This window comes from Quercus lobata, chromosome 1 (genome assembly GCF_001633185.2).
Source record: "Quercus lobata isolate SW786 chromosome 1, ValleyOak3.0 Primary Assembly, whole genome shotgun sequence".
NCBI lineage: Eukaryota > Viridiplantae > Streptophyta > Magnoliopsida > Fagales > Fagaceae > Quercus > Quercus lobata.
In genome coordinates this window covers 34,458,764-34,530,852 of record NC_044904.1, presented here as the reverse complement: position 1 = coordinate 34,530,852, position 72,089 = coordinate 34,458,764, and the positions used below count along the sequence as shown (strand labels likewise).

Here is a 72,089-nt window from a genome sequence, read left to right as displayed (position 1 = left end):
CCTAAATCATATTTTCCCCTCCCTCTTCGTTCTCTTATTTTTCATCATTTCCCTTTTCATCCCAACCAAACATAAGCTAAAGCGATTGTAAGAATTATGGATAATTCAAAAATAGTTAAATTCGGATTAAAACAACTATGAGCTATATATATTTATATAGATCAGACAAAATTGACTCTAACCAGCTCAAACTCTAAGGAAAGGAAGAAAAAAAGTATGGATTAAGGAGTTTCTTACTCTTGCAAAAACTAACCCAAAACAAGGCTTGTAAAACGTGTTGAGTATGGATTCGACCTATTTACCCAATGGGTCAAAAGTTAAAACACGGTTTTGCTATAAATTTTATAAAGAGTTAATTAGCAAAAGTTTATTTTTCATGGATATTTTAGGACAAGAAATACTTTGTCCATAAAATGTTTACAACACTTTCACAAAAAAATCTTAAACGGCAGGTTGTTACTAGATGTTATAGATGAACAAAAAAGTAATTTAAGATGTGGATTTAAATTAAAACTAATAACAATTTACCACATGCGATTCGTTGTGAGAATGTTGTATATGTATCACTTCTCTTTTAGGACTATCTTTATATTTTAGTCATAATTATTGGAGTTAATTGAATGATAGTAAATTGTATTAATTTTATGATAAACAATTTTTGTTTGTTTTAATAATATGATAGTTGGATAATAAGATATTTGAATTTTGGATGTCTCTGTTCGAAACACCAAAATGTATCAATTGAGTATTAATTTTTTTTTTTTTTTTTTATTATCGTACAATCATAAGACATATACAAGAACTATACAAACCCTAAAATAATTTTGAAGTGCAACCAATTTTGAATGTAGACACATATTTTATAAGATTTTTGTTAATTTTTATCAGATAAGTGATGATAATATAAATTATTAATGGTGGGCCTAAATAAAAAACAATAAAAAGCTAACCACATCAATAGTTTGTAAAATGTTGTAAAATAATTTGTGATTGTAGCATTACTTCACATAAAAAATAAATTAATGATACAATTTATTTATCTTTATGTTTTTGTGATTATTTATTTAGGATATTGTTATCTTTTTAGTTGGATTTTTTTTTTTTTTTTGATAATGTACTTTGTTCAAGTTATTTGGCTTGAATGATTGTGAAATATAATAAAACTAGCATGTAACTCCATGCAAACGCATGGATGTATATAAAATTAAACAAAATTTTAATTATAAAAATATAAATAATTAGTCAAATTATTATTAAAAAAAAACATGTAACACATGCATTAATGCATACGTATAGATACATTTAAAATTAAACACAATTTTTATCATAAAATATAGATAATTAGTCAAATTATTTTTTAAAGTAAATATAATTAGTCCCATATTAAAATTCTTATCTAAATTTTAGTACTACTTATGATTATTTTTTTTCTAATTTTTTATAAGATAGAATGTCTAGTGATTTTTATTTTATTTATTTTTTTTAGAAACATTTGGTGATTTTTATTAAGTATATATAATTATTTTTTTTAGAAAAAATTATAGTTCATTAATATTAGATTTTTAGTATTTTGCACTCATTAACTCAATTGACACAAAGATTAAAAAACTTAAGTAGATACATGGCACATGCTTAAGTAGATAATTATGGTGTAGTCCTCATATAAATTTAGACATGTGCAAAATTGGATTATAATTTCATATTCTAATTCAACTTTCTCTAAATTTTACCTATTAATATATATATATATATATATATATAGATGACTTATAAATTTGAATTTTTTTTAGTTTTATGATTATGTTTTTTTATGGTTTATTATATTGGACTTTTCGTTTTCTACACTAAATTAACTAATTTAGCACAAAAATTTTAAAATTTAGATTAGATGAAACACATGATGCAAAATTAAATTTTAATTGAAATTCAATTTTTATACTAAATTAACTCACTTGGCACAAAATTCTAAAATTTATATTAGATGAGACACGTGGCGCAAAATTGGACTCCAATTGAATTTCAATTTGAAATTTAATTGGATTTTCTCTCTGCTTTACCTATTATTATATATATATATATAGATAGATTATGATAAACCACCTATTGATTAGGATATTTGATGTTTATTAATTTTTATGTAACAAATCAATCCATTAATCTATTTTTAATGTTTATTAAGGGAGAAAAACAAGAGAGGATTAGTGGGTTAATTGAATTCATGCCAACCCATCAATTCATGGGTATAAAAATAATGACCCGTCTAAATCAAGTAATTCGACTCCAACTCAATTACGATTCGTACTTGCGTTATAGTTGTGTTACTTGTGTAACAAGTCTATGAATTATGGTAAAATAAGAGTTCTCCTTCTTTCATCCAAATTGTGTATATTCTTCATGTATGGTCAAATCTTTCTTTTTCCTCGTTTAATGGCATTGTTGACAAAACATCATTGACTTTGTAATGCTTTCGAAAATCCCTATCGCACTAAGAAGGCACATTTTTTTCCATGCCATAAAATTAAAATCATTCTTCCCATCAAATTTTTCTATCTCAAATTTCATTACTAATAAAATGTTTGTTGTCATCACCGAAATAAACAGATATGAGATAACTACACATCCAAATAGACCATCATCTACTACTTGAACTAAGAACCCAAAACCAAAACTAAAATACCCAAAATCCAAACAAATAACACATTACTCTAATATGAGTTTGTTGAGGTAGCATAAACTTTGTTACCAGTTTGCTGTGGCCTGTGAGCGTATTCAATTATAATGTAGTTACATGATTCAAGTGAAGTCTACTAGAAAATTTCACTACTAAACCGAAAATTACAAAAATGGCATAGAACTCCAATAAAACCCAAATCTGGAATACACTAAAATAGCTCTGTCTTCCTCACAACTATCAAGATTCAAGTCACAACAACTCAATTAGTCTGGTGTGCAAATCCAATAGTAAAAGCCATCTAGAAGTTGGTCCTACTAGTATTTTAATTCCACACAAATTATTAGGATAGTTGGGTCCTAAATTCCTAATACTATTTGAAGTCAGTCAAAGAAATTAACCACTTCAATGGGGGCATCAAAGTCAAGCCATGCATCAACAGAAGAAAACAAAACGGTCATCGGATCATGCATTGAATTGTGGAAAACAGTTAAAATAATTTTCTCTCTTTTTTAACATTTTTTTTTGGGGCGGCGGGGTATTTCTGGGGGAGAAACTTTTAGATTTTGAATTTTCAAAACATATTTTTCCACTAAAATGATGGAAAAACAGAAAAAGTATCTTTTGACTTTTGTATTTTGTAAGGAAAATTAAAGAGGATTTTTTTTTTTCCCTAATTCAAGTTTTAATAAAACTTATGTGTCAACTATGTGCTCTATATTTAATTTTTGGAGAATTCCATACTAGGCTTTACTTATATGGTTTTACCCATCATATCCACAGGTACTAGCTGGGTTGCTGCAATTCTAAACACCATCACTCTCTTTTTTCTGTATAGGAATTTTTCTATCTCTAAGTTAGGGAGGATACGAATTTAATTTAAGTGATTGGTGCATAATGAGAATTGGGCTAGTGGCAGACTCATATAAAAATAATGTTTTAATCAAAACTTACCACCATAAAAAGTTGCGAAACAAATTGTGAAAAATATTTTGTTATTGGCATTGCTTTTTCTATTATAGCGGTTACTAACATAGCTTTTTCTCTCGAGTAAGTCTAGCGCTGCCAATTTTTTCACAACTTTGTCATAATTTTCCTATGTGGTGATTCGTGAGCAATGAAATTATGGATCTACATGAACTCACTATTTTATTTCCACTACTCATAAGTTGTCACGTAACAAACTTGTGGCAAAATTGTGAAAAATTTTGTTGTACTAAACTTACTATTTTCTCAATCCAAAAAAAAAAAAATTATAAAAACCAGCTTGTTTGGAGTCTACCTTTAATTGATTGCTTATCAAGGACAAATAAATAAAATTAAATTATAATGGAAAATTTACGCAAAATCTACCAAATTAAGAAAAACACTCAACAATGATGTGAAGATATCCTAAATAAAATAATAATAATGTGAGGAAAAAATTATCATTTCATAAGATGCTCAAGAAAACAGATGTTCAACATTCATGCTCTTTGATAGGTATAGAATATTGATATAGAATAGATGTTGATATTATGAATATTTTAAAATAAATTGCTAATATAAGAGAAGAAATCATTGAAACACTTTGTCCGGAATATTACTTTGGGATCCTACGTATTCATACAAACTTAGAACATTTCCACCTAAAAAATAAAAAAAAAATAAAAAATAAATAAAAAATAAATAACAAATGCATTTTGAATCTCCAAACGTTTTTTTTTTTGGGTTAAAAATCTCCAAAAAGTTATTTTATTTATATTACACACTCATTTTAACCATATATCATACATCTATTTAAATATTTCTTTTTTATTTTTATCTATTGAACAGTAATAGATTTTTAGGGGTGAAATTTGAGATTAAAATAATGGGGGTGAAATAATATAATGGTATTTGTTTGGGAAGTAAAGCTTATTGTTTGGGTTGTTGTGTTGTTCCACGGTGGCATGGTTCTGGTGTGGTGTTGGTAGGGTGGTGGTGCTATAGTGGTGTTGTTGTTGTTGTGGTTGTTGGTTACTTTAAGGAAGAGAGAGAAAGAGGAAGAGAGAGAGAGAGAGAGAGAAATAGTAAAAAAAGAATATTTAAATAAAATGGTAAAAATAAAAATAAAGTTTGAAATGTTGGATATGTTGTAAATTAATATGATATAATAAATAAAATAACTTTTGAGATGATAAAATGAAATAGGTTGAGTTTGGATTCACGTTGCGTTTGCTGCGTTCTCTTTTTTTTTTTTTTTTTTTCACGCCTTTTCCCCAACAAGCGGTACTGTTCATGTACAGTATATGAACAGTAGCCGTAACTTTTGACCGGTCTTCTGTGAATAGTATATCTGTGCACTGTTCACGGACCTACAAATTTTTTTTTTATCAATTTTTTCATTAAAAATGGGTCCCACAGTACTATTCACACATTTAAAATTTATTTTGCTACAGTGCTATCAGTTTTGAGTTTTCAGTTTCAGTAAAATAAGTTCTATCCAAACAGACCCATGATGTATAGAAATCGGATGTAAATACTCACTGTCCAACCATTCTGCAGCCAGAAGGAAGGTTCCAATGCCCATTTTTTATTAATCGATAATAAATAATATAAAAAAAGACCTGAAAGTAAAACCTTGGATGGAAATGCTCATAAATCTTAGCATTGCTTAAGTTACAAGAAATGTTTCCCAACTGATCGTACGTGATCTAACTTTTTGCTGTTACGTGTCAAATTATACATAGTTTTCTTTTGAGGTGGTGATCTTTTGGTCAATTTGTTTATACGGATGTACAATTCACACGCAATCACCATAAAGAAACTACGAATTAATTTTAAAAAATTTGTGTAATGTAGGGGTACTATGTAGCGTGTGAGTTTTATTATACTAAAAAAAATACAAAATATGATCGAATGATTAATTGATCAAAAATATATATTAAATTTTATTTTAGATTTTTGGATTTTTTTTTGTAATAAAATTTTAAACTTTTTATAATTTAGATAGTAGAGTTTTACCTAAATTAAACTATCCTAACAATTAGAAAGAGAAATAGAATTTTGATTGGAGTGGAATTTTTAATTTCTTGAAACATAGCTAATAGATTTTTTAACTAAATTAAACTATCATAACAATTACTAAAAATAAGTCAAGAGCCTTGTAGTTTAGTAGCATTGCTTGCTCTCCTTTATAGAGAGAATCAAGGTTCAAATCCCATCATCTATTGTATTATCAAATCATTAACAAAAATTATGCGAATTGTAACTAATTTGAATTCACTTTGTATCCTAATTGTGCTTGGACTTTAATATAATATATATGATGAGAATGTAACCATTTCTCACAAAGAGAAAATAATTAACCATTTTTAGCAACTATAGTTTCTACGATCCTATTTTTATTATATAGTATATGTAGACACTCAATTTCACACTTATAATTTAACATTGAGAGATGACCAAATAACCCCTCTAGGTACCCAAAATTCATTATTACATTTTAGGCATTAAGTCATTCATCATATATCATGAAAATGGTCTTGAGATTTTAACGATTACAATGATTTGTTTGGTTTCCAAATCGGAAGTCGGATCGAAAGATATTGCAAAATCAAATTTTAACAGTCTGCGTACGTTCATTTGGGTGGAATTGATCATACGAAATTAATTTTGATTGGTTGACAACTAAAATTAATTAATTGAATTTTTGTGATTGGTAGAATATTTTTATTAAACAGTGATCGGTTGCATAGGAATAAAAGAAATAAACTGATAATATTAAATTTGAACCAATAATTCATAATTGGGCTTTTAGGGTAATTATCTCCAAAATAATTATTTTAAAGGTTTAATTATCAACTTAGGATGAATTTTATCAGGAATATAAGTCTAAGACACGTCTAAATACAATTCCCAACTCAGAAAGCACTAAAAAGAGTCCAAAATGCATAAGAAAACGAAAATTGGTCGAGTCTATCAAGAGTGTTGATCGACACTTCAACAATGTCGATTGGCACAAAGTCCAGAACGTGTTCGAGTTCCTTTTTTTTTTCTTTTTTTTTCCTTCAGTTTTAAACTCATTAGATCCAATTTTTTTGGGATAAAACTAACCCAACTTGTGCCTGCTGACTTTCAAAGCAACCTTAGCCTATTTTTTAAGCAGATACTATCTCTATAAATAGAGGAGACCACCCAAAATTCAGCATCCCTCTCTTGTTAATGTAAAAGAAACTCTAGAAGTTTTACTTTAGGATTTTCTTTTTTGTTAAGTGACAATTCTTTAGATCTCAAAGAAATCCATTCTCTTTGATTTCTAAAGTAATTCCTCCTTATAAGACTCATTCATGTAGGTATATTTTTATATTGTTTTGCACAAACATTTATTTCTTTCTTCTATCTTTTATATAATCATGTCCATGATTTGTTCATTGCATACATAGATCTAGGGTTAAATTGTCATTTGAAATCTTAGATCTACAAGAAATTTCTTGCATAAATACACTCCTTAAATTTTCCATACAAATTTAGATCTGATTTTTTTGTATGTAAACATTTCTTTTATTTTATATAAAACCAGATCTGTATTTTTATTGAAAAATCATTCACTCCTATCTCTAAAAGACCAAATCTATATTTTCATTGAAAAAATCATTCTTTCCTATCTCTAACAAAAATATCTGTATTTTCATTGAAAAATTCATTCTTTCCTATCATATAAAAACCAAATCTATATTTTCATTGAAAAAATCATTCTTTTTTATCTCTAAAAAACCAGATCTATATTTTCATAAAAAAAAACTCCTTCTTTCATATCATAAAAAACCAAATCTATATTTTCTTTGAAAATTCATTCTTTCCTATCTCCAAAAACCAAATTTGTATTTTTATTAAAGAAAAAATTATTCGTCTTTATCATAAAAACCAAATTTGTATTTTTATTGAATAATTCATTCTTTCTCATCATGAAAAATCATATCTAAATTTTTAATCATGAACTTCATTAAACTTTTTGTTTTGCATTAAATAAGGATGCAAATCTAGGATTTTAGAATAATGTTTTAACTCTAGATCTAGACATTAACATGACATTTTTTGTATCTCATTAATATTTTGCATACAGGTACTTAGTTGATTATTTAGAGTTTAGAAGACCGAACTCTGTTCGGGCAAGATGAGGGCCTAACACTTTCCCATCATGTAACCTAGTCCTCGAGTCTAGATCCTAGGTTTGTAGATAGTGTTTTATCTTTCATTCCTTGATAGATTGTAACTAGGAAACAAAGCCTTGTAATATTTTTACTAGATTGTAAACTAGAAAACAAAGCTCTGTGTAGTTCTTTTTATCAAATTGTAATCATTCAAATTAATGAGAATTCGTATTATTTAGGTACTCTTTTATATATTTTTCTTATTTTTCATATAATATAAGTGGCAACTCCGCAAAACCCCTAAAAAAGAGGTGCCGATACCTCTTTCTTTTTGGGGTTTTGTGAAGTCACTATTAGAATTGTGTGGTTAAATGAATAAATTTACCATATCCCAATAGTTTAAGATTTTGGGACAATCAATAATTAAACATGGTATTAGGACATGAGATCCTGAGTTCGATCCTTGTCTCCTCCACTCTACCTTCCATTTAAATTCCCACGTGTTGGGTTTCAGCTATTAAAAGGTAGTTTCCGCCCACACGTGAGAGGGAGCGTTAGAAGTATTGATTAAATGATCAAATGATTAAATTTACCATATCCTAACAGCTTAAGTTTTTGGGACAATTGGTAATTTAGCATGGTATCCGAGCATGAGATTCTAAGTTTGATCCTTGTCTCCTCCACTCTACCTTCTATTTAAATTCTCACGTGTTGGGCCTCATCTATTAAAAGGTAGTTTTGGCCCACACGTGAGGGGAAGTGCTAGAAGTATGTGGTTAAATGATTCAATTTACCATATCCCAATAGTTTAAACTTTTGGGGTAATCGGTAATTAAATATGGTATTAGAGCATGAAATCCTAAGTTTGATTCATGTGTCCTTTACTCTACCTCCCATTTAAAATCCCATGTGTTGGGCCTCACCTATTAAAAAGTAATTTTGATCCACTCTTGAGGGGGAGTGTTAGAATTATGTGGTTAAATGATTAAATTTACTATATTTCAATAGTTTAGACTTTTGAGATAATCAGTAATTAAACAGTTGCCACTTATTTTATATTAAAAATAAGAAAACTATTTTTTTTTTTTTGAAAATGATAGATTCACTCATTCATTAATATGTAAACGATCATAATGCAAAGCATCTACAGCAGGCAAGGGCTTATCCTCCATCCAATACAAAGCATCCACAATGTTCCTAGCAAATCTAGCTAAGGAATAAGCCACCATGTTCCCTTCCCTTTTAACACAGCTAAGACCAACAAATTGCCAACCCAAAAAATAAGATCTAATGTCATCAACTGCATGCCCATACAAGGAATTATTTACTGCAGATGCGGAAAGTGCTTTCATGACATTTGAATTATCTTCCTCAATTACCAAGTTTGAGAATCCAGCTTCCATAGCAAACTCCAAGGCTTTGCGACATGCCAAAACTTCTGCTTCATCGCTATTATGCACATACTCCCCCTTTGTCGACATAGCAGTCATCACCTCACTTGCATGGTTTCGAACTATTGTGCCAACACCAGAGCAATTCATATCCGAGAAGATTGCTGCATCAAAATTTAATTTGTAGACATCCTGTGTAGGGGGCTGCCAGTAGCTGTGGCATCTTATGATTGCATTGGAGATAATCATCCTTGCTTGTGCTTTCTTGTACTCGTCTAACAGTTCAGCTGCCCTCTTATTCAACCACCGTGGGTCCTTCAAATGGCCTCCATGGAAAACCATGTTCCTTTGATTCTAGATGAGCCAAGACTGAATAAAGAAAAGCTTTAGTTCTGTTGCATCTAGCCTATCCGCCAACAATTCAACAAGTTGCAAAAAATCACAATGGTTAGTCCGAATTTTTTGCAACACGGTGAGTCTTCCTGCCCAAACATCTTGGGCTACTCCACACCCCCATATAGCATGAACAACATCCTCGGGTTCCCTCTGGCAGCAGTGACACAAGCTTTTTGGCACAACTTTTCGTTTTGCAAGACTCATCCATGTGGGAAGAATATCATGGCACGCCCTCCAGCCAAAAATTTTAATTTTCCCAGGTATTTTCAGCTTCCATAACGTGCTCCACAGCTGCTACCTTCCACTCCTATTTGAAGATTCAACCCAGTCAGCTTTACTCAACACCTGTCGTGCAAGATGGTACCTAAACCGAACTGAATACTCTCCCTTCTTAGTATGCAGCCATATCACTGAATCCTCCACAACCCTTCGGCTTAATGGGATTCTACAAATAGCTTCAACCTCTTCCCGATTAAAGTGTGCCATAATGATGTCCCTTTTCGACCCATGAATGTCCCAATCAATAAGATCCGATACTCTCTAGCCCTCCTCCATACCATGCACTAGATGTAGAATTTTATTTGAAGAGTAGTTTGGAATCCATTTATCCTTCGTAGGCTCAATGGACTCTCCATTCCCTACTCTCCAACAACACCCACTTTTCAAAATTGGTAAGGCAGCCACCATACTTTTCCAAACAAAGGAATTGTTTGGAGAATCTTTTGCATGAAGAAAATTACACCGAGGAAAATATCTGGCCTTGAAGCATTTAAACATTAGAGACTCATGATTTTTCAGCAACCTCCAACCTTGCTTGGCTAACATAGCAAGATTGAAATACCTCAAATCTCTAAAGCCCATACCCCCTTCCTTTTTTGGTTGAGTTAAAAAATCCCAACTCTTCCAATGAATTTTCTTCTCATTGCCTATTTGCCCCCACCAAACTTTAGCACATAAGGAGTTGAGTTCATCACACAATTTCACCGGTAATTGAAATACCCCCATGGTTGAGTTAAAAAATACATAATATATGAATAATACGAATTCTCATTAATTTAAATGATTACTGTGGGGGCTATGGCCCAAAGTGACGAGTTGGGCCTTGGGCCTATCCGAGGACACTAGCGAGTCCGAGGAGACAACGTGACTTAGATGATCTACGTTACAAGCCTTATCAAGGGAGACAAAGAAAGAAGATCCGAGGAGGGACCTCTCCTCGGACACTGAAAATCCAGAGCAAATGTATGTTCAAACCGCTGAAGCACACCCCCTAAACACGTGAAAAGGAAAAAAACTCAAAATATCTAAGTAAAAGCTGCCACCACCACCACATTAAATGCACTGCAGCTACTTTTCTGGCCGTATTAATGTGGAGAAGACCTCTGAACAGTGTTACATTGGCTGCCGCAACTCACAAAGGATTGAAAAGTGTGTCTTATGGGATGGGTGCTCAAGTGGAGGTTCAGATGATCAACAAGTGTAAAGCCCGGATGATCAGGAAAAGCCTATATAATGTAGAGAAGCCCCCATGAGGTGGGGACTAGAAAAAAGAGGGAGAGAATACTATAGCATGCAAAAGAACCCTAATGTAGTGATCTGTATTCATAAATAAAATTCTAAGTCTCCTCAGACAAGAGGTCATTTCATCATAATAGCTTTTGTTCTTGTCTGTGTGTTCCTTAATCCCATGCAAGCCCCCGCTCAACTCATCTAAACCTAGTTCTTTGACCCATACTCTACAAAATTCATTGTATTGGGCTTTTTGGACTAGGATTCCATACGGTGCGGGCCTGGGCTCCAAACTTTGTCCCTACAATTGGCGCTGTCTGTGGGAAGAACTCGAGTATTAGTGAGTACGATGGTTAAGCATGGCAGGATTAGGTCCACACTAAGAAAATCCACGCCAAGCCGATCCTCAGTAGACATATCCTATTGGGTCTCAGCGGCAAAATAATCCTCCTGACCCTGAGCCAAATCTGGGCAATGGAAGGAACTGAGAAGGAAGCGTACATACTACTCAAACGAGCCAAAGCCACTCCCAAGTAGGCAGTCGCATATCCCAAAGGTGAAACAACTATCAGGCCATGTAGCAAGTGATAGACGACCTGAAAAAGAGGTTGCGTCGTGCACAGTAAAGGTGGTCCCCTTCCAGCTCATACATATCCTCTAATAAGGAAGAGGATGTCAGTTATAGGCGGAGATTAAGAACTCCCCCAAGTGAAACCTTTTCTTATGAAAAGGAGCAGCGTCATGAACGGAGACATAAAAGCCCATCTAGTAAGGGTTTGGGTAATGATGCTATGAACAAAGCCCTGGATCAGATCTCTAGATTACCCTTCACGCACAGGATAGAAGGGGCTAAACTACCACGGCGTTTCCATCAACCTACGTTTACCATTTACAACGGCCGAACAGACCATGCGGAGCATGTGAGCCAGTTTAATCAAAGAATGGCTATCCATTCTTGAAATGAGGCTTTGATGTGCAAAGTTTTTCCGTCTAGCCTAGAACCCGTAGCGATGAGATGGTTCAACAGCTTGAAGACGAACTCCATAGATTCTTATAAGCAGCTCACTCAAGTTTTTTGTTCTCATTTTATTACGAACAGCAGGGTTCCTCGGCCCCTGCGTTCGTTATTATAATTATCCATGCACGAAGGGGAAACCTTAAAGGCGTATTCGGATAGGTATTGGGAGATGTACAATGAGATGGATGAAAACCACGACGACGTCGCCATCAGCACATTTAAAAGTGGTCTCCCCACTGAGCATGGTTTAAGGAAGTCTCTAACTGGTAAACCCATTACCAGCGTTCGTCAACTGATGGATAGGATTGACAAATACGAAAGGGTGAAAGAGGATCAGCTATAAGGGAAAGGAAAGGAGATGATCATCCCTCACAAGGGGAATGATTACAGGTCGGGATACAACAGTAACTAGTCGAGAAGAGATTTTGCGAGACAGGGTGGACGAACCAACATGCAAGCGGTTAATGTCGTATTCAGAGAGCCGGTGCAACAGGTTCTGGAGAAAGTCAAAAACAAGCCTTTCTTCAAATGGCCGAATAAAATGGTCGGAGACTCCTCAAAACGTAACCAGAGTCTGTATTGTCAATACCACCAAGACCACGGACATACCATCGAGGATTGTAGGAATCTATGGAACCACCTGGATCAGTTAGTCCGAGAAGGAAAATTGCGGCACCTCTTACACCCCTCTAGCGGTCATCTAGGTCAGGCAATCCAAGAACCCCGGACAGACGTATCTTTGAGACCTCCCATGGGTATGATACATGTCATCCTCGCCGCTCTGGGGAGGACCGGCTCTTTTCCCCCCAGGGTAATGTCTGTGGCTCGGCCCTCCATCGAGGACGGTGAGAGGGAGTCCAAAAGGTCTAAAAAGGGGAACTCACTTATGCTGGGATTCTCAGACGAGGATAAGATTGGAACCATCCAACCTCACGACGATGCTTTGGTAGTTACGCTCAAGATTGGAGGGTTCGACGTGAAGAGAGTACTGGTAGACCCGGACAGTGCTATGGAGGTGATGTACCCTGATCTGTACAAGGGGCTGAACCTAAAGCCCGATGACCTAATGGCTTATGATTCCCCTTTTGTAAGTTTCGAAGGGAAGACTGTCACACCAAAAGAGCAAATCAGACTGCCCATACAGACCGGATTAGAGGTAGTGAAGGTGGATTTTATCGTGGTCAACGCCTACTCACCATACACGGCCATAGTAGCCAGACCTTGGCTCCACGCCCTGGGAGCTGTTTCTTCTACACTTCACCAGAAGGTAAAATACCCGTCAGGGGGCCAAGTGGAGGAGATTGGGGGAGATCAAGCCATGGCTAGGCAATGCATGGTGGTTGCCATCTTATACCTGTCTAGTACAGTACCCTCGGCGTCTGTGAAAGAGGACTTATAGCAATCAGCCACCTCGGCAGTACTCGTCGGTAAACTAGCCGAGGAGATAAAATGTGAAAGTCTAGAAAGGGTTACTGTTTACAATGATCTAGAAAGATTCTTCCAAGTCGGATCGGAACTACCTCTCTAAGAAAGAGGGGAGTTAATTGGGTTTCTGAGAAGAAATGTTGACGTATTTGCATGGGATGCTTATGACGCCCTGGGGGTTGATCCAAATCTCATTTGTCACTACCTAAACGTTAACCTATCTCTGTTCCCAAAAAGCAGCCACGCTAGCGCCCGTCAAAAGAGCATGCCGACACTATTAGGGATGAAGTGATGAAGCTGAAAAAGGCAGGGGCTATCAAAAAAGTCTTTTACCTCGAGTGGTTGGCAAATACAGTGGTGGTAAAAAAGAAAACCGGGAAGTGGTGATAAAAAAGAAAACCAGGAAGTGGCGAGTCTGCGTAGACTTCACAGACTTGAACAAGGCGTGCCCGAAAGACCCGTTCCCGTTGCCTCGGATAGACCGGTTGGTAGATACAACTGTAGGCCACCCCCGAATGAGTTTCCTGGATGCCTTCCAGGGTTATCATCAAATACCACTGGCCCTAGAAGATCAAGAGAAAGCAACGTTCATAACACCTGTCGGAAACTATCACTATAAGGTGATGCCTTTCGGTTTAAAGAACGCAGGGTCTACCTACCAAAGGATGATGACCAGAATGTTTGAACCACAACTAGGTAAGATTATTGAAGTCTACATAGACGATATGGTAGTAAAAAGTAAAGTGGTATCCGAGCACGTGAGAGATCTTGAAGTCATTTTTGGCATCTTAAGAGAGCATAAGCTGCGCCTCAATGCTTCTAAGTGCTCATTTGGTATCGGGTCCGACAAATTTCTGGGCTATATGGTAACTCACAGGGGAAAAAAGGTGAGCCCGGACCAAATCAAAGCGATTCATAACCTACAAGCTCCTCGAACCCAAAAAAGTCCAGAAACTCATTGGAATGATCGTAGCATTAAATTGGTTTATTTCCCAATCTGCAGACTGATGTCGGCCTTTCTACCTCTTGATGAACAAGTGGAAAGGATTTGAATGGTCCGAGGACTGTGCCCTAGCCTTCCAGCAACTTAAAGAATACCTGTCGCGGCCACCCATCATGTCTAGCCCTGAGGCCGACGAAGTTCTGTTCACCTATATAGCGGTGGCCCCTCACGCTGTGAGCTTGGTATTAATACGGGTTGATAACGGCATACAACGGCCAGTGTACTATGTAAGTAAATCGTTACATGAGGCTGAGATACGTTACTTACCACTGGAGAAGGCAATTCTTGCAGTAGTGCATGCCACACAGAAACTCCCCCACTACTTCCAGACACATATGGTCATTGTCCTGACTCAACTTCCCCTCAGGTCGGTACTCCGTAGTGCCGATTACACAGGAAGAATTGCCATGTGAAGTACGCTCCTAGGGGCTTTCGATATTAAGTACATGCCTCAGACCTCTGTCAAAGGCCAAGTTCTCGTTGATCTAATTGCCGAATTTGCTGAACCCTCTATAGAAGTAGTAGTAGAGGAGGAAAACATGGATGGAAAATCGATTGGCACAATCTCTTCACAAGGAGCCTCGCGATGGAAAGTCTACGTTGATGGCACGGCAAACCAAAGGGGATCTGAGGTAGGGCTGGTTCTAATATCGCCCGAGAAGATTACCATTGAAAAATCATTAAGACTTGGGTTCTCAGCTACAAACAATGAAGTCGAGTATGAGGCTTTGCTGCAATGAATGGTCATGGTGCAAAAAATGGGCGGAAAGGCGATAGAAGCGTTCTCAGACTCTAGACTGGTCGTAGGCCAGGTGAGAGGCAAGTTGGAGGCTAGAGATGTGAGAATGTAGGAATACCTTGGTCAAGTCAAACGCTTGCAATCAGACTTTGAATTTTTCAACTTGACGCATGTCTCTAGAAGCGGGAACACACATGCGGATTCATTGGCCACTCTTGCCACGTCCTTGGCGCAGGATCTATCATGAATTATCCTTGTTGAGGATTTATGCAAGACAGATGCAATAAAAAAGGATATAGCTCGAATCCATCAGGTCAGAGTGAGTTCGAGCTGGATGGATCCCATAGTGAGTTTTCTCAAAGATGATGTATTTCCCGAAGAAAAATTGGAAGCCGAGAAGGTACGAAGGAAGGCTCCTCGGTTCTGGTTGTCAGAGGACCATAAACTATAAAAGCGCTCCTATTCTGGGCCATATTTATTATGCGTACACCCAAAAGCATTAGAGACATTGCTCGAAGAACTGCATGAAGGAATTTGTGGAAGCCACACGGGAGGAAGATCGTTAGCACACAGAGCCCTCACCTAAGGGTACTGGTGGCCGAGCATGCAGAAAGAGGCCCAAGAATATGCAAAGAAATGCGACCAATGCCAGAGATTCGCCCCAAATATCCACCAACCGGAAGGAGTCCTTAACCTCGTTTCCAGTCCTTGGCTGTTTGCTTAATGGGGTCTGGATATTGTCAGCCCTTTCCCAAAAGCAGCAGGGAACAAGCGATACTTGATGGTCGACACAGATTACTTCACCAAATGGGTTTAAGCTGAGCCTTTAGCCAACATCAAGGATGCGAATGCAAAGAAATTCATTTGGAAAAACATCATTACACGCTTCGGAACTCCTCGCACCCTCATCTCAAATAACGACCTTCAGTTTGATAGTAAAACCTTCAAGAAATACTGTTGTGACTTTGGAATCACGAACCGATATTCCACTCCAGCCTATCCTCAAGGAATTGGCAAGCTGAGGCTGTAAATAAGGTCATAATCAACATGCTAAAAAAGAGACTGGATGATGCAAAGGGAAGATGGGTGGAAGAACTACCACACGTCCTATGGACCTACCGAACCACGCCGCGACGGTCAACGGGAGAAACTCCTTTTTCGATGACTTACGGGGCCGAGGCTGTGCTCCCCCTGGAAATTAGCTTCCCAACGTTGAAATCCAGCACTTTTACCCCAAGTAACAATGACGAGTTGCTAGAGAGAAGTCTAGACCTAGCCGAGGAGAAAAGAGAAAATGCAATGATCCAATTGGCCTATTACCACCAAAAGCTAAGGCAGGGGTACGATACTAATGTAAAACTAAGGCCACAAGGGCCAAGCGACCTCGTGATGATAAAAATTTTGGGTAGCGCCAAGAACCTATCCTAGGGAAAGCTGGGACCCAACTGGGAAGGCCCATATCGCATCACTTCAGTGGCAGGAATAGGTGCATATTATCCGGAAGACCTAGACGAGAAAGCTGTACCTCGCCCATGGAATGTAAATAACCTAAGAAGGTATTATTATTAATGAAAGCAGCTTTGCCTATATTATATCTCATGACCACTGTGCGTCTTTCGGCTCATTTCTATCTCTCCAAGTTTTAAACAGAACCTAAAGTCTTGCATGGCTCCTCAGACCACAGGCTTAGGGGAAATTAACAACTTATGGCATCTATCCACGTTTCAAACAGAACCTAAGTCCTACATGGCTTCTCGGACCACAGGTTTGGGGGAAATTAACAACTTATGGCATCTATCCAAGTTTTAAACAGAACCTAAGTCCTGCATGGTTTCTCGGACTACAGGCTTGGGGAAATTAACAACTTATGGCATCTATCCACGTTTTAAACAGAACCTAAGTCCTAAATGGCTCCTCGGACCACAGGCTTGGGGGAAATTAACAACTTATGGCATCTATCCAAGTTTTAAACAGAACCTAAGTCCTGCATGGCTCCTCGGACTATAGACTTGGGGAAATTGACAACTTATGGCATCTCTCAAAGTTTTAAACAGAACCTAAAGTCCTGCATGGCTCTTTGGACCACAAACTTGAGGGAAATTAACAACTTATGGCATCTCTCCAAGTTTTAAACAGAACCTAAGTCCTGCATGGCTCCTCGGACCACAGGTTTAGGGGAAATTAACAACTTATGGCATCTATCCAAGTTTTAAACAGAACCTAAGTCCTACATGGCTCCTCGGACCACAAGCTTAGGGGAAATTAACAACTTATGGCATCTATCCAAGTTTTAAATAGAACCTAAGTCCTGCATGGCTCCTCGGACTACAGGCTTGGGGGAAATTAACAACTTATGACATCACTCCAAGTTTTAAACAGAACCTAAAGTCCTGCATGGCTCCTCGCACCACAGGCTTGGGGGAAATTAACAACTTATGGCATCTCTCCAAGTTTTAAACAGAACCTAAGTCCTGTATGGCTCCTCGGACCATAGGCTTAGGGGAAATTAACAATTTATGGCATCTATCCAAGTTTTAAATAGAACCTAAGTCCTGCATGACCAGAATCTTGCATGGTAGCCTTTACTACTTAAAGTTCATTGCACAGTCCTATTCTTCTCATTTAGTTGTATTGGCAAATTGTTATTGTCTAACTTCAATTAAAGAAACAGTCACATTAACTAGGAACAATACAATAAAATTCCATCAACATCAAGCAGAAAGATAAAAAATGAGAGAAAGAACATTTATATTAATAACTAGAAATAATACAATGCTTTTAAATGAGAAGTCTTTGAAAAAGAACAAAAATGTAATACAACTTCCGTCCAAAAAGAAAAAGGGAGATAAGAACCCTAGGAGCTAAGCTTCAGCAGGGGGATCTTCTTTTTGTTCTGGCTGAGGAGGTGGAATATCCTTAACTTTGGGACCAGCCCTGTGACCCTTGGCCTCGGTGACTGTTTCCTCAGAGAGATCCTTGGCCTTGGAGGAGGGTTTCTTCCCCTTACCCTTGCCTTTGCCCTTCTCTCCCTCCGCATCCTCAACCTGGATGGTGACCTGGCCAGAGCCCCCGGTAATTTCAGCTAAGGGGATGGCATCAGGAATAGCCGCAGGCTACTCGGAAGCTTCAGGAGCATCAGCAGGGACCTCTCGGATCTCTGGAGGGTAGAAGACATTCTCGGGCAATCTCATAGTAGAATCTACAGGGATCCCGGCAGCATTAAGAGACTGAGCCCATGAAATACTGCAGTAGTCCCTGCATACTTCTGGCAACTCTTCGGTAAGCCTTGCTTCCGTCTCCTCCGCTCCAAGCTGATAGGCAGCCCTCTTCTCGGCCTCGACTGCTTCCTTGGCTAGCTGGACTTCATCCTTGGCTTTCTACAATGCAGCTTTGAGATCCAAAACGGCTTGCTTTTCAGTAGCAAGGTTGATCTCAGTCACGTGCAATAACTGGCGTTGGTCTTCAGCTTGTTTCTTGGCGGTCTTCAAGCCAGCCTCAGCACTCCTATGGCCTGTCTCTGCCTTCTTAAGCTTCTTAGATAGCTCATGATGCTCTTACTTGAGAGCTCCGAGAGCCTTCTCTACCTCGGCGCGAGAGAAGGTTTCGACGTCAGCCAAATTGCGATTATCGCGGCACCACTCCTCGGCCACAAAGACCTGCTGAGTAATCTGCCCAAGAATGACAAGATGACGGAGTTAGAATATAATATGACCCAATGATCTTGCCGATAAGAAATGAGTTGCCTTACCATTGCAAGATCCCTCTTCAGGGATAGGAAGAGTTCACCCTGTGAAAATCGCTTGTAAGCTTCCATGTCCCTGGGAAGGAGAATAAGTTGCTCCAAGGCTGCAGCAATGTACCCTGCTCGGCCCCTGTTGTATTCTCGGACTGAAGCGTTATAAGGAATTGCCGCTCCGTACACTTCAAGCCGGGGGCTCCAAATGCATGGAGGCATGCGCACTTTAGCCCGATCCAGCTCTTCTCGGCTCTCCACAGATGGAGCCCTTTTATCCCGATGCTCTCGGGTCACCTTTTGTTGTTTAGCGCCCTGGCGAGGACCCATCTCGCCTTCCTCGAGGGACTCCATCGGCCTTTTCTTCTTCAGGTCGGGGTTAGCTTTCAAGCCGAGATCGGTAGGGATCTGTGGAGGAGGGGGAGGAAGGTTGGAAGGGGTCTGGGACTTGGTGGGCACCTTCGAGGTGTGCCCCTTACCTCAGGCAGCCATCAGCTCCCGCAAACTTTTTCCTTTGTTAGAGGCCATGTTGTCCACCTCTTCGTCGGAAGAATCGTCCGAGCAGGCAATAACAAGAGGAGGGGCGCCGATCATGGAGTTTCTATCTAGCTCACCCTCAGTATCCGAGAGTTCGATCAGAGGAGCTTTTGGAATATCCTCCTCAAAGTAGAACTCATCTATCTCCCCCTCTAGAGAAAGACGAGATAATTCAGTCTCCCCTTCAACAAACACTGCAACTCCGGGATTGTCCTGTGGAGGTGGTTGTGCAACTGGCTGAGGATTCTGAAAGACGGGCAAAACAACCGGTCGAAGATCCCTTTGAGTCAAAAATCTCGGCTTTGATACGTCGAACCTAGCCAACCTTGGGCTACCGGCTCTTATGGATTGGCCGACGTCCAAGAAAACGCGGGACAAGGGTTCGTAACCCAAGATCAAATGAGCAGCACGCAGTTGCCCGTCCTCATTAACGAAGATCTCTGACCTCAGGAGGTAATTCAAGGCCTGAACGTTTGTATGGCTCAGCCGAGGAGCGACGTGTGCCCTATCTGCAAAATAGCCGAGAAGGAAATTGTTGTTAGATTACAAAAAAAAATTTCTTTTTTGAATCTTCAAGCGAAGGAAATAAAACTAAGGGGTCAAATCCCCTTCCCAAGGGATTGATCCTAAAGGTACCGCACCTGGATCTCTTGCCCGAGTTGGACAATGAAGATCGTCGCTCCACTCCCCCGAGGCAATAAGGTAGTCATCCTTCATAGTCTTATTGGACTTAGGAAGACAGGAGATTAGCCTAACAATCTTGGATCGAGATTTAAGGTAGTACCCCGCTTTGGCAAGATGGCGGCACTCGTACATGTGAACTACGTCGTGCCATGTAATAAACCCATCTGCTCGTTCAGAACATCTGCGCTACCTAAAACCCTAAACAGGTTGGGGGCACACTGATGTGGTGTCAACTTATGATTAAGTAAATAATCCCGGGTAATCCTACGCATGGGAAGCGTCATTCCTCCCTCTATAAAAGCGATCATGGGAATGACGACTTGACCCATGTCCCTATCGGTTAGTACTCGTTCCGGAGGACAATGCTCTAAAACCACCCCTTGCGGGATGCTGTACTTTGCTCTAAAGGCCTCCATGGCGGTAGGAGTATCTACTAAATACTTGAATCTACCCATCTAGGCGAATTGACAGACCGAGAAGGAAGGCCGAGATGAAATAGGGTAGTGTAGAGGAATGAGAATTTACGGGTATCCTTATAACAATCTTTGAAGCCCTCAGAGATCTTCTAAGGAAAAGACTCCTCATGGAAATGGTACGGAAATTCAAAGGTCTGGAACGTTTATGAAGACTGGGCGCTGAAGTTCTCTGGAGTTCTTGTATGTTAGTAAAAAAGAAAAGAAAAGGGTGTTTCCTTGAAGCTTTATATAGCAAGAGAGGACATGGAAGGTTACTCCTGCTCAAAATCCTAGGAGGGATGTCAGCCGTTAGATCTACACTTCGCCGCTGGATGTGGGGAACACAAAGCCGCCTGGAACAATTAATAGTGCCTCATAACCTACAAACGCGTCAGAAGCAACTGCTCCCACACGTGTGAACCAAAAGTTATCTGATCTTATCCCTTAAAAAGTTAAAACCCCGCTTTTTCTCCTCGGATGGGGATAAAAATCAGAGTTTTGAGGGGCTATTGCCCAAAGTGACGAGTTGGGCCTTGGGCCTGTCCAAGGACACTAGCGAGTCCGAGGAGACAACATGACTTAGATGATCTACGTTACAAGCCTTATCATGGGAGACAAAGAAAGAAGGTCTGAGGAGGGACCTCTCCTCGAACACTAAAAATTCGGAGCAAATGTATGTTCAAACCGCTGAAGCACACCCCCTAAACAAGTGAAAAGGAAGAAAACTCAAAATATCTAAGCAAAAACTGCCACCACCACCACATTAAAAGAAAGAGAAGAAAAAGAATGAATCTTATGTAAAAAATTTCAAATATGTTTTTGTAGAGATGTAAAAAAAGATATAATAATGCATGAAATTTTAGATATGTTTTTGTAGATATGTAAAAATATGGATTTATGCATAAAATTTCATATATGTTTTTGGAGAGATGTAAAAATATGGATTTATTCATGAAATTTCAGATTTGTTGTTGAGAGATGTAAAAAGATGTATTTGTATGAAGAATTTCAGATATATTTTTGTAGAGACATGAAAAGATGTATTTATGCATGAAATTTCTCGTAGATCTACAGTTTCAAATAATGATTTAACCTTAGATCTATACATGTTAATTAACGACAAACAAAATCCTAGGCCTATCATGTGAATTAAGATTTGGAAAAGAAAGCATGCAATGAACAAGTCATAGATATGATTATGTAAAGAATGGAATAAAGAAACACATGTTATACAAAACTTTAAACAATACTAAACTATAAATGCATGAATTAATCTTACAGAGGGGAATTGCTTTATAAATCAGAGAGAATAGATCTCTCTGAGATCTAAAGAGTTGTTGCTTAACAAAAAAAAAAAAAAGTCCTGAAGAAAAACTTCAAGAGTTTCTTTAACGTTAAGGGGAAAAAGGGGTGCTGAATCTTGAGTGGTATCCTCTATTTATAGAGGTTTTAGTTGCTTAAAAAATAAGCAAAAAACGTATGAAGAAAATCCTTTAAAAAAAAGATTTGGATAAGAGTTAAGCTGATTTTTCAAATTTGAAAATGTTTAAGTATTTTGACCATATCTCTCTACTCAAAATTCGGATAAAGCTGAAATTGCGACAGTTGAAGGAAAATAATTCCCTACAACTTTGCTAGAAATAGCCTAGTCCGAATCTCTATGTTTACTATGCCAACAGTGCCCCTGAACATGAATCTAAAACTGCTAATTGATTAGCACATTTTTGAAGTGTTTTCCAAGTCTAAAACAGTATTCAGATGAATTTAAAAGTTATTTTCATGATAAAACTTTTCCCAAGTTGATAATTAAGCTTTTAAAATAATTATTTTAAATATAATTACCCTAAAAACCTAATTATCAATCCAAATATAATATTATTAGCTTATTACTTTTATTCATATGCAACAAATCACACTTTAACAAGAATATTCCACCAATCATAGAAATTCATTTAATTAATTTTAATTGTTAACCAATCAAAATTAACTTCAATTAATCACGTGTGATCAATTTCACCCAAATGAATGCATGTAGACCATTAAAACTTGATCTTGTGATATTTTTCGATCCGATCGTCCGATTTGGGAACCAAACGTATTGTTGTGATCGTTAGAATCTTAAGATCATTTTCATGATATGTGATGAATGACTTAATGACTAAAATGCAACTATGGTTTTTGAGGTACATAGAATGGTCATTTTTCATCTTTCAAGGTTAAATTATGGGTGCGAAATTCAGTGTCTATAGTATATGATATGATAAGTTACTTCTAGTATGATATGTTATCTAATCTATATTTATATATAATATAAAACCAAAATGTTTGACTTTTTGTTGACCGCTTCTTATTGCGCCATATGGCTATATAAATTAATACCATGTATACATTTAAAAATACCGAACAGTTGTGACTTTTCATTTTTCAATAGGCACATTTTCAGTAAATAGACACATTTTCATTCAATAGGCACATCTTTGGTCGACAAGCACATTTTCGGTCAATAGACATCTTTGTTATATCCAATATGAATGGTTATTACCTTTCAATAGACACCTTTTGCTGGGCACCTTTTCATTCAATAGACACATTTTTTGTCAATAGGCATAGTGTTAGCCAATAGGCATCTTTTGGTATATCCAATATGAAGGGTCATGACCTTCCAACATACACCTTTTGGTGTGCACTTTTTCGGCCAATGGGCACCTTTTTGGTCAATAGTCACATTTTTATTCAATAGGCATATTTTCAGCCAATAGGCACTTTTTGGCATACATATTACAACCTATCTTATATATACCTATATATACAACACAAACTAACTAATAAAACACTACTTTCTTCTACCTAACTAATAACACTTTGTGCGATTTCTTGCTATACCATTTTTTTTTTTTTTAATTTCATGCATTTTTGCTTACTACTTCAACTAAAAAATATTGACTTTTTTTTTTCTTGAAACTCATTCAGTAGCGATTCTCATGCATTGCAATAGACATATTTTGGCACAATCAGCCAATAGACACATTTTTTGTCAATAGGCACAGTGTTAGCCAATAGGCACCTTTTTGTATATCTAATATGAAGGGTCATGACCTTTTAATAGACACCTTTTGGTAAGCACTTTTTCGGCCAATAGACACCTTTTTGGTCAATAGGCACATTTTCATTTAATAGGCATATTTTCGACCAATAGGCACTTTTTGGCATATATATTATAACCTATCTTATATATACCTATATATATATATATATATATATAACACAAACTAACTAATAAAACATTACTTTCATCTACTTAACTATTAAAACTTTGTGCGATTTCTTGCTAGACCATTTTTTTTTTTTAATTTCATGCATTTTTGCTTACTACTCCAACTCAAAAATAAGGACTTTTGTTTTTCTTGAAACTCATTCAGTAGCTATTCTCATGCAGGTACGAGTTAGCGACTAGTATAACTATATAACGAAGTGCAAAAATCAACTAAGCATTTAATATATTTAGAGTGTATATATATGTGTGTGTATATATATATATATATATAATTTTAGTGTATTTTTCAACAAGATAATGTAACAAGTGTTTGAAGGTGAAAATGTTTAATAATTAATATTGTCCTTCATTTACTTAGGGGTAAAAAATATTTATTTTTTCCAAGAAATTTGTAAGCTTGTAACTCAACTAACACCTCATGGTATTTCTAAAAGAGACATTCAATGTTTAAATCATCCCACCCCCAACTATCAATGTATCAAAAAAATAGTTTTTATTCTCTCATTTTATTATAACTAGCTTATGACTCTTGTATATGCAAGGGTGCAATACATACATACATACATACATACATGTGTGTGTAAGAGCATTTGCATCCGGGGATGTAATAAAATTATCTATTTTATACTATTAAAATCTACTTTATCTATTTTACCATCCTATTTTACAATTCAACCAACATCTTAGTTTTTATTTTTACATATAACTCCTTAAAATAATATAAACTACACAATCAAATGATATAAGCAACTCACTTCTATGTACAAAGTTTCACTTGGTTAGGTTAGCTCTCCCTGGGGTTCTAGAGAAGCTTACTTTACACAGTAGAATAGTCGTTCCTTGAGTGAGGATTTCATTGTACCTTAGGTAACTGTTGTCACCTGTAGGTCTCTTGAGTCTTTTCTTCTCTTCTTCGTTGTAGTCTACTAGGGATACATGAGTGTTAGTGAGAAAATAGAGATGGACAACCTGGCTGAACATTGGCAGAACCTCTCATTGAATGAAAGAGAGGACGTAAACCTAGAACTATTTGAGGATAAGTCATCTGATGAATTTATTTTGGCTGCAGAATTCCTAACAAAAAGGGCATTAAGTGTTGAGGTAGTCATCAAAACATTCAATTCTCTATGGCGATCAAAGAAGGGTTTTGAGGTGAGAAGAGCAGGGGACCACATTCTACTGTTTATGTTTGATAACAGAGAGGAAGAGGACAAAATCCTTAGCAGCGCACCTTGGAGCTTCGACAAATATCTCGTGGTGCTGCAGTGGTATGATAGGGAAGTTCCCATTAGGGCTTTAAAGTTCAACACGATACCAGTGTGGATTCAAGTACACGATATCCCGATGAGATTTCTGAACCACAAGGTTGCTGAAAAGTTATGTGAGGTTGCAGGCTCGATGTGTAGGGAAGAAGACATTAACGAAATAGATGGTGGAAGTTTTATGAGAGTGAGAGTCATTATAGACATTAATAAACCTCTTTGCAGAGGGCGGCGTTTCTCTTCTTCTCAGGGGGAGCAAGGTTGGGTTTCTTTCAAGTATGAAAGATTACCCAACCTTTGTTATTGGTGTAGGAGCTTGAGCCCTGTGGATAAAGATTGTGAGTTATGGATAGATAGTGAAGGCCAGTTGAAGAAAGAGGAGCAAGCGTATGGGTCCTGGATCCGTGCTCCTCTGTTTGTTAAGGGAAGAAGTCCAGTGATCAAAGTGCCTGGTTTTTATGAGGCGAGGAAAATGGAAAAGCAACGGATGAGTAGAGAAAAGCCAATTGCGAGTACGGTGGTGGTTCTGGGATCACAACAAGTGCCGATGGTGGTGTAAACTCGGAACGAGGAAAGAGTGGTTGTTCAGGAAGAGCGGTGTGACAGTGACGTAGGGGCTGGTACCGAGGCTACGTTTACGTTGGAGATAGTGGGAAAAAGCCGAGATTTGGGGGATGGGTTTGAGAAGCGCATTGAGGAAATTGACAGGGGATTAAAGCTGTTTGATAGGAGTGAAAGCTTAAATTTGGGTAATGAAAAAGACCATATGTTGGGGGATGAGATCAGCTCTGAACACGCAACAAAACGTTTGGCTTTTGGTCAGAATGGACAGCCAGAGAAAGTGACTACTCAAGGGTTCAGCTTGGGCCAAAAGGTGAGCTTTTATCTGATATTCTCAATACATTGGAGTCTGATGTGACTACTATGGAGTTTGAACCAAAAGGTGAGCTTTTATCTAATAATTTTAATACAAGCAATGCATTTATCAATGAACCTCTTGTGTACACGATGGAACTAATTAATGGGTTGGCAGACTTGGGAGGTTATGCCCATGCTAGCATGCCCATGCAGAACGTAGAGTGTAGTGTTGATAATGCAGTAAACAACGTGGGGCTGCCTGGTCCTTTACCTTCCAATACAAAAACTCTACCATTATCAGATATAACTAATCAGGCTACTAAACAACCCCGAAATGGCCCAAAGAAAAAATGGTCAAAATTGGAGCGAGAGGTTGATGAAAATAATGTTAGTACTGATATGGAAGTGCAAGGTACTAGGAGACCGGAGTTGGAGCTCTTGGAGCAACCTGTTCAAAAGAAAAAGAGAGTAAGTGTAGTTGGAGGATTTTACAATGAAAATGCTCAGGTGGATGCTGGTCGCCAGCACCATTAGTTACAATGAGTTGCCTGAGCTGGAACTGTTATGGGCTTGGGAACCCATAGACAGAAGGCGAGCTTATTGATTTAGTCAACAAAAAAGATCCCAAATGATTTTCTTGATGGAGACAAAGGTTGATAAAGAGGTCATTGAAAGAATTTTCCGGAGATTGCAGTAATCTAATTCTTTTGTTGTTCCCTGAATCTTTAGGGGGGTGGTTTAGCCTTGTTGTGGAAACAAGGTATTCGAGTTACTGTGATGAATTTTTAAGAGAGATATATTGATATAGTAATTGATCATGGAATGAATGACGCTTGGCGTTTCACAGGTTTCTATGGAGACCCTGATACTGCCAATCGGGAAAATTCCTAGTCATTACTTAGGGACCTTAGCTCCAGGTTTTCCATCCCTTGGGTTTGTTTGGGGGATTTTGATGAAATCATTAGAGCAGAGGAGAAACAAGGATGGCTGGATCAGCCAGAGAGGCAGATACAGGGGTTTAGAGATGCAATAGATTTTTGTGGGTTAAAAGATCTCGGCTTTAATGGCTTTACATTCACTTGGTACAACAGGAGACCAGGTGACCAAAATGTGTGGGTTAGGCTAGACCGAGGATTAGCTACGGTGGAGTGGATGTTTCGATTCACCACATGTCGTATCCATCATTTGGATGCCTTCCATTCCGACCATAAACCTATTTTGCTTATCTTTGATTCCGAGCAAAAAAGGTTTTACCGTAAGGGAAGGCCTTTTCGTTTTGAGGCTATGAGGCTCAAGGATAATTCATGTGAAGAAGTGGTTAAAAATTCGTGGCAAGAGGTGAGTGATCCATCTCCGGTTTGCATGGTGACCAAAAAAATAATTAATCATCAAGATAATCTCAGAATTTGGAACCGAGATACCTTCGGTCATGTCCGGTTGTCCCTTGCAAAGAAATTAAAAAAATTAAAAGGGGCCGAAGAGAGGGGTTTGTATAGGTCAGATCCAACTCACGTTCATCAGCTTCGGGCAGATATTCAAGCTCTCATGTCCAAGGAAGAAACTATGTGGAAACAACGATCTCATGTTGAATGGTTAAAGGAGGGTGACCAAAATACTAGGTACTTCCATTGCTGAGCAAATTAGATGAATAAATGCAGTTACATTTTGGGTTTTGAGGATGAGGTTGGGGACTGGATTGAAAAGGAAGGAAGAATGGGGGAAATGGTTGTGGAGTATTTTGCCAATATCTTCACTACTTCAAACCCATCGGGTTTTGATGAGGTTCTTGAGGGTATGCTTCTCACAGTGATTAAGGATATGAATTTTGACTTAAACCAACCCTTTTTGGCAGAGGAAGTTCAAAGAGTGCTTCACCAAATGGCTCCCCTCACAGCACCTGGTATGGATGGTATGTCTCCCATTTTTTATAAATTCTTTTGGCATATTGTTGGTAATGATGTTGTTATGGCTGTTCTATCAGCTTTAAATACAGGTGTTGTCCTCGAATCCATTAACACCACCTTCATTGCACTTATCCCAAAAATTCTGGAACCAAAAAAGGTCTCTGATTTTAGGCTTATCAGCCTTTGCAATGTGATTTACAAACTTATTGCTAAAGTGCTGGTTAACCGGTTAAAGAAGATGTTACCTTTTGTGGTTTCTGACACACAAAGTGCCTTTTTGTCGGGTCGCCTTATTACTGACAACATATTGGTGGCCTTTGAAACATTGCATTACCTTAAACGGAAAACTCAAGGCAAATTGGGGTTTATGACTCTGAAGCTTGACATGAGCAAAGTTTATGATAGAGTAGAATGGTCTTTTTTGGAAAAAGCTATGTTATATTTGGGTTTCTCGGAGAGATTTGTGAAAATAATCATGGCTTGTGTTACATCAGTCTCATACTCTGTGCTTTTAAATGGGGAGCTGACAGGCAATATTAAACCTAGCAGGGGTTTACGTTAGGGAGACCGTCTCTCGCCATATCTGTTCCTTATATGTGCCATGGGGCTTCAAGTGTTATTGCACAAAGCTGAATCCGAAGGTCACTTCAGGGGAGTATCAATTTGCAAAAATGGGCCTTGGGTCTCCCACCTTTTCTTTGCTGATGACAGTGTACTGTTCTGTCAGGCTACAGAAGCAGAGTGCCAGATAATCCTAGATGTGCTATAAATCTACCAGAAAGGTTCTGGCCAAAAAATAATAGGGATAAGACTTGCATCTTCTTTAGCTCAAACACTGAACCTGAGCTTCAAACCCGTATCCAACAGGTCTTGGCTGTACCTGCAATTAGGCAATATGAGAAATATTTGGGCATGTCCGCTTTTGTAGGTAGGGAAAAAAAGTTTCATCTATATCAAGGAGCGAGTGTAGAAAAAATTACAGGGTTGGAAAGAGAAGCTTTTATCACAAGTTGGTAGGGAAGTCCTTATTAAATCAATGATTCAAGCTATTCCCACCTATTCCATGAGTTGCTTCAAACTTCCTAAAGGTTTGATCAAGAATATTGAAGCTATGATACGAAAGTTTTGGTGGGGTTATAGTGGGGATTCAAGAAAGGTCCATTGGGTGAAGTGGGAAAAGCTTTGTGAGGCAAAGGAAGTAGGGGGCATGGGTTTCAAGGAGATTGAAAATTTTAATGAGGCTCTCTTAGCCAAGCAAGTTTGGCACTTGCTAAACAGTCAAGATTCTCTCTGCTATAAGGTTTTCAAAGCTAGATTTTTTCCGGATTGTTCTATTCTTGAAGCCAAAGAAGCGAAGGGTGGTTCCTATGCATGGAAAAGTATTATGGGTGCAAGGGAGGTGGTGAAACAAGGGCTGATTTGGCGCATTGGCGATGGAGCTAATGTGAGTATCAAAGAAGACAAGTGGCTACCCGATCCTTGCTATAGAAAGGTTAGCTCCTCTCTGCCTTCTATTCCACCTGAAGCGAAGGTTAGCTCACTTATTGACCGTAACTCGGGAACATGGAAAAAGGAGGATATCAAACAATTGTTTTTGCCTCATGAGGCAGATGCAATTATAAGCATTCCATTGAGCTTGAGAATGCCCACTGACCGGCTGGTGTGGTCAAAAACTCCTTCGGGGAATTTCTCTTCCCAAAGTGCTTATAGGTTGTTGGCTTCCAATGCTTTAGCTACCAACCCAAGTAGCTCTAATCCAATCCCCCAGAGATCCTTTTGGAGAGGAAATTGGACGCTACGTGTCATTCACAAGGTGAAGCATTTCGCATGGCGGGCCTGTAACAACTCTCTGCCAACCATGGATAATTTGTTCTGACGACATATAGTTCCCTCTGACTTATGCAGCCAATGTAAAGCCCAACCTGAAGATATCTTGCATGTGGTGTGGGGTTGTGTGGAGGTTGAAGGTGTATGGAGGAACCTCGTTGGGTTCGGGACCTAGCTCATCCCCCTCCTGGGGAGTTCACTAACTTTATTTCAAGGTTCTTGCAGGGTGTTAATGAGCACAGGGCTGAGTACTTCATCATTATGGCGTGGATGCTATGGAATAGGCGTAATTTAGTTCGTCTCAATCGCCCTGCACAGAATCTGGAGTACATTACAAGAGCGGCTGGCAATTTTCTTCAGGATTTCCTTAAAGCGCAGGAGCTCGTGTAAGTGACAAGACAAGCTGCCACCGTCCACCATTGGTGTCCACCTCCCCATGCCAGATTCAAAGCCAACTTCGACGGTGCGGTCTTCCAAAGTAGCAACGAGGCGGGTATCGGAGTGGTGATCCGTGACCACAGAGGTGAAATCATTGGCTCCCTATCTTTGCGTATCCCCCTTCCTCCAACGGTAGCTGAAGTCGAAGGACTCGTATGTCGCCAAGCTGTTCTGTTTTCAAAGGAGCTGCGTCTTCATGAGGTGCTTTTTGAGGGTGATTCGCAAATTGTTATCAATGCCCTTGCAGATGGTAGAGCTGAACAATCCATTTATGGTCATATTATTGTTGACATCCTTCTTGAGGCAGCACAGTTAAGTTTTTCAGAGTTTGTGTATGTTAATCGCAATTGCAATAGAGTTGCTGATGCAATGGCGAAAAAGGCCAAAACAGTTTTAGAATTTCAGGTTTGGTTAGAGGACATCCCAGAGGAGTTTGTTCCTTTGGTTCTTGCTGAAATTTCTTAAGTTTTTATTTTCAATCTAGCCCAGGCTGGCGGTTTCCAGTCTGGTTTCTCTAAAAAAAAAAACTCACTTCTCTCTCTTCTCTCCTAACTCTATTCCTCTCTCTCTCCATCAAACCAACACAACCTGCAATCACCACCACCACCAGTAACCACCTACTACTGAAACTTAACCCAACTGCCAAAAGCCAGCCATCACCACCATCAATATTGAAACACCACAAAACTAGAAACAAAAAACCACCACCAAACCACCCAACTGAACCAACCACCGAACCACAATCAACCACCACCACCGAACCACAACAGCCCACAAACCACCAACCATCACCACCATAGCATTGTCGCACCAAAAACTCAGAAAAATCAACAACAAAATTTCCAGCCACCACTACCAAACACTCCAAGATCCATATCCACCGCCGCATCACACCTACCACCACCAATTAACCACCACCATCAATCACGCCTTATCGTCAATCACCCACCACGACCCAAACCCATTGGTCTCCTGCACGATCTCCACAATCAAAACCCACCAATCTCCATATCAAACGTCGTTCTCCACCACGACCCAAGGCCCAAACCCACTGGTCTCCTACATGAAACCCACCAGTCTCCGCAACAAACGCCATTCTCCACCTCAACCCAAAACCCAAACCCACTGGTCTCCTACACGAAACCCACCAGTCTCCACAACAAACGCCATTCTCCACCTCAACCCAAAACCCAAGATGGCAAGATCCACAACCTTGACCCAAACTGTAAGAGACAGAACCCTTGAATCTTTAATCTAGGGAAAGAGCAATAGGGTGAAGAGAAAAAAGGTAGAGGGATAAAGCGCTAGAGATGGGTTGAGCAGCATAGGGAGAGAAATATATCTGCAACTTGGAGAGAAAGAGGGAGAAGGAGTAAGTGGGAGAGAAAGAATGATGGATAGGTGTGATATAAGAGAGAGAATGAGGAGATATTTTTAATAAAATATTATATTTCATTTTACATTCACAGCTACAATAGGTTGTATATTTGAGAATTTAATGTTCACTATAGCTAAAAAAAATATAGCAATACATATTTGAGTAAACATGATTTTGGGCGTGTTGGTTGGTAAAATAGCAATTGGGGGGCCATGAACACAAGGGGGGAGTCGTCACCTAGTTTTTGCAATGGCCTAGGAACCATATATATAATGTCCTATCGAGGAGGGACTTTTTGATCATACTACTAGAAATATGGGTTCGGAGTTAAGGTATGGTCTTAGGAAAGTATTAGGCACCCAAAACTGCCCAACCCTAAAGTTGGCTTCTCATCATTGTGTCTTATGTCTTAACCCTATTAAAGGCACACTCAAAACTTGTATCTAACTCACACACACACACACACACACACACACACACACACTAACATGTATCTAAACAAACCACATGGCATCAATCATCCCAAAAGATCTAATCATACATCTATCATACTTATCAAACAAAACCTTCCATACATCTAATCATGCATAACATATCATAGATCCTAACATTCATCTAATCATGGCATAACATATCATCATCAAACAAGGCAGTAACAAAGACAAGGCAGCAAAAGGGCATAGTAATCCAACATGGGTCATAACATACATTCCAACCTCTTAGACATAAAATCACACATTAAACAAGCATATTACGTTATAAAAATGCACGTTCATACCAATGTATGACTTACCTCACTTACCTTGCAGCAACTCAACACCTATGGCATCATGCATAAGCATGTGAATGCATGTTCATGGTATCAAAACAAAGGAAACACAAGATAAACCCTAATTCTAACATGTGAAGGCAAACAAGCAAACCAATATGTGAAACAGAGGCTTTTAAAGCATAAAAAAATAAAAAAAAGGCTATACAGAAACATACATGTGAAAGCAGAAACAAAAACGAATAAATAAAAAATAGGCTTTTTGGGTAAGTTCATGCGCACGCATGAACTTCCCTACGTGCGCATAATCAAGCCTGTATGTGCAGGCAAGATTATGTGTATGCAGGTTTCCACCCAGAAACCCTAGAAACACAACCAAGCTTTAAAACACTAAATCTAACACCCTAACGTGTTTTTTAAACATACAAAAACATAAACCTAAGCTAGATAAACGTATTAGAACATATTATAACAAGAAAATAAGGCAATCAGAAAGATTAAAGCATAAAAAAGGAAAATAAAAGTTTAGACTAATACCTCAAAGAAAAGCTCTTCAAGATTGATTTTTGACTGTTCCCCTCAGTCAAATCTATTCACAATTCAATAAAAAAGTGATTAATAATCTTAAACTCAAAGATCAAGGCCAGAAAAGACCCTAAGCAAAAGAAAATTGACTTGAAGATGTTTTGTAAAAAACTCCCTCTTTGATTCACTATTTCTAGTAAATCTTAGTGTTTTCCAGTGGGATTTTTGTCTGTTCTGAAAATATACCATGTAAGGCTACTTATAATGTGAAAATAGGGGTTTGGAACAACTCCTAGACGATGTGGAATTTGTTTCAAAACTCAACATTAATGAAAAAAACTTGCCTTATTTAGTTTCTAGAACTTGCTATGCGTGCGCAAGATCGAGCATGCATACACATGCAGAAAGTTCCGTGCACATAGCAAGAGTTTCCTTGGCCTTACTTTTCCAAAAATAGATTTATTTGCTCATTAAGAGTTATATTTTCATTTTAACATTTCTCTAGTCAATTTAACATCTGACTGGGCCCTAAACCAACCTTGGGTCTTAGAATTCAACATCATTGGGGAATGGGAGCTCGAGTCGTAAAGGGTACAAAATGCGGTATCTATAAGGGCTATCTAATAAGCATGCATATATATATATATAAAATAAATTTGGATTGAGTCTTTTTGTATTTTCTAAGTTTTGTTACATGAATTTGCATGTAAATATAACTAACACACAATTAGAGCGGGAAAATTACGCTTTATCACCCTAAACTATACATTTTGTTACACTTTGCACCCTAAAACTATGACCCTTATTACACTTTGCACCCTAACGTTAAGTTTTCTGTTAATTTGTATGGAAGTTCAAAGTTTATATATATATAATTTACACACAATTAGAGAGTGAAAATTACACTTTACCACCCTAAACTATACCTCATGTTACACTTTGCACCCTAATGTTAAGTTTTATGTTAACTTAGATGGGATTTTTTTTCTTCAAAATAACACTGATTTTCAAACAATTTTGTTAATTAGCACATTTTCAAAATTATTTAGGAAATTAACATCTCGAGTACAATAAACTTGATTTTGGTGTGCTAAATCAAGTATAATGAACTCGATTTCAACATTGGACAGCAACTAACATCATAGAACTCGAGTCTAATCGTCATATAAAAATCGAGTCCTACGGACTTGATTTCGTTTAAATTTCAAAATTCAACTTTAGTTCTTACCTTCAACAAACTCCAGCAAAACCTTCCTCACAGGTCCAATTCGATCCGAGCAACTCTAGCAAAACCTAAGTCCGATCCGATTCGAGCAAAACCCGGGTGAGTTTCGGTGGGGAACGAGAGATATGGAACGAGACAAAGTGAGAGAGAACCATAGATCCGATCCAATCAACTCCAGCAAAACCTTCCTTACAATTTCGATCAGATTTGAGCAACTCCAGCAAAACTCAGGTTTAATCCGAGCAACTCCACCAAAACCCAGGTCCGATTAGATCTGAACAAAACCCAGGTGAGCTTCAGTGGGGAACGAGAGATATGGAATGAGACAAAGTGATGAGCTTCAGTGATGAACTTCGACCTTGAAGGTTAGCAGCATAAGAAGGTTCAATTTAAACAAAATCGAGTCTTGTGGACTTGATTTTTATATGACAGAACTCGAGTCCCTTATACTTGAGTTCTATGTTGAAATTGAGTTCATTGCACTCGATTTAGCACACCAAAATCGAGTCCAATGTACTCGAAATGTCAGTTTCCTAAATAGCTTTAAAAACATATTAACTAACAAAATTGTTTGAAAAATAGTGTTATTTTGAACCAAAAAAAAAAAATCCACTTGGATGGAAGTTCAAAGTTTAAGGTGCAAAGTGTAATTAGAAGTATAATTTAGGGTGATAAAGTGTAATTTCTCTTTTTTTTTTTTAAAGGATTGAGAAGATGGGCAATTAGGTATTTTCACATGGTTTCATATTTTTCCATCCAAATTAACAGCAAACTTAATGTCAGGATGCAAAGTGTAACAATGATCATAGTTTATGGTGCAAAACGTGCATTCAAAAAATGTATGGTGTAAAGTGTAATCAGAAATATAGTTTAAGATAATAAAGTGTAATTTCTCCCAATTAGAGCATAATTGGAAGGACAATTAGGATGAAATTTGAATGCTTTTAAAATCTAAAGATACTTAGTGTCAAATAATAGGGCAATTAGAAGAAGAATTGACATAAAATTAGAGTGCAACTAGAATATAATTTGGATTCTATTTTGGGATTCTACTTTAGTATATTATGTGTGATATGATATCAAATAACTTTATTTTTGTTTATTTAAAATCATACATATTAAATACGATAATAAGGTTTAATTTCAAATTATAGATGTTTAATAAAAATGGTAAACATGGAACAAAAAAAATATTGATTTGATTATTTCATTGTTGTATACAATGACACATCGCAACAAAATAAACATGTTTGAAGTTTAATCAAGTTGACTGTTGACGTATTTTTGTACAAATATACTATGAAAAGTGTTTACATATTTTATAAGTGTCATTATAATAATAAACATGTACTATTAAGTATTGTTTTTGTATGGTAAATTAGAATTTTATTTACTAACACATATTCTTATCCCAAAAAAAAAAAAAAAAGTTCTGAAACATTATTAGGTCATTTGGGTTAGAATCAATTTCCTTCTTTGTGTGTGTTTGTTTCTCAAAAAAAAAAAAAAAAAAGGATAATTGTCTCACATTGTTTAAGAAAGTGTGTTGTGTATAGTATAATTTGGCCAACCCTCGCTTAAAAAGTCTCTTTGTGTGTGTTTGTTTCTCAAAAAAAAAGAATGGATAATTGTCTTACATTGTTTAAGAAAGTGTGTTGTGTATAGTATAATTTGGCTCACTCTCCCTTAAAAAGTCTCTTTGTGTGTGTTTGTTTCTTAAAAAAAAAAAGAATGGATAATTGTCTCACATTGTTTAAGAAAGTGTGTTGTGTGTAGTATAATTTGGTCCACCCTCCCTTAAAAAGTTATCATAACTTTTGAGTGGAATTATGGTGTGCTTTTGTGTTAGAACTCATTTCCCTGTTCCTCGTGGGTGTGTTTGTTAAAAAAAAAAAAAAAAAGAAAAAGAAAGAAGAAGAAGGAAGGGGGGGGGGGGTGTCATTTGGGTTACAAACTTACACTTCATATTTACACCCATAAATCGTACAGTCTACTCTAAATCATGTCAAATCACATGATTATAGAAGAAAATTAGTTTGTCTTAGAGACTTCAAATGTACACACCCTAAACATCATTCCAAATCATTACGTTCACATCACATACATATATTAACACTCCCAAATGCATAAAAAACCATACTATTATCCCTCATAAAACTCACACACTCTGCTCTATTTCTATAAACAAAAGCAAACTCATCACTGCTAAGTGCTAACCCTTGCTTGGAGCCAATGGCCTCGGTTTGCATATCAAACTGCATCGAAGACACCCGTGTACCAGTCCGACCAACCTACACCAACCTTTACAAATGGCCAGAATCCGACGCCGAGTTCGTGAGGTCCGTAAGCTCTAATGGGCACCGTGCTGCCGGGGCGCGTCCGCACCCTACAGTGGTGGACAGCATTTCATGCAGGCAAATGTTCTTGAGGAGCTACACTTTCTCTAGGAAAGAGAGTGTCCCCGAAAAGACCAAGAAGTGTTTGGAGAAAGTAAAGCTGAGAATGGCTTCTGGAAATAAGAGCAATAAGACAAAGAGTACTACTATTGATGAGAAGAAAAGGCCTGGCCGTGGAGTGTTCATGAAGGCTAAGGAGGGTTCATGCAATGCCTTGTTCACCTTCTTCCGGCGCTTGCTATTTTGCACTGCCAAGGTTGATGTGGTTGATGATATCTGATTCTATGTTTTTGGTAAATTATATTTTATCCACACACTTGATTTCATTTTCATTGTCCACAAACTATTGAATATTGATTTGCCCGATTGATACCCTAATTTGAGAGAATTGTATGAATTTAAATTAAGTGTAAAATAAGACAAAAATGGTGGGTTATTATATATATGCCCAATTTTTGTCTTATTGAATACTTAATTTGAATGACAGAAGGCACATAGATAAAAGTCTTTTAATTGGGGTGTTAATCGAACAATATATATAGTTTGGAAATGGGACGAAAGTTTTGAGTGGAAAAATATAATTTGCTTTTTTTTTTTTTTTTAATTATAAGGAATTTTTATATTTTTATTTATTTTTCTGTAATGTTTAATTTTCTCTATTGGAAGTTGAGTATGGGGTTGGGGATCGAAATCACTGCCACTATGTTTACAGAGAAGAAAACACAGCCTTCTTTTTATATAAATTTTGTTGAGATATATATCTAAAGAACTTGTAGACTTGTCGTTATTGTTCTGTCAGTATTTTTGGTTGGCAGTAAATTTGAGACCTCTCTCCATTGCTAGGGAGAAAAAAATAAGAAAGAAAGAGGATTAATGGAGGTGATGTGATGTGCAGTAATATTTCATCGTTATTTCGTCAGAAGCTTTTGGATGTAATCACTTTTTGTTAAATGCCCAATTATAAATTGTTTCAGATAGAGGACTGAACACGTTAGCACTTAGTAACAATAAATCCATTTTTTTTTTTTTTTTTTTTTTGGTTACCTGGGAAAATATTCAATTAAAGAGAAATAGCAGTATCAATTACAGGGCAGTATCCCCCTAAAAAAAAAAAAAAAAAATTACAGGGCAGTATCTGATCTGAGCCAGACCATACAAATCAGAAAGCGGTTAGGATTTTTCAGTTATAGAGAATATTTATTTGTGCACAGCACAGTATGGCCAAGTCCAAGTGCTTTTCTGCACCAACCAAAAGACCAAATCAACTGGTTTAGAAAAAAAAAAAAGAAGTATTGGTCATTTCTAGTATTACTGGTAGTTTTATGATTTTATCTAGCTGTGGCCATGAAGCTCATTAATAATGGACGTGCGGTTCATTCATGTACAAAGTGACAAATTTAAAGAAGAAATTAAACTCTAATATGTGCAGCTTCTTGCTTTTTTTGGGAGAATCAGTTTGGCATGGTTTTTATTCATCACCTAAAACATTATATACAATAATATTTTCGAATGTCAAGAGGAATAAATTATATTTAGACTCATAAAGAAAATTATAACCTTATTTTTTTAAAGTATGTGCTACGGTATTGTCTTATTTATTTATATGGGAGAAAGAATAATTCTAAAGAAAATCAATTTTAGACTTAACGTGCAACTATGTAATTTTTTTTTCTTCTCTATTTTTTAAGGAATAATTTCCGGCTTAAGCCAAAAGCAATGAATGTTAAGAAAATAATAACAAACTCAAATTTTGTTCTAAAAAAACGAGAGTGATTTTTCTATACATTACACATTAAACAAGTATAGATGGAATATTTATTTACTTTCTTGGCTCCATAATCTCACTGAGAGGTAGAGAGTAGTGGTGGTTGAATTGGGTCTAGCCCTAGCTAGATTCATTCATGGTGGGTGGTCCTAGTGCGTATAAAAGTTAGGTATAGTATGAGGTGGCTTCAATTATGGCTTACATATGCCTTCCCCTTTCATTATATATATCAACAATTATCCAGATAGCGATGGCCATAGAATCACCCATATATTGGGATGAAAAATAATTAATATGAGAAGTAATCCAAACACAAAAAAGCAAAGATATGGGACCCAAAATCACAAAATCATAGTCATACTTATAGTTTGTGCATATTATGGAACTTACAAACCAAGTTTTGTTGGGTTTCATCGATCGACTGTGAAATATTTAAACTTTTTCTGGGTTTGTTTTCTATTTTGTATTTGGTTGCGGTGGCAGTGGCACCATGACAACTACATAATTTGCACTTCACGCAATTAATGATTTCTTATGATTATAAGATACCATCAATTAATCATGATCTTCTTCTTCTTTTTGAGGAAGAATCATAATCTTCTTTAGCATTAGCGTTTTGAGGATTTGTTGTTGGACGCTTTACGTTTTGCATAAATTATGTATTTGTTATTTAATTCAAGATATTGGAGAAATGACAGGTAACAAAGTATAATTTTTTACGTGGATTCTAGTTAGCTCTATTGATAAAGTTTCTGATAGTTGTATAAGAAATTTGGGATTCAATTCCCGCCTATACTAAAAACTGATTGATGTTTTGGTCTGATGATAAAGAGCTACCATCAAGAGCGGATACCATTAATTAAAACTCTCTTTAAAAAAAAAAAAGTATAATTTTTACTGAACAAAGAATTGATAGTGATAACTTCCATTTTCTTTTCTTTTTTTTTTGCCGATGGGCATGCAATGGAATTGGACCATTTGAGGTATGTTTCTTCACAATTCTTTTTTCTTTTTTTGAGGGCCACATACATATTATCATTGACCTCATACTAATTACTAAAGATGATAAAGGAAAAAGTAGGTGCCTTTTGTGGTATAAATATAATGCTTCTGTTGTTTATGTTTTTTTTTTTTTGATAAGGTGTTGTTTATGTATTTTATATAGTGCTTCTGTTGTTCTTGTTTGTTAGTATAATGATTAACGATAATAACTAAATAAAGCAAACGGATTCTTCAACTTCTCTTATTGTCTAGGTAGTTTTAGAATCACAAATTATTTCATAATTTTTTTACTACAATTCTAACGTGGCAGATTGAGTAGTTAACTATCATTTACACATGAACCCACCATTTTTTTTACCAATTACACTTTACCACGTCACAATTATGATAAAAAATTGTGAAAAATTATATGTTCCTATACTTTTCCTATTTTCCATGGATGTGTTCTTACTTTTATCCCGGTCTCTTTCTATCTTGTCAAGGGACGTATACGGTATTCTATGAATAAATAGTTTTTTATGGTTTGAACTTTCAAATATATAAATTGAGGATAAAGATCAAACTTACAGATGGTTTTTTTTTTTTTTTTTTTTTTTTGAGAACCAAGTTACAGATGGTGTTTAGTGTTAGTGTTACACCTGAAACTCTAATTAGTAATAATTTTTTTTAATTAATTGATCACACCCCCCCCCCCTCCTCTCTAAGAAAAACTTTTAATGGGATATTTATCTATACCCTTTACTAATGCTTATGAATACAAGGAAATCAGTAGACTGAATGTCTCGGGTGTTGATGATATCAAGGTTACTTGTAATGTCCTAAAAAAGTAAACACAAAATCAGAGGAGACTGGGAAAGACCAGCCAAGAATCCTCCAATGGTAAAGTCAATATTTTTTGGAATTCCAATTTGTCTGGAAATGTCTGAATACCTTACCCTCCTGTAGAAGAGCCCTTATTTGTGCTTGTTTGAGGCAGTTATTTCTCCTACCGTTGTGGAGTTCCTAGGATTCGGAGGTAACTTCCATAACCGCCATGGAAGTTACATTATTTGGGGTCTGTTTTCCACAAACGTTTATTGGCGGAATGGTTTGTAGTCTAATAGGAAAACAGATGTCGCTTCAAGGAATATGTTCAGGACGCAAGGCGCTCATCCAACCGACTTTACGGATGGACGGGCTTACCCTTTGACGAATATGCCCTATGCCATCCAACTTTTCCTTAGGACAAGCCATATGGATGAGTTTAGAAGTTGGTCTATTTTATAACACCATCAAATACTATTTAAGAGTCTTTCAAACCGTGGATTTTAAGTCTTGAATATTCCAAAATATTACATTTAGGGGTGTGCATGATGTGGTGTGATTTTGGACCATTTTTAGCACCACACTTTGCGGTGCGGTTCAGCCAAAACCATAACTGTAGGGAATTAACTAGAAATTCCCAATCCTGTGAGAAATAAAATAGAGAAAACGCACGTCAAAGAAAAATAATCAAATGCACAAGACAGTATTTACGTGATTCGACAATTTGCCTACGTCCACGGAGCTGCAAGGATTTCACTATTATCAGGGAAAAATACAAAGTGTAGCAGTATAGTTCTCACTCTAAAAAAAGACAACAACCAACCCTAATAATCGAAACAACATTTTCTATATCCTGTGCATAGGATTCACAATGGGCTACAAAACGGGTCAAAACTTGGGCCTGTCGACCCAAGCCTCATCTCCAAGGACTAAGCCTCAAAAAATCTCCCATTAAAAACCATGCAACATTATTTCGAGTTGGGTCATCATCCGAATCAAATACAACTAGACTCCACAAAGCCCAACAATAACCTCACCACACCTCATTTTGGTGGTTATATGCGTGGTGTGATGTATAAGATGCGGTTTGAATGGTTTGAAGTAAGCATATTTTTCAAATTTTGGCCTTTTCCTACCCAATCCAAAATTGATTTTTCCCTTTATTTTGGACCAAATTTTAAACTATCGAGCTAGACTTTTTTTAGTTTGGCTTTCCTAGTCAACACTTGCTAGGTTGGTTTAGGTCAACCCAAAGCTTTGTTTTCAAGAACTATAATACACTTGGTATGTAACAAAAATTGAACGTATATTACTATCTCAGCTTATAATCATGGTTTTAAAAGTTAGACCAAAGGAAAATTTGGATTTGCCTCTAATTCCTGATTTTGACCTGTTTTTGACCCAATTTTGGGCATATTTACTGGATCGGACTGGTATTCGATTCCCGATTGAACCGATCGGATCAGCCGGTCTAGTTCGGCTTTTAAAACTATGCTCATAATACACTTGCTATATAAAAATTCAACATATATCACCATACAATTTAACATATACCAGTAATATCATTGTCTCAGATTCTCAGGTATACGTCAAACATTTAAATGAAGTCAAATAATTTGAACAAGGTACAATGGCAAGCAACTTAAATGTTTTAACCGTCAAAATCCAGTTCCATAATAAAAACTCTAATAAACACAAAAATATTTGATTGAGCTTTTCACACCTATTTTCCTCTTCCTACATACACACACATACTTAATCAAAAAATTATCAAACAAAACATAATGACCAAAAAAGAAAGGGGAGTCACTGTGAGACTTAAAAGAAATAAACCTGAGAGGAGTGGTTTGATGCTTAGCGGTGGAGAAACGAAGGCCTAAATCAGTGCTCGATGGTGGTGTGGCAGTAGAGTCTGAATGAACGGCCCTGAGGGTTGAGACACTGAGACAAAGTGAGAGAGTGATACGCTTTTTTTTAAAAAAAAAAAGCTGATACAATGAGTTAGGTGGCTAGCTGCTAGGTTATTAAACCATTAATAATGGGTATTAGATATTATAATAGTTTAATACCCTAGTAACTAGCCACTGGGGTTATTAAACTTTTTTTTTTTTTTTTTTTTTTTTGAAAACTTGGGTGGTTAAACTATTGATAATATTAAATATATATATATATATATATATTAATAATATATAGAGAGAGTGTGGTTTGTGCGGTTTTTTTATTATAAAAATTGCAAACTGCACTGCATCATGTGATGCAGTGCATTATTACTTGTGATGTAATGCGGTTATATCATTTTATTAACGGTTTTGGTGCAGTTTGGCGAACACCCCCTCACATCCCTACTCACTTACAAATTTTCAATTAAGGGGGAAAATTCGTAAAATAAAAGCAATTTAAACAAAACACACCTGTTTTATTTTGAACAGAAAAATCTCTAGGCATTTAGCATCACCACAGATTTTCATTGCACAAAAAGATATAAATGAATGGAAAACTTTGATACTAAATCCAATATACATACATATATATATATATATATATATATTGTACGTGCAAAACACGTGTGATGAGGCTAGTATCTCTTTAAAACTATGATGTAATTGCAAAGTAATCATGTCTTTAAGAAGAAGAAGAAGAAGAAAGAAGAAAGAAACTATGATTTTGAACATTTTTTTAATGGGATATCTCTTAAAGTGAAAAAAAAAATGCAATCCAATCATCTAAGTACACTTGATATACTCTAGATCCGTTCCTCAAAAAAAAAACCTTTGGATCCAATCACAAATAATAAAATGGTTTATACAACATTATTTAGTACTATCAAGTGCAGTGGGCCAGTGGTAGCTTTTTGATTTTTTTAGAAGGTTTAATAAGAAACATAAATTTTTTTAAATTTTTTTAAAAAATTACAAAACAAAAACAAAGCAAATACATGGAGTTTTATAATTGCATTCTACGAGATTTCATATTTTGAAATCGTAGCTTCGTTGTCAATCTTGTGAGCTACATCTTTTCCAATGTAAACAATCAAGTTATCATTCATCCATTGATCTCCCATTTGGTTGATTTATTACAAATTTGTTAAGATTTAAATGATTTTTTTATTTATTTTTTTAGATTTTAAGATTAACAAATTTCTATTTTTGTTGTTGGGCTTACTTTTTTTCCCCATTAGAATTTAGATCAAATTGGTTTGATGTTGGGCCTTTTTCTTGTGTTTAAGAAAGCCAAGATATTGTTAAGAGCATAGTTGTTAGTATCGTACAATACGCGATACGTATCATGTGTAAAAAGTTTCGTATCGTATTAGTGTATCGTAAGTGCTCATGAATTGTACAATACAGTGTGCATATTGTATGAATCGTATTGTAAAATCGTACGTATCGTACGATACATAAATAAATGCTTTAAAATGATACTTTTTTTGTTAAAATTTGTACTTTTATTTGAATCTAACAAGTTATTAGACTTGTTTTTAATACAAAATTATTAGTTTACTTAATTTAGCCTACTAAAATAACATATTCATAAGTTTTTTTTCTCTCTCTCCTATAATTGGACTACACAGTACACACTTACCTTTCACTTTAATATTTAAAAAATTATTTTTAAATTTTTTATTTTTATCGTTATTGTTATAAGTCCAAGAAACTAGAATGCCAAAAAAAATAAATAAATAAAATAAAAAGAACAAGAAGAGATAGTAAATGTTAATGACGAATGATGATGAAAATTTTTTTAATGAAGAAATAAATTTACAAAATTATAAACATAATGATAGCGTTGACTTAGATGGGGTTGATTAGATAATTTGATGAATATGATGAAAATAAATTATTATTTTTGGATGTATTATTACTTTTGAATTTAAGTAATTTGAATGTGTACGTTATGAACACATGCTAGTTTAATTTATTTAGTTAGCTTGTTAAATATTATTACATAAGTGATGAATAAATTAGCCATTAGTTGAATATATTTAAAATTTATAATAAATATACCCTTTATATATGTATATTTATAATTTTTTTAAGTGTTTATGTATCTTACAATACATGATACGATATGATACACGATACGGAAAAATTAAAAATCGATTCACGATACGATTCACGTTTTGATAACTATGGTTAAGAGGATGATCATATTTAAGCTTATTTCAATTGAATATTTTTATTTATTTTTTAAATTAAGGTCAGGATGTTCAAATTTTTATTTTAGGGAGTAAAAAAAATTAAAAAATTAACCCTTGGACCGGATGTTGCGTCAATCAAGTGTAACTTAAGCCTATTATCTTTAGTGTGACTAGAGCCTAATACGTAAATTTATAATTAAAATTATAGACATGTAACAACAACTACGTTTTAATGGCTTTTTTTTCTTATTGCTAAATAGGACACATTTCATTAAGCAAAAGAAACAAGAACATCTCTCAACCAAGCCGCCCTGATAGATGACAAAGAGAAGAACCATTACAACAAAAGAAAATATTTTGATGGGTGCTTATCGATTGGTGGGCAACAAACTTTGAAACCAAGTTTGCTTCCTTTTTTTGGTTTTTCCCCAAACAAAAGAACAATTAGAGAAAAAAAAAAAAAAAAAACTAATAAATTTTGCATCATTACAAAGAGACAGTTGATCTCCATTTGAAGCGTCGACACAAACTTTTGCTTCCCTTTCCACTATAATCCTCCGCAATTGCTCCATCCTAGCCAAATCTAGGGCCCAAACTCCCAAGCAAGGCTGCAAGTGCAACCTTAGCAATTAATGGCTCCCTAATTAGGGCTTCCTTTGTCCAATTCCTCATGACCAAACCTATAATTTTGCAAATAACCATTCAAGACCAAACATTTATTTTTGTTTCTTGCTCTACGAAAACCTAGTGGGCTACTAAATACATACAGACTTCAATTTCTTACTACCAAGGGCCAACTTGCTCACACAGCCTACAAGACTGTTTGGTCCAGCAGACCCATTTAACTGACCTCTCTGAGATTGTTCTACGGAAAATTGGGCAAGCCCATCTCGATTGGTTTGTGCTCTTCATCAGCCACATCCAGTGGCATTACAAACAGCCTCAAGTTCAGATGACAGAAAGGAAATACTTGTTTTACCTTATCTTGAAGCTCCAGCCCCTGCATGGCATAATGCATTTTTTTTATTGCTGTTTTTTCTTTTTCTTTTTTATGGGGAAAAAATCCTTAAGACTTATAAACAGGCTAAACAGCTAATCCAACTTTTTGAAGTGATTCAATTTCTTCAAATTAATTTGGAGGAAAATTAGAAGAAAATAGATATGTATAGTCTTTTGGCTAAAGCAGGGAATAGTTCTAGTTTCTTTTGTACAGGTCTTTTGGAAATTTAGATTTCTTCCAAAAAGCTTATTTAAACTTGTATTTGTGTAATAAAATTGGATAAAATGAGTGTAAGAAGTAAAAGATAAAATTTTGATTATTTATTTATACTTAAACTAATGGCCATGGGAATCTTATAGTGTCAAAGTATATGCTATGTTTTAAAAAAATTATATTCTCTAACTAAATAATTATTATTTAGAAAAAAGCCACAATCTAGGCAATAAAGATATATATATTAAATATTATATTTATTACTAGGCTAAAGTTCAAAAGAAAATAGATATGTACAGTATATATATTTCCATTTATTAATGACATCCAACTGATCCAAGTTTGGTAGGAAATAGATATTTTTATCGACAATACGACGTAAAAGGTGTATAATGTCCAGTCAGTGGAAAATGGTCCCTCCAAAAATACTCAGCCCTTTAAGAGGACTGCTTTACGGGCACATGTATTGCTGCCCTATTTGCACATTATTTGATACAAATTTGACAGTAAACCTACCCTGGGTGTAAGATTGAGGGTTTTTCTATCAATTTTTACAAGATAAAAATAAAAAGATACACTAATTATAAGATCGATGAATTATTATTTTATTATGGTTTAATATTATATATCTGGTACTTGTTAAGAGCCTTGTAGCTACTGGAGGAGAGGGCAAAGACCCCTCCTAAGTTTTTAAAAAAAACACTTCCTCCTCCTTACAATTTCTATGAAAAATATATACTAACTTTTGCACATTGGCCCTCTTAAGAAGATAGTTTGGCTTTGTTATTGCTTGTAATTCAACTGGTTGGCACTTTATGATGTTTTCAATAAAAACATCTATCATTCAAACCCTTTCTTCCCCATTGTAACTATTAAATTATCAACAACAACAACATCAACAAAAAATTAGGTAATTAATCTTTATCCCATATTTCAAAGTGGTTACTAACTTAAATTAATCCTTAACCTTTTAAATGCATATCAAAATGTCTACTGTTAACTTATTGATAGAAAAATATGACGTATCAAATGAAACTACTAAATTCAAGCAAAAGTATTGACATAGAGCATAGGTGACAGCTGAAGATTGTATGAATTTTTATTTTTTTATTTTTAACTCAATGTTGATGTCAAAAAGATTCCTAACGTGTTCTATAATAGCAGGTTTTTTTTTTTTTAACTATCGTCTAGGCTGAAGGCTCTACGTTAGTATCAGTACTTGGTTTAGCGTTTGCGTGTGCCGTGTATTAGTCTAGTGCCACAGAAAAATGCACAATTTATGCCACAACTCACCACATGGCGAGTTGTGGCACAAGTTGTGCATTATGGTTGTGGCACTAGACTTTCTCTTATTTTTTTCATCAACTAATTGACATCAAAGATCTTTTTGACACTTTTAAAAGGTTAATGACTTAACTAAAATTTTGAAAGGCCAGAAACCATTTTTGAAACATGAAATAAAAGTCGTAGACCAAATGTTTAATTACACTGCTTATTAAATACTCTATTTAGAGTAAAAAAGTATATTAGAGCAAAAAAGAAAGAAAAATAATTTTTGTAAAAAAAAAAAAAAATAGAAAGAGGATTTTTTTTGAGAAATAATTACAACATATTTATTTCATCCCGAACTCTTTTTCCTCTGAACCCCTTATACTTTGTGCACAGGAAAATACCAATTCAGCTTCGGCGGAAAGACCGAAAGAGGATATTTAAATATATTAAAGGTAGAACCGCGGCATCTATGCTAATTGGCTGATCCATGTGACATTTATTTTTTCAGAGTTTCTTTATGTTTTATAATCACTCTCATGACTCATTCATAGTGGACTGCAGGCTCATTGCTTAGTGCGTTAGTGGGTGGCATGTTGTTCTTCATATCTGTCATGAAGTTAGGTAAGTTGTAATACTATAGTCTAAACTACGGCCATCACATAAATTCATTGAACAATGAAATTTAGACCAATAAGTAATGCACGTTGTTCTGTTCTGTTTTTCGAAACACAAATTGCAACTTTCCCAAACACACACACACACACACACACACACACATAATGCAATTGAAATAATTTTGCAAAAGACGATTTTGGGTCATATATAACCATTGGAGAAGTCCTACTCATTGAATGATAGAGATAATATCATAGAGGAACAGAAGTTTTGTCACCATCTCGAGTCCATAAAACTCCATCACAACGTGACATCATAAATGTAAACTAAGGGACCATAATTTATGGCACCCCCAACTGCCCCGTGACAATATTTGAACTCATTATTATCCAAGATGCAACCAATTAAATACAAGATCAGAGGGAAAAAATATAATAATAATTGGCACAGATGAACTAGCCAAATCGTCCAGAGGTAAAGAAAATAAAATTTGCAGTTAGCATCAGCAAGAATGACGGTAAATAGTAGGATCATACTACAAAAATACACTCACAACAAATACTACAAGCCAAAGTAAATAATGAATGTAATCTTTAACATGCTGCTTCATGTATGAGTTGGGGAATTTATAAAATACAAAGAAAGAAACACACTACAATGACAACTTTCAGATACAACATCCTTGTAAACTGCTAAAATTCACTTGAACCACCAGCCTTTCTGTACTAAAGAGAACTCACAAATCACATTTTACGCAGTCTGATTGCAGAACTCTGCCAAGGACACCTCTACAAATGGTCAAATACTTCAAGTACTGTAGAATAGGAGCAGGGTTCCTCTTCAAACTTTAAAGTAGTAAATCAAACAAGCCACATATTGTACAGGCCACAGGGGGATGCTAAAATCATTTTATCAGAAAAAATAAACATATTTCGACAATTCCGCGTCTCATTTTTTGGATAACAGAACCAAGATAACGTCCTATCTAGTGGAATATGGTGAACAATATGGTAAAAAAGGCACAGAAGTCTTATTAGAAAGTAGCTGAAACAATAGAGTATACTATCTCCAACCAATCACCTACCCTCAGACTTCACCAGCTGTGAGAACACCTTACTCATGGAAACACCGGAGAGATCATCCACGGCTGACACTTCAAACTGTGTAGCAGAAATACTAGTATTGCTGTCACCGAAATTGTTCACTTGCGGGGAGAGTTCACCAATCAAATTAGTACTGTTTTCTTCAGGATCACCATCAATAACTGCTTCTTGAAGTTGAAGAGCATATTCGAGATTCCATAAGACATCTCCCATAGAGGGCCTGTCAACACCAAAGTCGGCCAAGCATTTCTCAGCAGTCTCTCCAAACTTCCTCAGAGAATCTGGTCTAATTTTTCCCACAAGACTGGAATCTATTATTTGGTCCAACTGCCCTCTCTTCTGCCATTTCATTGCCCATTCAGCTAAGTTCACCATTTCTCTTGGAAGGGATGGATCAATAACAGGTCTTGCGCAAAGAACTTCAAACAAAACCACACCAAATGAATACACGTCTGACTTCTCCGTCAGTTGTTGCCGCCTGAAATATTCAGGATCAAGATACCCAAAACTTCCTTTCACTGCTGTACTCACATGAGTCTGATCAATTTCAGGCCCTGTCTTCGAGAGCCCAAAATCAGCTACCTTGGCCATGAGATTCTCGTCAAGCAATATGTTAGCAGACTTTACGTCACGATGAATAACTGCTTTTGCATACCCTGTGTGAAGGTAATGAAGTCCTCTAGCTGATCCAATGCATATCTCAAGCCTCTCCTTCCAACTCATGCTTGGAAGACCTGAGCCGTAAAGATGACTTTTGAGGGTCCCATTCTCCATATATTCATATATCAAGATCATCTCATTCTTTTCATCACAATATCCAATCAGTGAAACAAGATGGCGATGGCGGAACTGAGACAGCATCTCGATTTCAGTTTGAAACTCAGCAAGTCCCTGTTGGGATCGAGGATTCCCCCTCTTTACAGCCACTTTTGTACCATCACTTAAAACTCCCTTGTACACTTTCCCGAATCCACCAATCCCAATGACCCAACTCTCATCAAAATTGTTTGTGGCCTCTTGAACTGCCGCAAAAGGAATGCGATAGCCAATGTTAGAGATGGCACTAAGAGTTGTTCCATTAGAATATTTGCTTACCATGGATTGAGAATTTCCTCCATTTGTGGATATTGGAATCCATGTCTTAGAAAGTCTTTGACGAGCTAGTCTTCTTCTCTTTCTGAACAACATAAAGAGAATTCCAGCCAACACTAAGGCAATGAAGGCCCCAATTATTGTACCCACCATCACACCTACATTTTTCTTTGAACTTGAATTAATCACAGCATCTGCCGCACTGAGACTGCCCTTAGAATTGTTCAGTTTCATGATCTCCAGCCCATTTAAGATGGCATTGGGGTAAGTACCTTTTATAGTATATGGACCAATACTTATACGAAGCTTATTGCTAACAGCTGTCACCGTAACATAATCCATATAATATGCAGCAGCCAATTCGTTCACATAAGTACTCAGATCAAGTTCCCGAACAACAATCCAGGGGTCAATGTAAACATTGAAGTAGAGCTCGTTAAGACTAGCACTCACTATATCACAAAAGTGAAAACGGACAAGGTACTCAAATCCTACATCCACATCGAACTCCCAGCTCACATTGAAATTGCTGTTAGGATTATTCGCTGAGTTCATCTCCGTGGCAGTACCATAGACAGTCGGTGGAGCTGTATCCTGTGTTGCTCCGCCTTTAACATACTTAACAGCTGCAATGTTTGAGGCATTCGTGGCAGCGTTTGGCTGTACTAAAAACCTTTGATCAGGAATCCAAGTTCTCCAAAGTGTATCATTATTAGGTGTGACTGTTGGCCCACCCATGTTCACCCTCCAAACCGTCTCAAGTGCCATAGACAACAACCCTTGGAAATCTCCTGCTGGACTAATGGTATGGGCATCATCGCTAATGAGCGCATCAGGGACTGAAACCACTTCTATGGCATTCAGGAAGGCGATTGAATTGGCAGAAGGGGTAAAGGTGATTACAAGGTCATTTGACGTCACATTTAGAGAAAATTCTTTAACAACAGCAGCGCTTGTCACTCTGAAATTGCTCAGAAGGACATGGTCTTGAGTTGAGACAGCAAAATTTGCCACACTCATATTGTAACTTTTGTATACGAATGGATAGAAATAGAGGCGGATCCAGTGCCTCCCACTCTGGTGGATTGAAAAGGTGTATTTTGAGGATCCAGTAAAGACTCTGGCTGTCTGATACAGCGGTGAATCTGAGAAGAGTGTGATGGATGTCAAATTGGATTTGGCAAGAACATCTTGAGGGGTTGAAAGCAAATTTGAAGCCAGGTTATCAGCAATGAATACCCGGCTATCAACTGAAGTATTTGTGGATGATCCACAGTCTATAAGGTAATTGTCTACTGGATTAAATCCACTAGACAAGCATGACAAGCACAAAAATGATACAACCCAGGTAAACAATTCAGCTTTTCTATAACCCATCATTACTAAAGACTGGAAATTTATTGAACAACAAAGAGATGGATGGGGTTTTCTTAAGATGAGCTGGAAATGAAATCTGGGGTTCTTAAACAGGAAGTGCAACACAAGAACTCACAAATACTATTGAAATCAAAAAACCCATGAAACAAACAGAATAAGAAAGAGCAAAGTTGGCACCTTTTGGGTCATGTGAGCTTCAAGACGCGTAATCCCAGTGCAGAAAGCAAATCTGAGAGTACCCTTTTGGAGGTTCTGAAAGGTTTCAATGCAAAGAAGAGGAACAGACAAATATTATGCGCAAATCTTGCAGAACACCAGGCACCAGCTGGTTTGAACTTGATGACAGCTTTAGATATTGACGGCTCTTAGGTAGCTAGATTCTAAGACACTTTAAGTATGTGTTTGAAACAAATAACAAACAGAAAGAGAGACTAAACAGAGTCAAAGAGATATTGGCACAAGATTCAATATTATAAAGAGAGCCGGCTAATTAGAAGGCTGACCTCGTTTTGTTGTTGAAACCATGAATAGAAGTATGAAATTCATTTCTCTTCGGTAAGAAAAAAGAAGAAGAAGATAAAAAGGTCATTAACAAAAACAAAGGAGAGGTGTAGAGGTAATTGGTAACTTACAGCAAAGAGGTTAATGGAGAGAGTCTTATTGTTGATTTTAATGCTAGCGGGCAAGACAAGGTAACAGAAAGCTATTTACTCGCTTCAGCGAATTGGGTTTACTGATGGAGTAAGTAATGCTACGTTCACACACACACACACACATGACAACATTTATCAAACCTTTATTGAATTTGTTTGGATTCTCTATTAACGTTATTTTTTTTTACTTATTATTAACAATTTATCGCATCACCAGCAAGTGACAAATTTTTTTTGTATAGACTCTCTCTTACTGATGTTCTTGTCTGGGTATTATGAGTTAAAAAGGTTAAGTGCATTCCCAATTTTATCATAAAAAGCTTAGAGACCTACTTTAATTAGTGTTACTTCAACTACAGAAAAAAAAAAAAAATATATATATATATATATATTTATGGAAAATACATCATTTTGAAACACTTATGTAGGGGCAAAGGCCCAAGATCACACAGTGGGCCTTGGGCCCCATATAGAAAATGTGACCACGTCCGAGGAGAAGGTGTGGGTGCCAAAATGGCCCCCGACCCAACTCTAGTGGGCCTTAAGATGGCTAAAAGGCGGTCCGAGAAGAAATGTCTACTCGGACGTACCAAGCATGGCTCAAACATGCACTCTGCCAACTAGAAAGATCCTCACCTATGAGCATTGGTAACAAGGATAAGTCCCATAAGCCCGTAAGAAGGAGGAAAGTGTAGGACGCCAAGGGAGAGGCTGCAGCTGCCACATTAAATGCATGTCAGCTACTTTTCTGGCCGCATTAATGTGGAGAGGACTTGTGAACAATATTGCCTTAGCTACCATAACTCACAGAAAGATGGAGGGATGTCCGATGGGACAGGCACTCAAGTGGAGTTCCAGATAACCAACAAATGTAAGGCTTTGATGACTTCGAGAGGGCTATATAAGAGAGGGAAGTCCCCATGAAGAAGGGGACGAGAAAAAGAAGGAACTTAGAATAGAAGAACAGTGTTAGGACCATAGCCTTTGAGCAGGGACTGATATACTTCCTCCACGTCTCCTCGGATTGAACACCTAATGGACATGAAGGGGATTTTCTTACTCTCGATTGTCGCATGGCCCAAATTTAGCTAGTACTCACTTCGTTAAGGCCTAGTTCTATAGTCCATTCTTTATAAATTCATTGTTTCGGGCTTCTTGGGCCGGAACTCCATACCTGTTGAGTGTGGGCCTTGAATTGCGACCCTACAACTTACATATAGAATTTTAGTGATTTTAATATTTTCCTTTTAGCATCCCATTTTTGTACATATAATATGTGTCCACAAGTATAGGAACATTTATATAAATTAGTGGCGGCTCCAAGAATATTTTTTAACGGATTCATTCAAATTTGCATTAAAGAGGTTGAGAATGACTTCATTTTTCTTTATCATTAGGATAATAAACTAGATCTTTTCTCATAATTCATAACCATGATTTGAAGGAAATATTTTGAAGTCAGCACAAGTTCTCTTAAAAGATAAATCTTAGATAGGATATGAATCTTGTGAAAACATGTGATTTCTTTATTAAAAAAATTTACCCATAGCATTAGCAAGAGAATAAAGGATAAACTATTAGTTCATTGGCATATTGTTTCATGGTATAATGAAAATATTAATTATTGTATCTAAGATTAAATCTTGGAAATCCTTATTTTAATAAAGTTATTAATTATTTTTGTTAAGTGAACTTTAATTATTATTACTTAGAATACTTTAATTTATTAGTTTTTGTCTTTACTTCTTTCAAATTATTTTATTTAACAATTCAAATCAACTTTGAAAACTTATTGGCATTTCTATTCATTATGAAGATTTGTGTGTGTGTGTGTGTGTGTGTGTGTCTTTTACATTACTCTATGAAAATTCAACACAATAATACAATCATTAAAAAAATAATAAAAAAATTTCGTCACCCCCATTATCCCATACCTTACTTCCACTACCTCACACTTAATTATCTTTTAGTATTTACACTTAACTGCTCACTTAATTGTATTTTTCTAAGATTTAAGATCAACAAATTACTAATTTTTGTTGTTGGACTTGCTTTTTCATTTTCTTTTTTCTAGATCAAATTAGTTTGTTGTTGAGTTTTTTTTTTTTTTCATTTAAAAATGTCAAGATAAATGTTGGTGTTGAATTGGTTTGTTGTGGAGAATCTTTTAGGGAGTTCAAATTTTTATTTTATGGTGGTTATATCCAAAAAAAAAAAAGTATTATATATATATATATATATATATATTTGTCCCAGGAACATTGAACCTCCTGAAGTCAATGTGGTGCTGCCATTGATATAAAATTTTTATTTTGTGTGTGTGAATTACGGAAAAGATGATGTTTATGTATAATAGAACCAATAGGATAAGGCCATGTGGGCCAATGAGATTAGAGCTAGTCTCCTATAAATACATGATTGTAATCCAATATGAGATATCAATGAAGAATAAACCAATTGTTAGTGCATTAGTGCATCTCTCTCTCTCTCTCTCTCTTAATCTCTCTCTTTCTCTATGGAGAGTGACTACCTCGAATTAAGTCAATTTCCCTACAATCCCCATCCATTCCCCTATAATTCCCATCAATCTCCATTAGGAACCATCGGATTCCTAACAAGTGGTATCAAAGCCGTTGATCCAGAGACGAGCAATTGTGATCAAAGAAAACTTTTGGAAAAAATACAAGGAATGTTGAACAAAGTCTTAGAAGAAGCCAAGGATATTTCAAAGAAGATGAAGGCCTTGGCTGAATCCAACATGGCCATGAAGGAAGAACTTTCAAGAGTGCAAGAGGATCTTGAAAACATGTCCGAAGAAGAGTTTCAACTTCTTGAAGGAACAAGTGAAAAGTTTCAGGTTGTTGAATCAACAAAAACTGTCCTTGATAGTGAAGATGCAAATGACAGTGAAGATGTGGCTGATCTTGAAGAGTTTCTTGATTTAAAGGAATTAGTGAGAAAGGAGTCATCAAAATCACGTTATGAAGAATCAAGGAAAAGGAGACGGTCAAGGAGTAGAGAACGTGAGGACAGAAATAAGAGGTCAATTTCACCATCAACACGTGAAGAGTCAATTGAAGATGTGTCACTTGTTTCACGGTTTATTGGTCTTGAAGTTGAGCACATGGATGAACATGTCTTAAGGCAGATGGGTTCCATCAAAGAAGTAGTTCTGAAGGATCATCTTGGTCACATTCACGTTCTTGGTGGCAATAGTGGGAAGTGCCAAGGTTCCAATGCTAGCATTGCTTTTCCATATAATGAGGTGTATCTTGCTAATGATGGAAGTCTTGGTTTCCTTAGGCTGGAGCATGTGGAAGGGCATCAAGAATTGTCTTTAGAAACAAAATTATTCACAATATTATCAACACAAGCAAAGCAAAGGTGGCAACACAATGCAACTTTTACAAGGTCAACGTGGCAATATGATTACTATGCATCTACATGTGCTTTGCAATGGAAATGCAAAGAAGTTAACGCTCCTGTTCACATTGGCTATTGCTACAACTCATTGTTTGATGCGGAGGAAAACACTGAAGTACAATGTGGATTTTCAATGAGTGCTGGTATTAAGTCTGCTGGTTTTTCAGATTATGCTACTCTATTTTGGGCTGTGGTCAAATGCTTGGAAATATTTGATGTTTTTTACGGTCAAGATGCATTGGCGTATTGGATTATTGGCCAGTTTCCCCTCATGAAGGTGTCATTTCAAGCAACACCTTGTGGGCAAGGTGTTTTCAAGGGGAGGGAAATGTTAGGAATGCTATAAGCATATGAATAATAATTGTTGTATTGAGATTTAGTTAGTTAGGTAGTTAGTTAGTTAGGTACAATTCCAAACATGTTAATCACATTTAGCATATGTTAGAATTGTTAATGCACATGGGGAATAATATAACCAATAGGATAAGGCCATGTGGGCCAATGAGATTAGAGCTAGTCTCCTATAAATACGTGATTATAATCCAATATGAGATATCAATGAAGAACAAACCAATTGTTAGTGCATTAGTGCATCTCTCTCTCTCTCTCTCTTAATCTCTCTCTTTCTCTATGGAGGGTGACTACATCGAATTAAGTCAATTTCCCTACAATCCCCATCCATTCCCCTATAATTCCCATCAATCTCCATTAGGAACCACCGGGTTCCTAACAATGTACTGTGAGTTAAATAATTGAAAAATGTTTAAATTATTATCAATTTTACTAAAAATAAAACTTACAAATAGACCTAATAATATATGTAGATGGACAAAGTTTGGCTATAAACTTAGTTGTAAAACTAATGACTACAACTTCACTTAATTAATATCTTTTATTGGATATGAATTTTAACAAATCCACCATCAGATTAAATTTTCTTCCTATATCCTTCACGCTTGTAAAATTTTTAGAAAATCTAAAATTAACAGTTATGTTATCAATCAAATATTTAAATTTCAAATTTTTGTAATATATAATTATACAAAAAAGGAAAATAAGTTTATGGATCGAATAGTAAATAACATCTGATTGGTATGAAATTTAACATGCATATTAAAAGCATAAAAAAAAAAAAAACATATAATCTAACAGTTAAATTTTCAAAATATGTAATCATGTTAATTTTTTTAGTGAGAAATTGAAAATTATAACCATTGACCACAACCAAATTCGTAACTACCTTAAGTCAAATAACCTAATAAATTTATATATTTCAATTTTTTTTTTTTTTTTTTGTGATTTCTAATACGTGTAATAAAATTTATAATTATTCAAACATCACTTCTGGGTACTTGTCAAAGAAAAGTTTTAGGTTCTAAGACTTTAGGATCTAAATGTATTAGAACTTCAATGTGTAATGTTGGCAAACCATGATCAAAACATTTAGTCTAGATTTAGGTTGCTCAAATTGTGGTTATGTGTAAAGTTTGAATCGAGTAATTGCAGGAAATTATTATTCAATTTCTGCAAGGTTCGATCGATTGAAAATTAGACTCAATCAATCGAAACTTGTGCAGATTGTTTTTCCTACAGATTTTCCAACACAGCCCAAGCTCATATGACGTGTAGGTTTTTATGTTTTGTTTCAAGTATAAAAGGAAAAACCCTAGCCACGTTTTAGAGGTTGTTGATATGCTGTGTGTATGAATCTCTTGTGAGATCTAGAGGTGTTTACCTTCATACATACTTAGAGTTATCAAGATCAAGATTGATGTCAAGAGCTTGGTGATCTCTTCGGTTGCTGTTTCAAGAGTTTAAAGACAACACAAGTGGGAGTACTTGTGGTTGCTGTTGATCAAAGAAAGAAGTAGTCCATGGACTTGGAACTGTCACGTGGTTGTGATAATAAGTTTTCTACTCAAGGTAGCAATAGGATGTTAGTGGTCTAAGTTGTTATTATAAAAACTTCAATTCTTTCATAGTGGATCTGTTTTACCTTGAGGATAGTTAGGTTAAATCTTTCACAGGTTTTTTACCAGTATGGTTTCTCTGGGTTATCATATCGTTATGTTCTTTTTTTTTTCCGCATTGTTTACATGATATGATTTACTTGTGTTAACTTAAATTTGAATAATTTACCTAAATAATCACTTGGCTAAATAATTAGGTTAAACAACTTGTGCTTTAAGGGTCTAAAAACATACAAAAAGTAAAGGCCTGCCCCGGTAAAAGACGTTGAAAACTTTAAATATAATAATATGGTGAGTGGAGTTGATATTTGACAACATACATTTGAATAAAATACATGAAACAGCTGTTTCAAGCTTATCAATCTCGTTTGATGTTCATATTAGATAGATGTGGAAGCATACAAGATAAAAATAAACAGAAGTTTTTTATTTATTATTATATGAAAATAAACAAAAGTTTGATATTATTTATACTTTCAAAGAATGAAACCAATCACTATATTTTGAGAGCTTTAACCTACGTGGAACAAACTTATGGGTAAGACAAAGGAAGGCAATTAAAGAACGTGAATTGTCTTTGTCTTTTCTAAATCGCTTTCGTCATTTACATTCGATCAAAATACCTCTTCGCATTGTCTAGCCAAAAAAAAAAAACCCAAAAAAAAAAAAAAAAAAAAACCACTTTACAAGTAGAAGTAGGACATTAGGTGCATAATCGAGTCAACTCAAGCCCATCAACAAATTATATTACATTTTTCTCAATCAAAAATAAAAAATGACTTATATTACACATTCAAGTTATGTTCATTTTTATGTTAAACAAGTTGGAATTTGTTTGCAAAATTCTTTATTAACATAATTATTTTAACTATATATAGTAACACCATAACTAAAATTTCTCATCTCTCTACAAGTTTATGCTAATAATTAATAACTAAATTATAGTTAAGATTATATTATGTGAGTTAATTAGATGTGATGGTTTTGATTTATGAACTTTTAAAATTATACTCACCAACCAAATATTGTTAAAATTATATACCATTTACATTAACGATAAATTGTAAATAATATTTAATATTTTATGAACTTGGTTACAAATATACATAATGCAATATCAAGTGTATATAAATATATTTGTATGCTTGTATACATAGAAACATATAATATTATATATACTTAAATCGAATCTCATACTAGTAAGTTTGTTTGCTAACACATTAATTTGTTTTAGCTTAGCTCATTTAGTGGTTGAGTCCAAATTTGAGCTTGAATTTGACTTGTTTACTAAATAAATGAACATAAACAAGGTTTTACCCGAGTTAAGTCTTAACTATTTGTAGACATTTGGTTCATTTACAACTCTATATGGAACTAACCTTATCTTGACTTAGGTCAACATAACCTCAATCTTCTCTCAAAAGCCAAATTTTATATACACGCACACATAATAACTAGTAACTTGTATACTGTATGAGAAAGTTCCACATGATATAATAATCTCTCTATGTTTTATTTATATCAAAATATGGAATTTGATAAAATGGTAATTACCAATAGGCATTTATTAGGTTAGTATATTTATATGGAATTATCCATTCTACTATTTAATTAAAAAAAAAAAAAACTATGATATGATGTGATTCTCATGAGGGTGTAATTATATAAATGGTGTGATTTGATGGTAGTGGGTGTGCTATAATTCAAACAATAAAGTAAAACATTCACACAAGAAAACAATATTTAACATGATTTGAGTAACTCCAAGTTTACATCCATGAGTAATGTCAACCAAAATCTACTATAAACAATATGGATTACAATCACACTTAACCAAACCTCACAAACTCACATATCACTCATAAACCTCACAAACACAACAAACTAACTCACAAACCTCATACACACAAACTCACAATTCCAAAACCTCAATACACATAAAAACTATCTCATACAAAAATAGACAAACATTCAAACTAATTTTCTATGAAACTTACTCCATTTTCTTCTAAGAGTCTTTTTTCTCTCGCAATTTAGGAGAAACCTAGTAAAAGCCACCTAATTATTTGCAACTATGTCTATTTATAAGGTTCCAATTCTATTCTTTAATACACAAAGAATACTCAGTTACTTCTTTCACAAGGAGATTTCCTTCCATATCAAGGAAAGTTCATATCTTCCACACCAAGGAAAAAAAAAAAAAAAACTTACATTTCACTGCAAGAAAACCCAACCAAACAAATTTAGGTATTTGAGACACTTTATAACAATGATTTAAAATATATATATATATATATATATATATATATGCACACTTATTTGAATTATTGTGACGCATGTAAAGTTTTTTATTTTTTTTTGCAAAATATTAGAAGATAATCAAAAGTCAAACGTCTTAAGATTTTTATAGTATATATAGGGAATTCTAGGCGTTTGCCCTTATTTTTTTTAAAATCTAGCAATATGTCTCTCTTTCGAAACTATTTAGGTCCGTGTCCCTGTTTTGAAACTCAATTTTCTTAAAATTGAGTTTTAATGTAAAAATCAATTGGTTTAAAATCGAGTTATGCCAAATGAAATTTTAAAAAAAAAAAAATCTGTAAATCGAGTTCATGGAGCTCGAGTTCCATAAATTTTTATTTTTTTAATTTGATTGCCTATACAAATCGAGTTTCAAAATAAGGACACAGACCTAAATAGTTTCAAAATATGGACATATTGCTAGATTTTTTTTTTTAAAAAGGGCAAAAACTCTCCATATATATATATATATATATATATATATATATATATAAGTATAAAATAAAAGACTCTAACTTTTTGTCGACTTTTTCAAATATTGGGCAAAGACTTTTGAATGCCCACATTTTTTCATGTTGTCATTTTAGTATATATTTTTTAATTTGGTTTTTTTTTAATTACAATAGTACTTAAATATGCTAGTTTATACTAATTAGATCCCACATTCTTTTTAGATAAAGAAAGCAAACTCGAAACAAATTTTACGTAAATTATATTTTGGATCTTCCGATGAACAAATTTTAATTAAATTAGCTAAGTTCATTTTTACAAATTTTTAGAGATCCTCCACTTAGTACCTGGGGAGCTGAGGAGGTGCCGTTAGACGGTTAGACCAACACAGTTATTGGCCTGCTAGAGATCATTAAGAATTTAAGATCTTATTACGAATCAAGGCCATGTTATTGATTTGAATGGCAATTTTCAACTGCTATAATTTTTTTTTTCTTAGTGGGGAAAAAAAAAAACTCCACAATCCATCCTCTCCTATTTGGTTTGGCTTCAAATTTGTTTAGAATTATTTTTCTTGACTCATTATGTGACAAATTATAAAACTATCTATGTATATTATTTAAACAAGTCACATTAATCTCATTAAAAAAGTCATAATTAAATTTACACATAAATGGTCTTAAGCTGCTATATAGTAGGATGGATCTAGATAACCTCAAGAGAAAGTCTATAAAGTAAAAAATTTCGCACTCGGCTAATGTAGCTGTAAGGACTCGATTCATGACGAACCGTAGCGGTGTTGGGCTCGTACGTAAAAAGGCCTAAACAATATCATTTGTAGAGTGTGGGTTTGAAAGGCTAGGCCTTAGTCACCAGGCGGCGGGTTTTCCGTGGTGTTCATACATGGTTAAGTTTTCTTCACCCCTGGAATCTTACTCCTGGAGGTGGGCTGGGAGGCTCTGGTTTCTGACCATTTTTCCCAGCCCTTTCTCTAGATTACTTACTTTTCCTTTTATACTAGCCTTTGTTCACTGCCCTTCGTCCACGTGTAGGGTCAACCTTTCCAGGACTGATAATTGTCCCATCAGCCTATACCCAAAGTCGTTGGGGGTGGTTGTAAAAGCCAAAGAATGCGGCTCTGTCAAGTGCAGAGTATTGAATGTCAGTAAGGGCAGCTTTCCCTTGATATTTTGGATTTTTCCTTCAATCTTAGTCCTATACCGTTTTTGTCCCTCTGTCCGATGGGATTTTGGGTTCTGCCGAGGACTAAACCGTCCTCGGCTGTATCCCAAGGCCATCTTGTGCTTCATATTATCGGGCTTGGGCCATAGCCCTCCTCGACTTGGGCCTTTGGATTCTCCACGGGAAAATGGGCCTGGCCCATAAATTACTTGGGCCCCACAATAGCCCCTCAAAACCCTGCTATCCAACCTTTGAGTTGGAAAGGTGGGTTTTGGTAATTCCGAGCCGTTTTTATGGCTCATTTAATTCTGCCTTTCATCAATATTGGCGGTTTTCCACCTACCCAAGAGACGTACCGGTCCACGAGACATTTCCTCCTAGTTCATTAAGGACGCACTCAAGCCGTTTGACTACCCAAAGTGGGTCTTTAATAGTTTCCTTTTACGAGATCTTCTAGATTTTCACGGTTACTAATGGCGTGGGGAGACGGAACGGGCGTAATCTTGTTTACAGATTTCCTTGGAGATCTGAACGTATTAAGTACCCTCTGTTTAGCCCCTCATATAAAAAGAAAAGGCGAGAGTTGTTTCACTCGTACCTGAACCACTTTAATCCCCCCAAAATCTGAAACCCTTAGACTCTTCTCAAAGTTTTAATTTTGCCCTTTGATTATTTCTTAAGTTGTAATACCTTCGCCATAGTAGTAATCAATAAAGGAATCGTACCCCTCTCAAAAACACCATGTTCTAACAAAGCTCGAAATGGCCCGGTCAGGGCAAGGATGACGGAGACTCAAGATTTGTCTCACTTTCCTTTCAGCCAAAATCCGAAGCAGGGGCTTGTCATGTCAACCTTTTGGCGTAATTGAGCCGAGGACACCCCTTATCAGTACCAACCGGCTTATCACAAGCATATCTAACATGGCACCAGTGTGTTAGGAGTCAGGACCGAGGCAGGGACTGAGTGCCCTTGCTTCTTCCTTTCTTCGTTCACTGGTGCCCCCTCCGCCTCTCTTTCTTCCTTTTCATCTCTTTTCTCTTCTTCTCCTCCTTCCTTACTCATGTCCTCCATCTTCTTCATTCATCTCCTCCATCTTCTTCCTCCATCTCTTCCACCTTCTTCTGAAGAAGGTTTCCCTCTCAATATGGGCGATATTGAGGTAAAATTTGGAAGGATTTCGGAGACAAGTTTAACAAGACACCTGGTTGTTTACTTATCTGTATTGCAAGGTTTTTTTTTTATTTATTATTATTTCGACAGTTTACCTTTTGTATAGGCTTGTTTAAGCCCCTCTTTGTACATTGTAATACATTTTTATATTAATAAGAATAGTTATTATTTGACTTCGTATGTTCTATTTCTTTATTTCCGAAATGATAACGCAATACATAGGCACACAATCCAGTTTAAATAATATCTGGCTCCGTATTTATAAAAATAATCCGGCTTAATAGTACTGAATCAAACAAATGATATTTAGAGTTGAAACTCCCATGAGGCAGGAAAAGCAAGGGCATTATGATGAGCTTACTAAGTCAGCCTAGCACAATATCGCCGACCTTAGAGTATGATACTTGGGACCCTAATCCTTTATCAAAAAGAAAGGCACTATTGTGAATTTGCAAGTGCTGTTCGGCACAATAATATAGCATTTGAATCAATGACACTTAGGGCAAGAATGCTTTACCAAGAAAACAGATATCACCATAACTTTAATAGAGTTGCTTGGCATCACAATGTCGACCTGTGAAAAACGATACTTACCGCAAACCTAGCCGAGATGACAGTTCAATGCTCGATGCGTTGTAGGAAGTAACCATCTGAGGACGTATCATCCGTAGAATGGACAGCCCCTCTAGGCTACTGAATAATGGGGCGTTTCACCATCTTCTTAACACTCCTATCGACATTGACCTTTTACAGTATTTGAGCCGAGGATTGAATATTTTAAAATTGTTATTAGGTAGCCAACCTTACAAAACTCAATCTTTTTCTCATCTAAGTAGTTGGTTTCCCCATAGGCTTGGGTCCGAGGACCATGCAATGCCTTGATTCTGTCCAAAACTCAGTTTTCCTCATCCAAGTAGTTGGTTTCCCCATAGGCTTGGGTCCGAGGACCATGCAATGCCTTGGTTCTGTCCAAAACCTAGTTTTCTCATCCAAGTAGTTGGTTTCCCCATAGGCTTGGGTCCGAGGATCATGCAATGCCTTGGTTCTGTCTAAAACCTAGTTTTCTCATCCAAGTAGTTGGTTTCCCCATAGGCTTGGGTCCGAGGACCATGCGATGCATTGGTTCTGTCAAAAACCTAGTTTTCTCATCCAAGTAGTTGGTTTCCCCATAGGCTTGGGTCCGAGGACCATGCAATGCCTTAGTTCTGTCCAAAACCTAGTTTTCCTCATCCAAGTAGTTGGTTTCCCCATAGGCTTGAGTCCGAGGACCATGCAATGCCTTGGTTCTGTCCAAAACCTAGTTTTCCTCATCCAAGTAGTTGGTTTCCCATAGGCTTGAGTCCGAGGACCAATCCTTGGTTCTGTCCAAAACCTAGTCCCCATAGGCTTTCCCCATGCAATGCCTGGTAGTTGGTTTCCCCATAGGCTTGTCCGGACCATGCAATGCCTTGGTTCTGTCCAAAACCTAGTTTTCCTCATCCAAGTAGTTGGTTTCCCCATAGGCTTGAGTCCGAGGACCATGCAATGCCTTGGTTCTGTCCAAAACCTAGTTTTCTCATCCAAGTAGTTGGTTTCCCCATAGGCTTGAGTCCGAGGACCATGCAATGCCTTGGTTCTGTCCAAAACCTAGTTTTCCTCATCCAAGTAGTTGGTTTCCCCATAGGCTTGAGTGCAATGCCTTGAGGACTGCAATGCCTTGGTTCTGTCCAAAACCTAGTTTTCCTCATCCAAGTAGTTGGTTTCCCCATAGGCTTGAGTCCGAGGACCATGCAAATGCCTTGGTTCTGTCCAAAACCTAGTTTTCCTCATCCAAGTAGTTGGTTTCCCCATAGGCTTGAGTCCGAGGACCATGCAATACCTTGGTTCTGTCCAAAACCTAGTTTTCTCTTTGCGTGGGACCTTGGCTTTAGGGGAGTTAGCTCCTCAGCCAAGCCCCTAGGGTCACCTAAGCGATTGACGCTAGCCAACGTAGCCCCTAGTAAAGAATCATAGACCTCAGCGGAACTTTACACTAAAACTCTATAACCAGTTGTTAAAAATGGCCAAGGAACTCTCTCAACCTACCGTCTATGCCAACACACAAGCCTTTCCCACAGACGGCGCCAATTGTAAGGACTCGATTCGTGACGAACCGTAGCGGTGTTGGGCTCGTACGTAAAAAGACCCAAACAATATCATTTGTAGAGCGTGGGTTTGAAAGGCTAGGCCTTGGTCACCAAGCGGCGGGTTTTCCGTGGTGTTCATACATGGTTAAGTTTTCTTCACCCCTGGAATCTTACTCCTGGAGGTGGGCTGGGAGGCTCTGGTTTCTGGCCATTTTTCCCAGCCCTTTCTCTAGATTCCTTACTTTTCCTTTTATACTAGCCTTTGTTCACTGCCTTCGTCCACGTGTAGGGTCAACCTTTCCAGGACTGATAATTGTCCCATTAGCCTATACCCAAAGTCGTTGGGGGTGGTTGTAAAAGCCAAAGAATGCGGCTCTGTCAGGTGCAGAGTATTGAATGGCAGTAAGGGCAGCTTTCCCTTGATATTTTGGATTTTTCCTTCAATCTTAGTCCTATACCGTTTTTGTCCCTCTGTATGATGGGATTTTGGGTTCTGCCGAGGACTAAACCGTCCTCGGCTGTATCCCAAGGCCATCTTGTACTTCATATTATCGGGCTTGGGCTATAACCCTCCTCGACTTGGGCCTTTGGATTCTCCGCGGGAAAATGGGTCTGGCCCATAAATTACTTGGGCCCCACAGTAGCAAATTGTAAATGTTATATAGAAAAATGATATCAATGGTGGGTTCATATATATATGGACAAGACTTATGTATAGTATTTAAGTGCTGTTCTTTAGGTTCCTCTTTTAAGATTCTGACATGTGGATTTTTTTTCATTGGATAAAAGTGTATTTTTTAGTTAAGTAGTCACATGATAGAATCTTGAGAGAGAAACTTAAGGAGTAACAACTAAGGTATTGTACCTAAGTTTTGTCCTATATATATATATATATTGTTGAGAATAAATGGTGGGTTCATATAATTAAGAAACAGTAAAAACTTGTCAACTAATTGTCTATGAAAATATTGTAAATTTTTTTGTATTCATAATATTATATATATATATATATATTTATATATTTGTATTCATAGTAAATTTTTTGTTTTCATATATATATATATATATATATATTTATATCTGGAGCCAAATTTTCTCCTTTGGCTATTTCTTGTATATTGGAATATAGCCAAACTTTTTCCTTTGGCTATTTCTTATATACTAAAACATTTGTGTTTATAATTAATCCTATCTTTATCAGGAATATCCAACAGTGGAAATGTATAAATTGTCCTTTCGCGTGTCGAAATGGGTCCTCTCGATGTGAAATTGCACTTATGTCAAACTTTACACATTTCCAGGACAGATGACCCCATTGCTTGGGAACAAATCAATGTGAACAAATAGAATAATTTTTTTTTTTGATGAACAGTGAACAAATAGAATAAAAATGCAAGTCAAGCATGCGTGTGTATAAAGAAGTCTGCAAAAAGTAGAAGATTACACACTTTGCCACCATTTATATAAATGTGATTACACCACTAATACATGCATGGGTTTACCATTGATATTTAGTAAAAAAAAAAAAAAATCAAATTTTCACTTGTCACATGTTTAAGTTGTGGCAAAGTGTGTAGTCTTAGACTACTTTTTAGCTAAAGTATCACTCTAGCATGCACATTCTAGTTCTTCTATAAACACTAATGCCCACATATTTTGACTCAACTTACACATTCGTTAAAGTGTAATTAGATTATATCGTTTACACATAAGTCCATTACTAATACTTAGTAAAAGGTTAAAATTACCAGACAAATAAAAAACTAGGAAAAATTAACCACAGAAAAAGTTAAAACTAGGAGATCTTTTTAGAAATCTTTTATGAATAAAACTTTTTTGTTAAAATTTTTTATATTTTTCATGAAAATAATATCAAAAATTTTCTAAAATTGTCCATTAACAAATGCCCTAAGAACAATGATTAAATAGACTCAATAAAATATATTTATGCTAATTTCTAATTAAAAATAAAAGATCTACCATATAAGACCAATAGATGACGAGCCCTGACCCTCTCATACCTATCGCCATCACGCATGGTGAAGATATTGTTATTATTAAAACTGCTAATTAACGATATTTGTATGGAGTGAGCTTGACTAATGGCGTTATTTTAACCCAAAAAAAAAAATGGCGCTATTATAAAATAACAGGAAAAGGAAAGTCAAAAAGAAAAAGAAAAAGGAAAGCAAAGGAGTTTGCGTGTGGGGCTGGGGCAGGGCAGTTGGTATCTAGCCCAATAAAATTTGATAGCCGTGATTAGTGGCACTCTTTACTTCGAAATTGGAAACCTAACCAATTCTTTAATCGTAAGAACATGCAATTAGAAAGAAAATTTATGGTAGATTGGTGGGTCTATGATATTCGGTCAACTACGGCACGCGTTAACAGGCACATAAATTTTCTTTTGGGAGGGTGAGACAATTTCCAACAACAATCACAACGAAATTTTTTGAGCAAAAGGTAAGTAATTTTTATTTAGTAAACAAAATCTAATTGGAATACATCATCTAAATCACTAGGTAGTTCTTCTACCAAAACATCAGTATTAACATATGAAACTGATCATCTAATGAGGATATGGGCAAGCTTGTTCCCCACCCCCCCTTTAGATGCTGGAAAATAGATCTATGTAAACTAGAATAGAGATAACGAATTTCCTCAATGACGTACGTGACCAAACAAAGTCAGGTTTGCTCCCTGGTTGTTTATGGCCTGGACGATCCGAAGGCTATTCCCTTCAAAAACAACCTGGAAAAGGCTTAACTCTTGAGCAAAAGTAACTGCACGATTGCACGCCAAAGCTTCATCAAGGTCCATTGAGTAAGGCAGTTGTATCTTTTGACTTAGAGCAACTATAATATTACCTAGGGGTGTTCGCAGTGCATTGTGATGTAGTTTTAGGCCATTTTGCGGTGTGGTTTAGCCAAAATCATAACTGCATCACACTTCATTTTTGCATGATGATAAAGAACAATTATCATAAAATAGATGTCATAAATTAAAATTATATGATATTTGTAATAAATATAACATCATAATTTTTTTTAGACTGATTATGCATTTTTAACAAGTTAATTAGGGTAGAATCCACCACATAAATCATTTTCTTATACTGTAAAAGTAAAAGATTAGAGAACTGAAATTATGGAATTAAAGCCCATATTCATAAACTCTTAATTTGAAAAGTATTAATAATTTGGTAAACGTTATCTATACAATCTATAAGAGGATTTCCCTCTTTGGACTGAATTTTTATGTGGTTCAAAAATACCTCTAAACCATAGGTTTAACAGGGAAAAAACTTAAGGACAACTCGGTAAAAATATATCTCAAACTCCACTTAAAATGCCTACAGAATAAGATACTTTCCTACTAATCTATATTTCAAAAAAAACTTATCCAAAAATTAAAAAAAAAAAAGGAAAAATAATAACACTAAACTAAAATAAATAAAAAAAAAGTCTCATCATACACGCAAAGCAAAATGTGACAAGGCTAATACTATATATGACATAGCAATTTTTGCTCTTCCTACCATTCAATGGCTTTGGTTAGCGTCAGCTGTATGATCTTTTATGATACAGCTGTCACATTGCTTGAATATCTTTGCACACCTTAGCTTGAATCCAACTAGTCTATGCACTAAATTTCAGTAAATAATTGTTAGAAGTATCATTGTCTTCGTGAAAGAAGACATTTCTTATCCCTTGGTGCTGACTGCTGCTGTATCATCGGCTTCACCTTCCGTAATAATTCAAGAAAGTTGGGGATCGGAGTACAATAGCGGTTAACAATGACTTCTTCTTTTTCTTTTTTTAATAATAGATTTATATGAAAGTAATTATCTATCATTTATCACTTCATTAAGTTCTTGTCATTAAAAAAAAAAACCTTATATTAGTTAATTTAGTTTGGTTCTTTTTTTTAAGAAGAATATTAGTTTAGGTTCTAAAATCCAAAATTAAAATTTCCCACAACAAAAGCATCTTTAAGCAAAAAACTAAATCAATATTAATTATATATAAAATAACGGGGAAAATGCATTTTTTTTAAACACAAGTATTCATAACTTTTTGAGCACCTCATTGTTCTCTTTAGTGTGCAAAGTCTTCGTCCCACATATACCAAATAATTATAGAGAATAATCAATTGAAGGTGACATCAATATGCTAGGTAGGAGTTTTAAACCCATGACCACAGATCTCGTGAGGTCTTAAGAATCATTAGACCAACTCTTTGAGGTTTAGTTACCTTTATTTATTTATAATTTAATGTTATAATGGGGAGGAGAAATTTGAACCTTAAATATTTCTGTTAGAAACACCATAAGGTGTTACATTACATTAACCATTGCTTCTCTTCTGTAGTTTGGTGAAAAAATTAGTTGCAATGACATTTGATTGAACAACCCAACCTTGCACCAAATAATATATAACCCAAACGATAACAAAAAGAAGAAGAAGATAAAATTGGTCCAAATAACATTATTTCTTGGTTTGTTAAGCAAATATCTCCTCTCAACGTCTTGACGTCAATGATGCCTATCTACATTTGGTTCTTCTTTCTAGGTATCTGTGAATTGAATTTTGTGGTATGTCTTATTAACAATCTCTCTCTCTCTCTCTCTCTTTATTGCATCTGAGCTTTGTTTTTTTTAACAATATTAGTGAGTTGTAGGGATAGATGCCCTTGTCTAATTAACATCTTCAAGGGCAAGCTACAAAGGTGGAGCAACAACAGCAAAACATGTAGCATATGTTATTATTCTCTCTTTAGAAAGTTAGACTCACTTAGACTAGTTAATGTTAGACCCTTAAATTGATCACTTCATTAGTAACTCAAGAAAAATCTAATTTCTACCTTTTTAAGTCAAAAAAAAAAAATCTGACTTGGTTATTATAACTAGTTAATAACAGGCTACAAAGGTGATTTTAAGATTAGGTTAGTAACTAGTTAGTAACTCAAGAAAAATCTGACTTGGTTAAAATTTAAGATGATTTTTAGACAAATTGCTGTAACAGTTTGTAATGATTTTTGACATTTAAAAGAATGACTTCTCTTTTAATAAATAATTGTGTTGCAAAGTATTTAAAAATAGTTATTTTGTGTCCTTAATTTTTGTTGTTGCCATTTTGTTAATAAAAAATGAATGTTAATTTTAAATTTTTATGAAAATAAATTGTTTTTACTTCGCCCCCTCGATTAAATTTCTGGCTCCGTCCCCTAAATCCAAATAGACTAAATACTTCTTGCCATATCTCCTGTTCTACAAAGTTGGTCAATTAAATAGCTAAAAGTTGCATAAAAAATTAGGATAATACCTATGCCCCCCATGTTGTTTTCAAAAGTAATAGTTAGATATATTATGGCCCAATAGCCCAAACCAATTGTAGGGTCATTTACTTGTAGAACAAGCATATTAATTTTAGGTTAGTCTAGGATTAATCAAATATTCTATAGTATGTAAACCATACATTGGCTTCATTGTAACACAATTACTTAACATAATATGTAACCGTCAAGAGTTTTCTTGTTGTAGACGTAAGCCGTTAGGCCAAACCAAGTTCTTTATGTGCTCTCTCTTTCATGCTTTCGCTTATCATTCATTCATCACACAACAACTTTCATAGTAATAACTTGATTTTTTTTTTATACAACAATAGTTGGGGGTGGAGAATTTAAACTCTAGATGCCTCTGATAAAAACACCTAAATATGTTAATTAAGCTACAAGACTCTCGGCTAATAGTTTGAATTAAATGTTTGAATTGTGTTAATGCGTAGCTATTATATTGGTGCAATAAATGGATTTGGATTTATTTATTTTTTTCAATTTTGTTTTAAGTGTAAGTAGTAGGGACTGAACCCTCGAAATTAACCCTGCGTAAGATAAGAGGTGGCTTGCCTATATGCCTCTCTCATCACATAAAATGTCTCATATAATGGTGGACTTTATATTAGATTTATCCTTATGTGAGAAGGAAATTGGTGCATTGAATAATTTTACCCGATTGTCAACAAGTTAATATGTATAGGCATTAATTAACAATTCAAGATAAATTAAACCAAACTCTCTTGAAAATTTTATAAAATAACACTTTCTTCTAAACATTTCATGAAATGATACTACCCTCGAGATTTGCATAAATGTAACTCTTAAGTTTTGACCCACACATATGTATATATATTAAAGATTTATACATACATCAAAGAGGAGTAGCAAACCAAAACCTTGTGTATATTCATTAAATTTTAAAAAGATGATAAGCTATCTTGAAATTATTATTATTATTATTTTTATTATTATATATGCACGTATCAATATTATAAGTTAGCCCCTCAAAGAAAAATTCCTACCTGGTGTTGGTAGTTGTTGATGAAAAAAATCATAAGAAACTTTTTATAAAATAAAGTGATCTTCAAATTTTGAGTGTTTATGTTGACTCTATGTATGATTGATCATAAGGTCTTGTTTAGTTATGTTATGTTTAGGGAAACTTCATACTTGACCTGAGGTCTATTCAATACATTACATTCATTTGCTGCCTAAGTTGAAAGTTTTGCGTTTGGATCTAGTACGACTTGCTACTGATTTTAACCAATTTTAACTTAATCAAGTGATTACTTAGGGCCTGTTTGGATGGAGGGATGGAGGAGGGGGAGTGGAGGGGAGTAGAATAAAATTGGTTGAAAATAGGCTAATTTTGGGCTAAATCTACGCTACTCTACTCTACTCTTCTTCCCTTTCCTTCAATCCAAATGGACCATTAATCAAAATGCAGCGTGCAAGTATCATGAAGAAACATAGAAGTAAATAAACCTCCATGCACAAACACAAAGATAAGACATATTTATAGGATAAACTCAAAACGAACAAAAACTCTCAAGAGCCTAGCCTAATTAATGAAATCTACAATGAAAATAGTTGTAATAAATAACGACTTACAAAACCTCTAGTTATGTAATGTTCATGTACACAAGCCTCTAAAAAATCCTGGTAGCAACAGACTGCACAAGACATTTCTCTTCACAGTCTCCAAATGCAAGTCGAGATGCTAACTACCAAGTTGATCTCTTGAACACTCCAAAGCCACTTGAATATTTGATTCAAGGTTTTTACGGTTTCCAACACTCCAAGAACACTCAAGGTTGCACTTAGGGCCCATTTGGAATGAGGGTGGAGCGAATGAGAATGGAGGGGAGTAAAGTAGAGTTAGTTGAAAATAGGCTAATTTTAGGTCAATTTTATTTTACTCAACTCTCCCTCAATCCAAACAGCTCTTACTGTTTTGGTGAAAATCTCCTCTTAGCAAGGATAAGGTCAATGAGAGAGAGTAAAGGTATGGAGCACTCAATGTTTTCTCTCTAGGGTTACAACAAGTCTCTATGTACCTTTGTTTTTTAGTCAATAGGGTTTTATTTTTGTGCTTATGGTGAGTACAAATTAAGGGTTGGATGGCTGCTCACAAAATCGAGAAAACTAATATGGAAAGTTTTTGGGCAGCTCGCTTGACTGAGGTTACTAGTGAGTGCTAGGCTAACTTCTATGGTATTCCATCCTAATGACCTCATTTGTCATCTAGCATAACACATCAAATCCCGCTCGACTGAGTTCTCATAATAGTACTTTGAACTTCTTCTTTTAGCTCTTCAATCTTGATTACTCCATTGACTACCACTCAAAGAACAAATACATGAAAATTATTTCGATTACATTTAAAAATTTGGCACAAAATTTATCAAACAGACTCAACACTAAAATGACGGATAAAATTGGCTTTTGCCTTTTTTGCACAAATTATATAGCATTTTACTCCATTTTCCAAACTAATTAGGGAAATGCCCCTCTTTTGAAACTCAATTTTCTCAAAATTGAGTTAAGCCCTATAGTGGCGTTTTAAGGAGCCCTATAGTGACGTTT

General features: G+C 35.9%; 4 protein-coding genes across 4 annotated transcripts; 3 read left to right on the top strand and 1 right to left on the bottom strand.

Moving 5' to 3' along the window:
• Positions 1 to 12,913: 12,913 nt before the first annotated feature.
• LOC115952984 lies at positions 12,914 to 13,498 on the top strand. The gene has a single exon (XM_031070384.1). The coding sequence runs from the start codon at positions 12,914 to 12,916 to the stop codon at positions 13,496 to 13,498; it is 585 nt and encodes a 194-aa protein (XP_030926244.1).
• Positions 13,499 to 27,713: 14,215 nt separating this feature from the next.
• LOC115952977 lies at positions 27,714 to 30,703 on the top strand. The gene is made up of 5 exons (XM_031070373.1): positions 27,714 to 28,503; positions 28,701 to 28,901; positions 29,062 to 29,786; positions 30,026 to 30,186; positions 30,244 to 30,703. The coding sequence occupies exons 1-5, from the start codon at positions 27,714 to 27,716 to the stop codon at positions 30,701 to 30,703; spliced, it is 2,337 nt and encodes a 778-aa protein (XP_030926233.1).
• A 5,664-nt stretch (positions 30,704 to 36,367) lies between these two features.
• Positions 36,368 to 36,811, top strand: LOC115952970. The gene has a single exon (XM_031070362.1). The coding sequence runs from the start codon at positions 36,368 to 36,370 to the stop codon at positions 36,809 to 36,811; it is 444 nt and encodes a 147-aa protein (XP_030926222.1).
• Positions 36,812 to 47,852: 11,041 nt separating this feature from the next.
• LOC115988209 (receptor-like protein kinase HERK 1) lies at positions 47,853 to 51,648 on the bottom strand. The gene has a single exon (XM_031111832.1). It carries the CDS (start codon positions 50,913 to 50,915, stop codon positions 48,417 to 48,419), a length of 2,499 nt encoding a protein of 832 aa, XP_030967692.1. The 5' UTR covers positions 50,916 to 51,648; the 3' UTR covers positions 47,853 to 48,416.
• Positions 51,649 to 72,089: the final 20,441 nt, after the last annotated feature.

Coding starts and splice junctions, on each gene's coding strand:
- LOC115952984 (XM_031070384.1), top strand. CDS start 12,914: ATGTCTGTGGCTCGGCCCTCCATCGAGGACGGTGAGAGGGAGTCCAAA.
- LOC115952977 (XM_031070373.1), top strand. CDS start 27,714: ATGAATAAATGCAGTTACATTTTGGGTTTTGAGGATGAGGTTGGGGAC. Junction 28,504..28,700: donor TTTAAATGGGGAGCTGACAG/GCAATATTAAAC, acceptor CTGTTCTGTCAG/GCTACAGAAGCAGAGTGCCA. Junction 30,187..30,243: donor CTTAAAGCGCAGGAGCTCGT/GTAAGTGACAAG, acceptor TCCCCATGCCAG/ATTCAAAGCCAACTTCGACG.
- LOC115952970 (XM_031070362.1), top strand. CDS start 36,368: ATGGCCTCGGTTTGCATATCAAACTGCATCGAAGACACCCGTGTACCA.
- LOC115988209 (XM_031111832.1), bottom strand. CDS start 50,915: ATGATGGGTTATAGAAAAGCTGAATTGTTTACCTGGGTTGTATCATTT.